At 41.3% G+C, this 69941-nt stretch overlaps 6 protein-coding genes across 12 annotated transcripts in view; 5 read left to right on the forward strand and 1 right to left on the reverse strand.

Annotated features, from left to right (window-relative positions):
• The first annotated feature begins 1705 nt into the window (after positions 1-1705).
• Positions 1706-13198, forward strand: fbxo18 (F-box DNA helicase 1). The gene is made up of 21 exons (XM_072673009.1): positions 1706-1917; positions 2450-2614; positions 3956-4524; positions 4673-4803; positions 5862-5997; positions 6173-6363; positions 6657-6731; positions 6890-6981; positions 7284-7452; positions 7577-7796; positions 8018-8105; positions 8341-8427; positions 8565-8701; positions 8779-8875; positions 8983-9146; positions 9263-9338; positions 9519-9722; positions 10656-10778; positions 11438-11550; positions 11646-11780; positions 11881-13198. Exons 1-21 carry the CDS (start codon positions 1899-1901, stop codon positions 12046-12048), a joined length of 3159 nt encoding a protein of 1052 aa, XP_072529110.1. The 5' UTR covers positions 1706-1898; the 3' UTR covers positions 12049-13198.
• A 1634-nt stretch (positions 13199-14832) lies between these two features.
• Positions 14833-29889, forward strand: glt8d2 (glycosyltransferase 8 domain containing 2). 2 transcript variants are annotated; one of them, XM_072673940.1, is made up of 10 exons: positions 14833-15018; positions 18719-18754; positions 22777-22869; positions 23805-24003; positions 25613-25730; positions 25831-25918; positions 26035-26147; positions 26464-26630; positions 27378-27490; positions 29418-29889. In XM_072673940.1, the coding sequence occupies exons 2-10, from the start codon at positions 18736-18738 to the stop codon at positions 29588-29590; spliced, it is 1083 nt and encodes a 360-aa protein (XP_072530041.1). In that variant the 5' UTR covers positions 14833-15018; positions 18719-18735; the 3' UTR covers positions 29591-29889. The 2 variants fall into 2 exon arrangements, with proteins under 2 accessions (XP_072530041.1, XP_072530042.1); XM_072673941.1 differs by lacking the exon at positions 14833-15018 and adding an exon at positions 15097-15269.
• A 1439-nt stretch (positions 29890-31328) lies between these two features.
• hsp90b1 (heat shock protein 90, beta (grp94), member 1) lies at positions 31329-37606 on the reverse strand. Its single transcript, XM_072673017.1, has 18 exons — positions 37463-37606; positions 36392-36494; positions 35973-36114; positions 35745-35861; positions 35201-35532; positions 34993-35104; positions 34772-34897; positions 34436-34552; positions 34198-34335; positions 34014-34091; positions 33860-33925; positions 33485-33754; positions 32952-33197; positions 32686-32822; positions 32176-32254; positions 31916-32071; positions 31739-31822; positions 31329-31638 (listed from the first exon to the last, which is right to left on the reverse strand). Exons 1-18 carry the CDS (start codon positions 37509-37511, stop codon positions 31612-31614), a joined length of 2379 nt encoding a protein of 792 aa, XP_072529118.1. The 5' UTR covers positions 37512-37606; the 3' UTR covers positions 31329-31611.
• Positions 37607-37952: 346 nt separating this feature from the next.
• On the forward strand, positions 37953-52408 carry LOC140550119 (tetratricopeptide repeat protein 41-like). 4 transcript variants are annotated; one of them, XM_072673945.1, is made up of 18 exons: positions 37986-38060; positions 38234-38987; positions 40502-40602; positions 40775-40952; positions 41850-42061; positions 42479-42642; positions 42908-43376; positions 44236-44490; positions 44766-44937; positions 46278-46411; positions 47398-47469; positions 47563-47690; positions 48605-48788; positions 48945-49095; positions 49987-50139; positions 50680-50816; positions 51501-51624; positions 51993-52408. In XM_072673945.1, exons 2-18 carry the CDS (start codon positions 38272-38274, stop codon positions 52405-52407), a joined length of 3765 nt encoding a protein of 1254 aa, XP_072530046.1. In that variant the 5' UTR covers positions 37986-38060; positions 38234-38271; the 3' UTR covers position 52408. The 4 variants fall into 4 exon arrangements, with proteins under 4 accessions (XP_072530043.1, XP_072530046.1, XP_072530044.1 ...); XM_072673943.1 differs by lacking the exon at positions 51501-51624 and having other exon boundaries at positions 51993-52077; XM_072673942.1 differs by having other exon boundaries at positions 37953-38032; positions 50680-52086.
• A 793-nt stretch (positions 52409-53201) lies between these two features.
• On the forward strand, positions 53202-60463 carry naf1 (nuclear assembly factor 1 homolog (S. cerevisiae)). The gene is made up of 9 exons (XM_072673946.1): positions 53202-53295; positions 54910-55496; positions 56153-56318; positions 57227-57320; positions 57455-57537; positions 57702-57862; positions 58153-58204; positions 58957-59053; positions 59727-60463. The coding sequence occupies exons 1-9, from the start codon at positions 53275-53277 to the stop codon at positions 60122-60124; spliced, it is 1659 nt and encodes a 552-aa protein (XP_072530047.1). The 5' UTR covers positions 53202-53274; the 3' UTR covers positions 60125-60463.
• Positions 60464-66052: 5589 nt separating this feature from the next.
• ccdc136b (coiled-coil domain containing 136b) overlaps positions 66053-69941 on the forward strand; it is a 59612-nt gene continuing 55723 nt past the window's right edge. For all 3 annotated transcript variants that reach the window (XR_011978977.1, XM_072673019.1, XM_072673018.1), the window contains exons 1-2: positions 66053-66142; positions 66369-66613. Coding sequence is in view for 2 of the 3 variants with exons in the window: in XM_072673019.1 (XP_072529120.1) it covers positions 66559-66613 (55 nt within the window). In the remaining variant the exon portion in view is untranslated. The remainder of the gene's footprint in view (positions 66143-66368; positions 66614-69941) is intronic.

Here is a 69941-nt window from a genome sequence, read left to right on the forward strand (position 1 = left end):
CAGTGATTACTAAAACATCCTTTTTGCACATTTTTGCTTAATCCCAACTCAGCACAAATGGATAGAGCAAAAATATGGACTGAGGACTGGTTTTTAGAACCCCTGCCATAGAAGAAACATTGGTTCTCTAAGAACCTTGGTACCCCAAAAAATGGTGTTAGTGTTAGTATGAAGAACATTTCTAAAGGTTTGAACATCCCCACATTTAGTAAAGGTTAGAAAGCAGTCAAATGTTTTATAAGAATCCTATTTCTAAGTAGAAAATGAGCATTTATTTTCAGGAGTGTAAGGTTTTCTGGTGTCTACAACATTACTGGGAGAACTGTGTCTCACACATAATAAGTGTGCTTGGGGTAAATGGGTTTTCTGTAATATTGTAAGTACAGAGAAATGCTGTAGAACAATGACATTGTTATGCAGGGTAGTTCAATTTACTGTGGCACAGACACAGCAAATAGAGATAGAGTAGAAAGATGTTGGAGTATTTCTTAAAACCTTTTGTAAATCCTAAGCCTGGTCTAGTCTAGAATCCAGAGGGCATAACTTTAACATTACTCATACATGTGCAGAAGCATTTTCCATGTTAAACGTGTCACTGAGAACTTACAACTGAAAAAGGTGGATGTTTCTGGAGGCCTACAGCCCTGCAGAGTGTAGTGTAGCTGCAAGCTTACTTTTAGGGAGAGGGCAAATCCAGCAAATATCCAGCAATTAACACACCTACCAAACCCGACCTTACCTTAGGGTGTTCATAGTTTGGTTATCGAAAAATAAGAAACTGGGGACACACATTCGTCATGGTTTGGATGATGTATGCGTGGGCTTAAGGTAGACCTATGTTGACCATGGCAGTGTGTATGTGTGAGGGTAGGAGGGAGTTAAATAGATTTAAAAACATGCAATTATGTTATTTAACACTAATACATAAACTTATATTATATACATAAATTTATTATAATTTATATTACAACTCATGTGTTTTTTTATTTTCATACTAATGCAATATTTATATAAAATATATTATATATATATATATAAATAAAATAAAAGAGTCTGTTTATTTACATTTTAGGCTGTCAATCAGCTAAAGCAGTTTGGCCAATGGTTGCAGGTACATGTAGACCAATAGTGGCGGTGAGAAGGCGGGGCGTAAACATGCCTGTTTTAAGACGTAAAGTCGGCACACAGCAGGTGTGGCGACTGTAGAAGCAAACACTAACGTAAAAATCACAAAATTTACAAAATACTGGCAATTTTACACAATTTAAAAATCTAGAAATCCCTGCTGGATTTCAACTCCCAAAAAGTCACCTTAATTGACTGATAAGCTGTATCAGGTGCATTTAGGCAGGGAAATCATCTGTGACTATCTGTGACCCTCCATAACTACTGGACAGCCCTGATAATCTATAATTACATAATAAAAGTTGTAGTCTTGGTCCAACACAAAAGACTATTTGGCCTCAGAGCTAGGCAGACATTACCGCCATCTAGTGTTTTTACTTATTCAAAATTCAGCAAACAATTCAAGGTAAAAAGGACACTAATGAGATTTTTAAAAAATCGAAGAAATGTGCTTTGAATGATGTCTAAATCGGTATGTATTTATAATGTGATTTCTAGCACTGGAGTTTAATTTATGATTTGTCAGGTTTTGTAAACAAGGCTTTTACTGTGAAATAAATGCCGAGAATGGACCGGAAGTTTTCAAAGCGATAGACTCACCGTGAGGGAAGACCCTTCAAGAGACAGTTTAAATGGCTCTTTAACTTCGTAGATTTGACTTGTACGGCTTTATTTTCACAAAAACAACAATGGGATAACATGGTGGTCCTCATAAACCTTTTAAATCTGTGATATTATTCGTCAAGTGGGCTGTTTGTTGGATTTATTCAGCCATGGAGTCGGCCTTGAAAGGTGCTAACCTTACATATAGCTAATATCTACCTGTAGCTAGTTAGAGGCTGCGGTTCGGCTTCAGGACAGTAGTCAGGTACCAGTGCTAGGTACAGTGGGTTAATTAACTGGTATATCTAATTAGCTAGCTGCTCAAATGCTGTACAGGTGCGTGTCCAGATCCTCCGCCTATGAATGGGCTATACCACTGATTTATGTGTGGATCTGATACAGAGCTAGTGTCCAGTTACTACGGAGCCCCAGTAAGCATCAAGCTGGGAAAATAATAAAGTCGTTACCCTTCCTTCCTTTGATTTAATAAAATAATTCCCTCAGTTGAACTAAAGCGCTCAGTCTAAACTGAGGGAGAGATTTTTGTGGGGCTCTGTTTACTGCAGATGTGCAGGTGCTGTTAAAGAGACTGTAGTGTTGTGAATATGCAGATAGGAAAGTCATTTCTTAATTAAACATATGAACTTAATTAGCAGGTCTTTGCCATAGTGTTACATCAACCTACTCAATGTTTATTAATACTGTTTCTCTGATGATTTAGGCAAGGCCAAACGCAGGCACCTCAGCGCTTCAGAGTGCCATATTTTGAGCCAAAGCAGGACAGGCTGCCAGTCTATCACACAGCCTTTCATCGCCAGCTTTAACAACACTGACCCGAATCGTGGCCTACAACCAAGGACCCCCACTAAAAGAAGAAGAAGAAGAGGTACTTCACACTGATGGGTCTCAGTCCAGGTCCTGGGGGACCTCTGGTCTAAGCGGGTTATTTGAATCGGGTGTGTTGGGTGCAGGAAACTAGTGATTTAGGGTCATAGTTAGTTTCATACCAGACCTCATATTGACTGGACTGATAACAGTCTAGCACTAAACTGGAGGTATCCGGCTCTGGTCCATGAGGGTGGCATCTAGCTCCTCTCCTTCTCATGGACGAATGTGGGGAAAAATTGAGGGGTGGACAAGCAGTAACTGGAATAACAGGACAGCTGATTTGCTTCACTTGATGCTGATTACAAATGAGTCACGACATTGACCCTAATTCTCTTGGCAGGGAATCACATTTGCTACATGGGATCAGCCTGTTGACATTAATGTGGTCTTTATTCAGATTGAACCTCAAGAGCAAAGTACTAAGAATATATACACATCATTTCAAGCATAGCTGGATTCCTCCACACTGGAAATCCTCCCTGGGTTTTCCCAGGCTGAATGCACTTGGCTATTCCCTGCTCAAAGCAAGTTCATTGGGTGTATGAGAAAGCATCTCTTATGTCTTCTGGTAGTGAGACTGAGCAAGGCACCACAAAATCAGTGGCTGTTTATGGTTTTTGGAAGAAGCTGTGCTGTTAGAGCAGAGAAATCACAGAGAAGTCCAGCCTTCCCTGGCCTCATTGTCACTAGACCGTTGTTTCTCAAGCCTGCTTCTATAGTAACCATCTTTACTGCACACCGTAGCCTGATCGGACTCTCGAGTACCCTGGCAGTCTTTTTGTCCCCATCATCAGAAGATTGTAGTTCAGTCCTCAATGATGCTATAGCCGCCTGTGACCAGGAGAGAGTATAATTGACCTTACTTTCTAAGGATGTGTGGGATAGCTTGTCCAAAGCCCTTGCTAGTCTTTACCCTCCTGGCAGGGGCAGCCCTGTGTAATGGGGAGTCCAAGCTAGTGAGTGGGGAATAGAAATTGCTAAATGGGGGGGAAAGCCAAAAAGTATATTAAGACTATTATATTGATGACCCCTGCGTTGGTGCCATTACAAGTGTAATGCTACAGAAAACAACACAAGATGTGAGTCAGTAATGTCATATAACTGTTAACTTGTCTAAATGTATCTCGTAATTTAACCAGTATCAGCCTGGACCATGCTTTGATTGACAATTTTTGTGCTGTTTACATGATCTCAGCTATTTTTAGACTATAGGTCACACTCCTATTAAGCCCATGTAAACATAATTACTCTTCACATTGTCTGTGTTTCCATGTTCAAAACTGTGGCTGATTTAAATGTTTTAAAATAATCATTAAAATATGTTGGTTTTGTTTTGCAGCGACAGATGGTGATGGACAGCAGAGAGAAATTACCAGATTCTTCGCCTCAACAGGAATCCTCAGTAGCAGTCCCCAAAAAGGCAAAAATCATACGGTCAAGGCAGAGGATGAACAGATTAAAGACATGATACCCAAACAGGAGGATGAGGAAATGACAATAGACTACTTGGAAGGCATTACTGAGGACATGTTTGCGGATGATGAGGAGTTTGAGATGGGTTCAAGTCCTATAAAGAAAGAAGAAGAGGAGGAGGAGGAGGAGAGGATGGCAGCAGGGTGTAGCAGTTGCAGGTCTCCTTCAGTTCTCTCTGCTTTTAGGTCTGGACATTCTTATGTTGCTGTGAAGAAGGAGGAAGAAGAGGATGAAGAGTATCCAGTGGAAAGCCTCCCTGATGCCCACTACGGTCTGCTGGGATTAAATAGGGGGCTAGTCGTGCCCCAGGGTCACATTCAGGACCTGCCGGAAGAGATATTGAGTGTCATTTTTGCTCACCTGCCAGCAGAAGATCTCTACTGTCACGTCAGTCTGGTGTGCCAGCGCTGGAGAGACCTTGTCACAGATCCTAAGGTGTGGTTATTGTACCTCAGTGCTCTAATTCTAAAACTGCATAAGCACTAACTTTCTTGTTTAAGCAAAAAAAAATATATATACATATTGTCCCTAATTTAGGATGACCCCCCACCCCACATAACATTTGGCCTGTTTTCTGATCTAGTTTGTGCCGTGGAAAAAGCTATACTACAGGTATGAGAAGCAGGAGGAAGAGGCAGTGAAAGAGGTGAAGGCCCTCCTTGAGGACAATCACATAACCAAAGCTGATGATGTGTGTTTGGTGAACATGGTGAGGTAAGACTCAAGATGCCCCTCAGAGATGCCTCTTTAAAGCTCAGCAACTGCACCGTAAAAGTTACCCTTTCATGCTTGTAGCAAGTGACGTAGTTTAGGCTTGCTTTTCATGAGGACTTATGATTAAATGCTCAGAGTGTGGTTTTAAGGATTTGGAGTGTTTAGCAGTTAAGAGCTTAAGAGTCATACAGTCCTTTAGTTTGATATAGAGCTGTCACATCTTAAAGAACCACATGAATGATTAAAGGGCCTCCTGTCATGGAAAACTGAATTCCTGGCTTTGTTGAAATAAAGAAGTTTGAAGTAACATGTAAACACTACAATCACTCCATAGTCTGAAACACTCCATAGTCTATGGAAACTGCAAAATCAGCCTGTTTTTAATTCAGCGTTTCTGTGATGTCATGCAAACCGACTCTGCTGACACTACAGTCCAAGGATCACAAGTTTGAATCTCGGGTCATGCCGCTTCGCCATCAGCAGCTGTAGCCAGAGAGAGCACAATTAACCATGCGTACTCTGTGTGGGTAGATGGAGCACTCTTCCCTCATCACTTCCATTGTGATGCTAGCCGGCACAGGCATCTGTTGGCTGATTTATCAGAGCTGGGGATGTGTCGCTTTCCTCCGAGCGTGTTGACTGCCTATTGGTGATGATTTGGTCAAAGTTCGAACAGTGACAGTAATTGACTTTACATGTATCGGAGGAACCATGTGCTTGTCCTCACTGTCCTATTGTCGGGAGTATTTAAAGTGATGGGTAGAGTCCTAGTTAGTGGACTAGTAGTCCTAGTTAGTCAATTCAGGACAACCAATCAGAACAGGGCTAATTTATCTAATATAACAGAAACAGTCGGCCTAAATCTAAGAGATACAATTAGAGGTTGGAAAAAAGTTATGTCAGAATTAATTATGAGCTTTTTTGTTCATAACACAAAATTGCATAATCATGTCGGATATAGATCCTTAATTGTTTTGTTTTTTTTTGTACCTGGTTTCAGGGTTCTTTACATTCCTCAAAATATGACTAACCCACAGATGGCTATGCTTTAATTGCAGGTACATGTCTCAGTTTAAACATAGCAGACGGGTGAACGTGAAGGACATTTTGATGTGCGTGAAAGGCCATCGGCTCTACGTCCAGGCAGAGGCCTGTATGAAGCATAGGCTACCTGACATAGAGACTGTTGATGGGGTATGTAGCAGCAAAAGTGCTAGAAAAAAAGATTCCTTATATATTAATGGAGTATGTATTTATATATTTTGCCATATTTAATCTGTGGTATAGGAGCAAAGTTTGCAGCTATGATGATGATGATGATGATTATTTGCTCAAAACAAACGTTTAACAAATATTTCTTGCGCTGTAGGAACCAAATCCATGGTCTGTCATGGCCCTGATGCTGATCCTGGCAGATGGGGTAAAAGATGTCTTGGACCTGGTGGTTCTCTTGCGTACGTCTGGATGTTTGCTGACCCCATGTGGGGTCTCTGAGTACCTGTGGGCAGTGGCCACCCTGCTGCTTGCCATGAGAAATGCCAACATAACCATCAGTAACAGGTAAGGTCCTCCATAGCCAAGAAAGAGCAACACCTGAGCAACTGTGGGGAAAGAGTTGATGCTCAAAGATGCTTAAACCAAGACAGAGTGCACACCTTAGGCAGCTAAGAGGGTGTGACAGAGGGTTGTGTTAGGTCATCATGTAATGGCCAGTCTGTGACCAAATATATTGTGCATTGTGTGGGATGTTAAAAAAAAAATCAAGTAAATATGAACTGGAATTGTGTAAATATGCATTGATTTACCTACCTCAATGACTCACCTTAAGTCCAGCTGTTTCATCTTTTTCTAAGGTGGCACTACAATATTTACTATGTGCTGCACCTGATGGAGAATGCACCACCGCCTCAGAGTCCTGGGGACGGCAGGTAAGTGGCCTTACAAATTCAGAAAATGTTCCATTTACACCACTGGGCCTGAAGTACCTAACTTGCAATATAGGCTTATGCGCACCAATTAGCATTATGCCAACCGTGAAAGTGTGAAGTGTTAGCTTTACTTAATTGCGTTCTGTCTCCATATTCAGTGAAAAGCAGATTCAAGTCACTCATGAACAGCAGCAAATTCTCAACCATGATATCCAGAGAGACCACGTTGTCAAAATCATGGCCTTTGCCGGTAAGAACAGTGGTGTTCATGCTATTTTTGTTCGTCAGGCAGACCAGTAATCAAGCTTAAACAGCTAGCACACACACACACAAAATGAGCAGAGGAACCAGTGATTTACTAGTGTTACCATTTTAAAACCTTGCCACAAAAGGTCCCTGCTTTAAATGTTTACGGTTATGGTTCAAACAAATGTGACCGTATGCACAGGCACAGACATTACTGACATGGTAGCTGTTCAATGACAGTATTTTTTTGAGAGCCAGTTCATCCTAGCATAAGTTGTCTATACATAACATTGTAATTTGTCCCAGGCACTGGAAAGACCACCACACTTGTCAAGTACGCCCAACAAAGGCCAACCCTGCGCTTTCTTTATGTGTCCTTCAACAAATCGGTAGCAACGCAGGCCAACCGCAGCTTCCCTAGCAATGTAGAATGCAGCACCATTCACTCTATGGCCTTCAAAGCTATTGGTCACAGGTCAGTAGCTAAATATCTCCCTACATAGTATATAGTATACAGTTCACTCACTCTGACAAGTGATTAAGTTTTTTACCTGCTCTGGTGATCCACTGGTTATCGTAGTGTGTGTTCTTATCCTTAGGTACAGGAGGCTGAACAAGCTGTGTAACAATGTGCAGCCGTTTACAGTGGCCTGGAAGCTGCCTGAGGGCCGTGGAGGTTACGTCAATGCCAAGGTGGTGACGCAGACCATCAACAACTTCTGTGCCTCCACCGATGAGCACATAGGCACCCAGCATGTCCCATGTGTGTACAAAAACACCCACGGGCGTGAGGAACGCCCAGATGAAAGCAAAAAGAAGGTAACGCAAAGACCTTCACGTTTAGACACAACTTGGGGCAGTAGCTTATGTGTTTATTAAGGTTTTACAACTCCTCCAAACCACTGAAAATGCTGCAATTGTTCTTCACACATACTTTTTGTAAATCTAGGAGGCAACTGGGTTGAGGTGGGTGTGTTGATGTGGTGGAAAGTACAGTTCAGCTTTTGTAACCTGATGTTGTGATGTCTGGCTCTCTCCAGCTGTTTGTAGGTGATGCACAGGACATCTGGAGGAAAATGATCGAACTGGAGCCCACCAAGGAAATGGCATATCACATGACCCATGATGGTTGGCTTAGTGCAGTTCATTAAATCCTTTTATATTTATTTATTTATTTATTTTGTATAAAAAGGTACAAAAAGGAAAACACAGTTGTATGGGGAAGTTTGAACACCCCTGCATACGACAGTGCGTAATCTGTTTATTGAAAAATCTGAATTAATATTCACATTCAATTCTCAACCCATAGCTCCGTAGACATGTGATGATTGCTGCCTTGTGTAATGGGAGTCTGTGTCTGCAGGTTATCTCAAACTGTGGCAGATGCATAAGCCTGTGATGGACGGCTATGATGTCATCTTCATTGATGAGGCTCAAGATTGCACTCCAGGTAGAGCATCCCCAACTTCACTCTGCTCCTTCTGTTCTTATAGATCGTGTTATCCCTATGTCTGTGAGTGTAATTTGCTGAGTGTGTGTGTATGTGTATGTGTGTGTGTGTGTGTGTGTGTGTTTGTCACTTTTCAGTCATCATGGACATCATGCTTTCCCAAAACTGTGGAAAGATCCTGGTTGGGGATCCCCATCAGCAGATATACACTTTCAGAGGAGCTGTCAATGCATTAGTTGCTGTTCCACACACACACATCTACTATCTAACCCAGGTAAACGAGCACAGTGCATTAGTAGTTAGGCCCAAAATTAAATAAAAATAAATATTAAATGTTTTTGGCTAATGTAGAGTTTCAGGTTTGGCTCTGAGATTGCTTACATTGGCGCCACAGTACTAGAGGTTTGCAAAAAAGTGAAGAAGATCTTGGTTGGTGGACGCCAGGATGGTAAGTATCATGTTAACAGGTTTTGAAGTGTGTATATTGGTGGATACGAATGGCTAATTGTTTGTATATAAATTTATGGTTGTGTGTGTTCATGTGTGCTTCTTTAGGGAGTGTGAGAGGAGAGGACGGAGAGACATTGGAGTCTATTAAACAGGCTGCAAAGCAGGTCCCAGGGAAGGTGGCCATTTTGTGCCGGTGTAATGTGACCGTCTTTTGTGAAGCAGTGCGTCTAACTGATGCCAACTCCAGCTGCAAGATCCACATTGTCGGAGTGAGTTTGTTGAACACTAGCTGTAAAAACTGTCTTGTCGGATGTGTATGCGATTGGATCAACAATACCAAAATCATGATGTGAACTGTTCTATAGATTCATTCACTGTATTTCAGGGAGTTGACAGTTTTGGGCTGAAGAAAATCCTGGATATCTGGGTTCTGATGCAGACAGAAGATAAACGCAGGAGGGGTTAGTTATTATTAATTCTTTTCTCTTTTTTCCCCCCAGGTTAATAGTTTGTGAGACAAAGGATTGTGAATCACCATACATTAATGCATGTTGTGCCAAACATGAGTCTTATACCATAATTACCATGTTCCATTTCTATGTGGCAGTTTTAAAATGTTTCAATTTGGACTTCATTCGCAGAAAACCTGAGGATTATGGATGCGTTCATACGGTCATTCTGCAAAGATAAGCTGGGGGGTTATGTAGGCCTGAAGAGGTACGCCTCACACACGGAAGACCGTGAGCTGGAGGCCAAGCTCTCTGTGGTGGAGAAATACAACGCACGCATTCCTGAGCTGGTGGAGCGCATCTACAACTGTGCCCAAAAAAGCCCACACTATGCAGGTCAGCTCCTGAGAACGAAATCCATATTTCAACGACTAAGTAAAAAGGGCCAAGTAAATGGAGTGAGCATCTGATATCTGCTCCATTCCGTGGCTTTAGTCTCAGCTCCACTTTTGCAAAGGCCTTGCATACTAAATGGCATAGCAACAAGGCCTGGTTCATGTAGCACTCCAGCTTCCTTTAACAAGGAGAGAGGCGGGCTAAGACGCTGCGACTATGTCCCAAGGATTGCAGGTTCTAATCCTGGGTCATGCTTCCTGACATTAGCTCGAGAGAGTTGGCCTTATTCTCTCTGTGTGGGTTCTCTCTCTCTCCCTCTCCCTTTCCCTCTGTTACCCACCCACCCTCCCTCTCCTCCCACATCACTTCAGTGTTATGCTGTCCAGCACGGGCGTCTGCTAGCCGATGCATTACAGCTGGGTACTCGGCCCATGAGCACGTTGGTTGCCTGGTGGCGCCCGGGGGCATGTCGGGAACATTACAAGTAGTGTGCTCGTCAGGGGTGCTGCCAGGGGTTATGGGTCCCATGCAAGGATATTACACTGGGCCCCACAACTCAAACAATTCTGGCAAAATACTGAATTAACATTTTTAAGGCCCCTGTTAGTATCAGGCCCTTTAAATCGGTTTGTTTTGCTCTTCAGTATCAACACCACCATATTCTCTTAAAATGGTTCATCTAGTGAGGCTTGAAATTGGTACATTTACATTTTAGCTCTGTTTTGCTAATGGGGGACTTCCACAACAGACGACACAACAGTGAGGTTCATGGTTTGTCACTTCTATGTACCTTAAAAAAAAAAATGGGTGGATGGGTATTGTTTCTAAATGCACTCACATGTTACAACAGGTTACTACCTCAACCCAGTTTGTAAAACTGAGAAACACAAACACAACTCACTATCTTCTCTCCCTCTGTGACTGGCCTTCTAGATTATATCCTGGGCACGGTGCATAAGGCCAAGGGCATGGAATTTGACACGGTGGTCGTGGCGGACGACTTCATAAAAGTGCCCTGTTCCCGGCACAACCTGCAGAGAATGAATATAAGCCCTGGTTAGTAGTGTTTTTGTTTGTGCTTTAGGTATATGGTTTGCATTATAGAGCACTGCTGGTTGTTTTAAGGCTGAATTAGGCTTCTGTGTCTGTGACTCTATGTGCAGATGTTTGTAGAGGAATTTGCCAACATACTTGCACGTACTGTGAGCCTCTGCACAAGGGGGCAGTATGCAAACCCGGTTGAATATTGTTTGGGTCCAGCATGTCGCTGCTGACTGTCATTTAGGGGCGTTTCTATTGGTCAGTTCATTTTAAAGTAGTAATGCCAAGTATAATGAGCAACTGCCAGATCCAATTTATGTGAAAATATGAAAAATATCCTCTATGATCTACATTTACCCATGAATCCCTTTTTTGTGGTCTGACACAAAAATATACATTTTGTACAAGTCAGCCTTTTTAAAGTCCCCTTTGTTAGTCATCATTTTTGTTTTTTGATATTGATGCACATCGGATAAATCCAGATGCACTGGCACTATAAATCTGGACTTTCCGTAACTGTCAAAGACAGATGTAGGCATTGGCTGACTGTAGCATATTTGTACCTTAGCAGTGCTTCTGTGTCCAAACATTTGTTCCAATTCATAGCCTATAGTTTGTTTTATTTCTGCTATTAAATGTGAAGGAACGTGCATTCTGACTTGGCCTGTCTTTAGGTATTAGGAGTGCTGATGGCGATGAATGGAACCTGCTGTACGTGGCCGTGACTCGAGCCAAGAGAGTGCTGTACATCACCAAGAGTATTTGCAATATTCTCACGCTTGCAGGAGTGAGTACCCTTTTTCCTTCCGAGTCAGTCTGACTCGATCAAGCCATTCTGGAAGTCCTCTGAGCCTCTCTCTCTCTCTCTCTCTCTCGTTGTAGGAATACTGCTTGAGGTCTGAGTTGAGCAGCACTATTTTGAATAAGAACGAGTTTGTCCGATGCAGTACCAGAGAGTGCCTCAACCACATAACCAAGGAGTTGCCCCTCAGCATATGCAAGATCCCTGTGAGACATGTAAGTTTCTGCTATGCTGTTTAAAAGGGCTCAGGTGTGGCCACGTGTGTGTTTATGCTGCTTTCCTGCAGACGAGTTAACACAATTACATGTGTTTCAGATGGACAGCATGGAGGAGGGAGGTGTTCTCTGTGCCACTTGTGTGGAGCAGCGTGTAGGTCCTGTGGCATTTCTGCTTTCCCAGCCTGAGAAGGTCAGGAATATGTATTATGCCGAGGAACGGCTTGAACTGCCCATCAACATCTCAATGCTACTGGCTCTGCTCTAAAAGCACTAATAAACACATTCTTAGCTATGTTGTTTTTAAATACAGTGTTTTGTGTGTACTTATATGTACATGTAATTGTACATTTGATTTGGACCTTAATTGGGTTATAATCTTGAACATTGTACTGGAGCAGGGGTCACTGAGCTTATCCATAAAGAGCTGGTGTGGCTGCAGGTTTTCTTTCCAGTCAAGCAGGAGCACACCCTTAACCAATTGCTTAAAGACTGAGATTTTATGATTAAAAAAGCAGAATCAGGTGGGTTTTTTTTTTAATGAAACCCTGCAGCCACTCCAGCCCTTTGTGGATAATATTGGTTTCCCCTGGACTCAAGGTGCTAATTTTTTCAGAGGCAGATAGGTTTATCCACCATATCTGTTTGTTTACGGTATTTATCCATCATATAATTTCTCTTATAAGCAAGAGAAATATAAGCTTATAAACCCTTACCCCTTACAGGGGGAAGTAATGTCACTGTTTTAGTTGGTAAGCCTCATGGCAGCAAGCAGCTACATCAGAGGGCACCTCCTTACAGCAGAGTCTGCAGTGTTACTTTGGTATACCTACATTTCTCAATATGATTTTGAGAAATTAGACTTGTTTGTAATGTGTGAGTTCAGCCTGCTACCTTAAAGGAAAGGGTTATTTGGAACCAGATCATGGTCTTGTGTAATTCTGTAAATTTTTTTTAACCTGTAAACAATTCCTTAAAGTATGTTTATACTAAATATAGGATGTTGTTGATGTCTGTGATCCTGTAAAAATACATATCTATAAAAACATTTTGCTGTGCCACTGTAGATGAAAATTAATAGCATTATTACGCAGCCAGGTTTCTGTAACTACCACATTAATGGCAGTTCGTGCAGTAGGTTGTTACTGTTATCATTGTGTTATGCCATTCTCCAATACAGGCAGCCTTATCTCCATCAGTATGAAGTTACACGCAAATGCTCAGGGAACATTATAGTCCAGTGGGCCTTTCAGCTCTATATTGCCTGTCAGTATAAATGCAGGCCTAACTTTTGCACGAAATACTTTGCACAGTGTAGATACGGCTTTGTGCGTGTCTGGTTTTTGTTTTTATTTTTTATTTATGTGGTTTTGAAAATATGTGAATACATGGATGAGGATGAGCTTCTAAATATACAAAATGAGTAAAGATTTTTTACTCAAAGAGAAGTGTGTGTTTGTCTTGTGAATTACAAAAAAAAAGGATAAATTTGTAGTCATTTTTCCCTTTTTCTCCCAATTTGGTTCTGCCAGTTAACTCACTGGTACAGAACTCCCTGTAACACTAGTAACTTAACCGACACTAGAACTTAAAACGTGTCTTCTGAAACATGCTGGGTCCCCAGCACCACTGCACCAGCTAACAGAGGTCTGTGCTGCTTAATACATCACTTAAGAGTGATGAGACAAGAAAGCACCATCTACCTACCCGGAGAAAACACGGGCAGTTGTGCTCTGGTAACACCCCAGAAAAAGTTATTTGATAGAAAATTAAAATAAACCAGTCCTGGACAAAAATTTGTTTAAACAGATAACCCCAAAGATTCAATTGAGTATGAAAAATAAAAGTAAGGGTTCCTGATCTGAAGCACAGCACATCATCTGTCAAACATGGTGGAGACAGTGTTCTGGCATGAGGATGGATGGCTGTCGATGGTACTGGTTCACTGGTGTTAATTAATGATGTGACTGCTGACAGAAGTGTATAGAGCAGTACTTTTTATAGAGCCCAGATTCAGTCAACTGCTGCAAAACTGTTAGGGTGGTACTTAACAGTAGGCTACAGATGGAGAATATCTCAAGTGCTAATTAAGGCAAAGAAATGATGTACATAAATGGCAAAGTCAGTCACCTGACCTGAACCCAACTGAGGTGACTCTTATCGATCATTTATAAATAGTTCTGATCAGAGGAGGAGAGTCTGTGAGTCTTGGTTCCTCCTAATATTTCTTCCTCCAGCTCCAAGGGAGTTTTTCCTTGCCACCGTCGCCTTTGGTTTGCTCACCGGGGGTCTTAGGTTTTCAAGTCTTCTTATGTTGCTGATTAAAAAAAAAAAACGCTATACAAATACATTTGATTTGACTTACCTTTCACGTACTGTAGACAAAAGTGATAGCTGAAAACTGAAAGGCCCACAAACAAACAACTGTGAGAAGCTGCAGTAAAGGCCTGGCAAAACCTCTCAGGGAAGGAGGTCCCAGACTTCAGGCAGCCATCGACTTCAAAGGGTTTACATACAAGTATTAGAAATAACCAGTTTCACTATTTACTGTAGAACCTGTGAAAACGGAGGGATTGTAGAAATGACTGAAATGCAAAATATTTGTTAAACCTCTAAAAATTCAACACTTTAATCACATCTTGAATCCACTGTGTTCAAAAACAATCACTGTCCAAATACTTATGGACCCAGCTGTACTGACCATGAGTCTGGGTAAACGAGAGACCACCCAGGATAAGATATCTTCTCTTGTTGTCTCTTCCTGGTCAAATCTGATGTAAACACATCTATCCAACCTGGTGGGAACTTTCCTCTGGAGGACTGCAGTACCCTGAAACGGATCTGTCCCCTATCTGTGTTTACACGCTGAGTAAATGGATTTGGGGACGGTGGGCTTTCTCCTGTGTGCAGTTAAAACAAAACGTGTCATAAAAATGAAGATTAGTAGAGTGGGCTACTCGCCCCAGTTGAGCAGGATGGACGGAGCACATATGGCCAGGGAGAATGAGCAAGAGAGCGGGGCTGGGAGAAGGTGGGGTGGGGTTGGGGGGCACCCGCAGCTGGACTCTGAGAGCTTTACTGAGAGCTATTAACGAAGCTGAGTAGCTGCTGCTGCCGCTGCTGCTCGCCTAAATGCCTTTATATGAACTACAATTACATCCGAGAGTCCTGAAACTGCTCTCCTGCCGAGTCTGCTAACTGGACTAAAGCGGATTGACTGAGTGGAAATATGCTGGAGGTAAGACCACCCTTTTCTCTCAGGCTCGGGTACTTTACTTTACCCACTGACTCACCGTGAGGCGATAGCTGCCTTGTTCGACCCGGTTTCCTGTGCTTTCGTAGAAAGTCGAACAAGGGCATGGAGGCTTCATCAGGTCTGCTTACTTTGGGGAGGTTTACATAAAGGGGACGTTTATCCCAACACACTGGAAAACCTCCAAAGGAACAGCAAGACGACATCAGCCCACTGTCATCCTGTGTGAAACAGAGGTACACTGAACTCTGGTTGCATTAAAGACCCCATAGCCTGCGTTTTCTTTTTTTCCTGAGGCCAATATATGATCTCAGGGCCATTCCCGACCTCTCTTTGTGTTAAAAAAACGAAGCAGACTGTTTTTACTCTTAGTGTGTCCTTAAAACTAGTATATGCATATGAGCTCTGTTCTGATTGGCTGGCGGGCTGAAACACTCTTTGTAACGTCAGAGGGAATAGGCGGAGCTAAACTGCTGTTTTCCGAATGATGGAGAACAGTATAAGGAAATCACTGCTGTCCAATGAAAACCTTGGATCCCCATGTTTGCCCGTTTTGGACCAATAGAAATGCGACATGAGATACATGTTTTTCATTGGACAGCGACGAAATATGGACTGTATGGACTGGGAGTGGCTAGGAGTGCATTTTTATGATATTGTTTACATATCATTATAAAGCACAAATAAATAAATTCATTTTTTAATTCATTAAATTGTGCAACTCAAAGGGAAATGACTGTTGAATTATATGGTGGTCAGCTTACATTTATTTTAATGTAGAAATTAAAATTAATCACTGTGTAGCAAAGCTTACAAATTACATTTGTAACACTTTAAAATATTACTTTCTTTGACATGTAGTTTAGACCTTAATGTAATGTAAAAAAAAAAATACATACATTTTAAAAATCATAAATTGTGTTTAGGTTTTCTTTAGATAATGGTGATGTATGAATTATTGAAAGCTATAGTAAATAATTTTTAAGGGAAAATGTAAAGTTGGACGTTGGAAAAAGGGCAAAAGCCCCCGTCAACACACTGAGAAGCTCTGTCAGGTCGTGAAAATGTTTTTCGGCCGCCAAAAAAAACAAAGCAAAGCAAACTGCATATTTTCTGATTTGTGTAGCTGGAAACATAAAAAGGCTAGAAAGGCAGGGGCAGCAGATTACAGCTGAGACATAAAGAAATAAATACATTGATGAATGTATATAATATTGTCTTAGTAAGTCAAGTCTGGCAACTAAAATCATAAATCAAGTCTGTTTTAAAAAAGAGAATAACTTTATTTACATGGAAACCAGCGAATGAGTGAGCAGGGGAGAGGAAAAGATGTGAACTCAAGGTGAAGTAAATGCTCACTAGCCAGTGCAAACAGGAACAAATGAGAATACACTAGAAGTCTAAGAATTTGTGTAGCAGAGAGGAGTAATGTAAAGGGTGGGGGTGGGAGGTGGTTGCTCCTTGTTGTATTTTGACCAAAGCATATCACAGACACTTCATTAAGACCTCAGGGGTGTAACAGATGATCTTTAATGTATGTTAATTAATGGTGTGCACATATTTTTATGCAATTTCCAGGGTTGCATTTTATTTATTATTAAAAAATGAACAGATTATTTATGGATAATAAAGAGCTTCATTAAAAGTAAGAGCCCCCGTCAACACACTGCTCTAAATTATGATTTATTTAGATTTGTCTTATAAAGTTACAACGTTGTTCAGTAGAGTTTCACTGTCTAGCTGCTCTTAGCTTATTCTAGTACGTAAGTAGAGATTCTAAGCTAAAAACTAAAAACTTGCTGATGCTCTAAAACATATTGGTCAGTTTGCGATGCTGCTGTTCTTTCAAAGTAGATATCAGACATCCACACGACTCTTAAATGGTATTGTTTTATTATACAGACTTGTGGATTGTTTATGGATTGTTTATTGTTGATTGCATGATCCTGAACATAATTTATGTCTGAAAGGTTTGATGTGGTATGGTTCATTGTAGAGAAATGTATCATGTCATATCATGTGGTAGTGATGATAGGAACATGGGTCATAATGTCTACAGCTCAAATATAGCCATTTTATTTACTATCCAAAGCCACCAGTGGACTACACACACCTTCTGTGTTTTATATGTAATATTGATGAGGGTAAAATAAGAGGAAATCTGCCAAAAAGATTTTCTTCATGGTCTTTTTTGCTTCACAACACTTGCCACCATGAACAGAAACAGCAACAGCTCTATCATCTGTCGTTAAACACAGTCTTAGGCATTAGGCAGAGTATTGTAACCACTGATGTAGCTTTTACATCACCATTACATCTGGTTCTATTTACCACCACTGTGAAACATTCTAACTTGGTAAGTTTCTTCAGAACAGAGCATTTCACACCAAAACCCTATGATTGACTTTGTTCACATCTGAAAGCTTCAATTATGCAGATATTTAGGACAACTGGATTTCCCCTTTACCCCCTTAATGCAGCAAGGCTTATTACACACTAAGGTGTGTTTTCCAGTAGCTGCAGGGACTTCTGTGCAATCTGGTGGGGCTATTCTCTGGTAATAGATGCTTGTAATAACACTTTTGTCCTGAGGGCAGGCCATAGGCTGTTTACAGGGTTAAGGTAAGCTCATTACATGAGCTGAGCTCAAACTCTTTACAAAAACCTGCTGCTCCAAAAAGAAATGTGCAGGCATGAGCAGCTGTGCTTCATGGGTAAGACATGGGTTGGTCTGACTATTTTTCAGAAAGAGTCACTGGACAGTACTGTTCTCCAGTTCATATGTGTACTACATTCATCCTAAAGCATGGGCTAATGTAAAAGTTTGACTCGTGCTGACCAAGGTCTGGAAATGTGGTTATTTTTTTGTGTGAGATTCTTGTGAAAACTGTTTGACCATGGCACAATCATCAGCACACAGTTCTGCAAAGACAATCGTGGATTCAAGCCATGTTGGTGGACATTTTTAGGACCTATTTGGGAATTACAGCAGAAGAAACCCAACAGCCATGAATGCTGTTTCAAGAACAATTAAAGTTTATAGTGCCCAAACCTGCTTTAATGAATGCGTTTCCAACTTTGCTTTGCTGGCTGTTAGGTCAGCTCCTATACTTGCTAGACTGAATCACAACTTTTCGTTTTCTTGCTCAGCAAGCAGTAGGCCGTGCCAAATGAATACGCCTTCACACTGCTTTTGTTTGGTGCAGTCGGCCTCTCTGTCCTTAAAAAGGCCAGAAAGAGAGTCATATGTTTATTTCCCGCTGAGACGCCACGGCGGAGATGAGGCGCTTCTCCAGAGAGGGAAAAAGAGAGGGAGAGATTTGAACTGGAATGGATATTTGCAAGCCAGAGATAGAGGCGCAGTGAAGAATGCCAACGGGAAGGAAGGGCTGTAAGACTCCTCCAAAGCAGTTCCACATGTGTGCAGGGACACGAGGGACTCTGAGACTGCTAAAGGTGCACAATGGGCATGATACATCATGATGCGGCTGAGTCAGGCTGATGATGGATTGGTAGTAGTTTAGATACATGGCAGTTAATAAAGTCAACCACCAGTTATCAAGGTGAAGCACCTAATTATGATCAGACGGGGCCCGTTCGTAGAAAGTGGGCATGACTGCTTGATTACAGTGGAATAATGATTGAATTGACTTGAATGACTGATATTGTTGCTCTCTCCTTACAGATGTATGAGACTGAACCATGGCCCTATTGAAGAAAAGTAAGTAGTGTTTGATGGACTCGTCTTGTTTTGCTGAGTGTGTGCTCATTCTTCTTGTGTGTGCTGTGTGTCCCCTGTGTAATAACCCAAGGGTCTTTGAGGCATTTTGTCTCTCTGGAATGGTAACATTCTTTTTCTTTTGTTTGTGCACATACATTGGGATATCTGGGGAATCTACCACCCCAGAAACCGTGAAAAAGCTGTCTCTTTGAAATTTTACCAACATCTGAGAAGCTCTGTCAGGTCGTGAAAATGTTTTTCGGCCGCCAAAAAAAACAAAGCAAAGCAAACTGCATATTTTCTGATTTGTGTAGCTGGAAACATAAAAAGGCTAGAAAGGCAGGGGCAGCAGATTACAGCTGAGAGATAAAGAAATAAATACATTGATGAATGTATATAATATTGTCTTAGTAAGTCAAGTCTGGCAACTAAAATCATAAATCAAGTCTGTTTTAAAAAAGAGAATAGCTTTATTTACATGGAAACCAGCGAATGAGTGAGCAGGGGAGAGGAAAAGATGTGAACTCAAGGTGAAGTAAATGCTCACTAGCCAGTGCAAACAGGAACAAATGAGAATACACTAGAAGTCTAAGAATTTGTGTAGCAGAGAGGAGTAATGTAAAGGGTGGGGGTGGGAGGTGGTTGCTCCTTGTTGTATTTTGACCAAAGCATATCACAGACACTTCATTAAGACCTCAGGGGTGTAACAGATGATCTTTAATGTATGTTAATTAATGGTGTGCACATATTTTTATGCGATTTCCAGGGTTGCATTTTATTTATTATTAAAAAATGAACAGATTATTTATGGAAAATAAAGAGCTTCATTAAAAGTAAGAGCCTGTTGGACCCTTTCTGTCCTCTGTCCATCTCTCCATATACCATATTCCAGATGCCCAGATGAAGTAAAAATAATAAAAACAGGGAAATTGAATTATTAGAGTTATTAGTTGTTATGTTAATGTCATAAAATATATTTCCATTTCAAAAGTGTTAAAATAAACAAAAACTATAAAGGTTTTGATACAACAATGCACTTTTAGATTGCAGGTCCGCAGGATAACGTTCTAAAGCAGAGAGCCAGTTAACACTGGCGACGGATGAGTTCACCCAATCTCTCCCGGTTTTTCTGAATCACGGACTCCGACCCAAGCCAAAAGGGTTTACGGAGTCTGGCGAGGGTTTACTCGATGCATGAAATTTGAGACGATAGGAGTTGCAGTTTTGAGGCCTGCTCAAAGACAGCTGCCATGCTTCAAGAGCCGACACTGGGTAGATAAAACTCCCACCACGGTATTGCGCTCTCCTCCTGGTCTGGAATGCGTGCAGGGTTTGTGTGTATGTGTCTGCATGTGTGTGTCGGCATCTGTGTTAAGTGATTGTGCCAGTCTTGGCAGCTGTAGTCGAAAACAAAGCAGAGAGAAAGGAGGTTAGATGCATTTCAGGAAGTTCTCAGATTCACACACACGCATTATGTTATACCTTTGAGATTAGTTTCTCTGGCCTCTTGTTTGAGAATCACTGCCCTGAGCTGTACTGTCTAAACCTAAATGGTAAATGTTAGTCAGTATTACAAATATTTATCTGTGGACTAAGCAAATGGGGTCATTGGTGGAGAGCGGGCTGGATGGGTGGGTATACTGTGCCTTCGTAAGAACCCCTACCCCAACACGGTTACTGCATCCATACACTGGCAACATACACTATTACCCTATATACTTTATAACCAAAGGGCAATCAGTGTAAGCTCAATACAGTATAATATAAGCCCTTATCATGCATTGAGAGATATTAAGTGCATTTATTAAAATGAAAGTCTGAAAGCTGAAATCTTCTCAAATTATTGAAAAGATTCTTACACAGAAAAGGATGTGCTGGTTATATGTCTTGGGATTAGACGGATGTGACTTCTTTATTCCCAGTCATAAAGGTCAAAACAGACCTATCGCTCACAGATTGCACAGGCACCAATGCATCTCTGGATACACTAAGATGAGGGGAACCTCCTGGGCTTATTGGGCCTTCAGGAAAGGCCTGATACAGTTTGTACGTATGGAACACAGCAGCTCTGTGAATCACTGTAAAACTGTTAATGTTAATGCCTGCTCTCAGCAATAAATAAAACATTTGCAATGTATTTCACAAGCTTTAACTCATCTGTGTGTAATCTAGCATAGCCAAGGGAAAGTTGCAGTGCGCTGCCGTTAGTTAGGACTAAAATACTACTGGAATCCCACAGGATGATTAGCAGAAAATAGTGTTATCACAGAGGTGTTTTCTCCCTGATTTATCGACTGGGTTTTGACATTTATGGTCCGGACTGAACACCTGGGTCTAATAGTCACAGCTCACCCCTGGTTAATCAGTCTCCTTAGAAGTGTGTATATATACACTGTATACCTGCGGCACACACCATTACACTGCTGGCTCAGAGGCAAGAGCACCTGCGCGGGAGATTGATGACTCTGTTTAAACATAGAGCATTGGCTGTGTTCACTAAAGGCAGAGAAACAGTTTAACTTGGTTGAATTAGTCATGCTCCCAGAAGACGTCTGATAGGAGAAGCAGATGTTTATTTTTCGTGTAGCAGGTGATTCTGACTGCCAGATTTGTTCTTTTCACACCCCTGGCACACATTTGCCACAGTTCACTCTGCAGCAAATGCAGATATAGTTTATATACTATAGAGTATATACTGTTGTTTGACATTAGGAATAAAAACTTATTTTATACACTACATGGACAAATGTTTTGGGACGCCTGCTCTTTCATTGTTTCTTTTGAAATCAAGGGTATTAAAAAAGAGTTATGGAACAAGAAAGAGTGATTAAATAAAGAAAACTTTCTATATTTGAAGAAAGAATAGTGCAGAAATTTATGAAAGGAACACCTTTAGAACTGTTAAGCACAAGGGTGGATCGATCATGCATTGAGCTTGTGTGGCAGCCAGTGGCACGGGCAACATTTCATGGTAGATGGAAAAGTGGACTTAAATACCAGCAGATTCTGAATGGCGCACATTACACTGTCTGTCAAATAAAGCTGAAGATGAAAAGCGGATGACTTACACAGCAGGATAATGATCCTTAATACACCTCAAAATCCACAATGAACTACACCACAAGAGGTGCACACCTCTTTTAAGTGGCCGTCATAGTATCAAAATCCAGACTTCATCAGAAATATACTGTGGATAGACCGGTGCAGCAACACAGCCCAAGAATCTCACAGAGCTAGAAGCCTTTTACAAGAAGAACAGATCAAAATCCCCCGAACAAGAACTTAAAGACTCTTTGCTGCCTACAAAAGCTGTGTTTACAAGGGTATTACTAAGTACTGACCACCTAGGGTGCCCATAATTTAGCTTCGGGTCATTCTGCTGTTTTGAAGTGGTGAAAACAAAAAGAAAATATTTGTCATCTTTAACATTATGGCTTTTGGAAATCCAGTCATAAATTATATGCGTGATTTAAAGTAATTCATGTAAGGTACCACTATTAAAAGACTAAATGCTATTCAGGAAAAGGGAAACTCCTAAACTAAAGTTTACTGGTCAAATAGACATGAACCACATACTGCTCATATTACAGGAAACACTCTCCCCAGTTGTGTCTGCCCTATATATGTTTAAATCCCCTAAGAGCTGCAGTGGTTTCCCCATTATGACAACCCTGTTATGCTGACCCCTGGCCAGGCCTCGCTTTTGTAGAACCAGTTGTACAGTGACCTCTTGTGGTTCTGGGCTAGAACATTCAAGAGTGTCCAGTCCTGTCCATAAACAGAGGGTTTGGTTGCAGATTTTGTGATCAGTTGTTTGTAGACTAAAATGACTAGATTAAACAAGTAGATGCAGGCATGATTGTGATTGGTTGGGTTGAAAACCTGCAGCCACACTGGACCTTAGTGGGTAAATTGGGGAAACCCAACATAGTCTATGGACTGCTTTGCTGGGACTATAGTGATCTGAGCAAGCCACACGTCTAACACTGCAATTCCTTTCATTCCTGCTTTCTATGTTACAGTTAATCGAGTGCTGCTCATGTTGCTGATCCTGATGACCTTGGCTGTCCTTTACAGCAAGATGTTTAAAGCACGTCTACCAGCAAACCACTCAGGTACCTGTACAGCATTTCAGGAAACTCTACAGTGGACTTGTTGATGTGCTTTCTGGCACTGTATGACATGCTGTTCTATAAACATGGACTTTTCAGACTTCAGAACCTACTGTTTTACTGTCTGAAACCACAGTCAGAAACCACTTCACTGGAGATTACTTGGAGCGTGCAGTTGACACACTGCTAATTCATTGATTGGCTGTAAACTTCTGTTACTTGTTCCCTACATTAGCCACACTGTTGTGGTACAAACTAAACTGTTCAAGAACCCTAAACATGTCTTGGTCGACTGACTAAATTCAGGGTAAGGAGACAATCATGTATGAACTGTATAGTATTTTTTCTGCATATATGTCATTTTGCAACTACAGGCACTTTTGACTGTCTAATAATAGCAAAAAACTATAATAATTTTTATTATACACATAAAATTATTTTTTGTGTATAATATAAATTATACATAAATTATTTAGCATAATATTTATTTGAATTTTCAAAAGTGGTACTGTAATAGGTATGTTAAAGGCATACTCCAGCATTTTCAACTCAGTTCTCTATTTCTCAGTTTTCTATCTGTTTGTACAGTTTATATAATAATTGTTCACCCTGCCTTTGAGAATAAATTGCAAATAGCATGTTATTCAAAAAGTTATTCATGAACTCTGGGGTAACTGTGCAATAAATTAGCTCAAACCATACTCTATCCCACCTGATCCATCTAATTACTGCCTTCCATCTAATTTTTAAGTAATTATTAAGGCTGAATGAGGTTAGATTTAGGATGCTGGCTCTACAGAGTGGGTGAGCGCTGCTTTAGGTCATTTGGTCAGTTAAACAAGGGACAACAATACAAGGAGGCAGAGACACACAGAGGTCAGTCTGAATTAAATGAAGATCCATGTTGTTTCTAATGCTCTTTTGCCAATGTGCTGCAGGTCTTGAGCATCAAGCCCTAAAGCATGTTGTTGAGGGTGGGACTGAATCTGAGGTGGAGACGGACATCCCCGTGCTCATCTGTGCGTCTGAGGAACGTGTCGGAGCAGCCATGGCAACAATCAATAGTGTCTACAGCAACACTCAGGCTAGCGTGTTCTTCTACATAGTGACCCTGCGAGATGCCATCAGACTGATAAGGTGCAGTACACTCACAGCTAACCTTGAATTTGGACAGTTATTACATCAAGACCACACACATGATTATGAATGGGTCAGACATTTTTTTCCTCTGTCCGACCAGACAGCTTATCTGAATGAAGTGACGTAGGGGTAGTTGTTACAGATTGTGTGACACTGTCCAGCCACAGTAATTGAAAAGACTGGGCAAATGAATGGCTTAGAGAGATGAGACATTTTAACAAGGTCCAGTTTTGTTCTCACAAGATAATCTATGTTAAATTGGACTGAAAATAAAAGAATGAAAAAAAATGTCCAGTGGACTAAAGGCGCTGCCACTATGTTCAGAGGATTGCTGGATCGTTTCCTGGGTCATGCTAATGGTCATCAGCAGCCGGAGTCAGAGAGAGAGCACAATTGGCCTTGCTTTCTCAGAAGTGGGTTGATGGCACTTCCTCCTCACATCACTCCTGTTGTGATGTTGGTCAGCACAGGCTTCTGTGGGAGCTGGGGAGCCATGCTTTCTTCTAAGCATGCTGGATGCCTGGCAGTGCTGCATTAGCAGCAGTTCCATAAGAGGCTCTGGCTGCCTTCACAGGTGTCAGATGAGACGTGCTAGTCTTCAGCCTAGTTGTGAGGGCAGGGAAAGTTCACATGAACCAGAATTGGGTAATTGTGGTTGGTGTGGCGCAACAGATAACACCACCACCTGCCATTGAGTTACAACAACACCATGTGGGAGACCAGGGTTCGATTCCCGGTCTGGGTGACTATGCTGTGCTACACCAATAAGAGTCCTTGGGCAAGACTCCTAACACTACATTGGCCCACCTCTGCAATACGAGTAACCTTGTAAGTCGCTCTGGATAAGAGCGTCTGCTAAATGCCATAAATGTAATGTAATGTAATTGGCCTTCCAAACCGGGTAAATGTGGCAAAATTAGAAAAAAATATATATAATTATATCAGACCATCTCTACATCTGCTGCAAACATGCCTACTCACCTCCTCCTCCTAATGAAAAAATAAAGATGTTTGAGCGATGACATAAAAGAACCATTTTTGACTCGCCCCAACTTTTCCCTAACTCTGGAATGGAATGATGGAGAGACATGATTTTAGAGAACACAGTTCCTCTGATCCACAGCTCAATGCTGTGGGGGCTTTATACCACTCTAGCCTACACCTGGCATTAGGCATGATGCCAGTAGGTTTATGCTTATCTTCTGCTTCAGAGAGTTCTTTTCTATTGGCAGTACACCTCTGTGTGGGTGTGTATTTGCACATCTTTGTCAGTAATGGGTGCAACCCTAAGGAACTTAATGCATTTATTAGAATAGCTGTCCACAAACATTTGGACATAGTGTATAACACCGTACCTTTTTTTATCATAAACTTATTTTCACTAAGAGCTGTTATAGAATGTAATTTAAGCAAGTATGCCAACACGTCTGCACAGGCCTATGTATCTCAGAAGCTAATGATGCAAATCTAGAGCTTCGTACACTGTCTTGAAATTATTTCCTGAAACTATTAAGCAAATTCGAGAACTTGTTGTTGGGAATGTTTTCTGATCATTCGAGATGCCTGCTGTTCCTTGTCCTCATGTCTTCCTGGTGGTTTTAAGCAGGCCGTACATTGAGAAAACCAAGCTGAAAGAGATCAGGTATAAGATTCTGGAGTTCAATCCCATGGTACTGAAAGGCAAGGTGAAACCGGATTCATCCAGACCAGACCTGCTTCATCCTGTAAGCACTGCTCCACTACAAACTAAATAACAGCCTGTATTCCCTTTGTCATGCCCTGCCTTTATTCCCTTGCTGCATCTCTGTCTTATTTCTGTTGCAGCTGAACTTTGTAAGATTCTATTTGCCGCTGCTCGACATCAGCGATCACAGGAGAATCGTTTACCTGGATGATGATGTCATTGTGCAGGGTATGTCTCTCCCTATCAACACACTCACCCAGAAAGTCATTTACTGGCATCACTTTTGATGCCTCTGGTGACAACAACTAAGGCAATGAATGTATGTTACAAACTGGAACCCACAGGAGACATCCAGGAGCTGTATAATATCAAGCTGGAGCCAGGCCATGCGGCTGCATTTGCATCAGATTGTGACCTGCCGTCCACTCATGAGATGGTGCGCAGTGTAGGCATGCAAGTGAGTAAAGTTACAATTTGAAGAGGTAATGGATGCTTCAACCCCACCAATTAGGATTGTGCCATAAGCAGGTCTCTTCAAGGCAGGGCTTCCCAAGGTCAGTCTTAGGATCTTGCACAAGAGTGGCTGATTAAATAACTGCATGACGGAAATTCCTCAAAAACTTCATAGTGAGTGTATGTTCTTCACCATCAATGGTGCTGTGAGACAGATTTGAGTGTGGGCTGCTGGGATAATGAGTCAGACGCTGGCTTCAGTTTTGCTACAGAGGGACCCTGAGATTGAAAGAGCCAAACATCTCTCTTCTTTCTTTCAGACAACCTACATGGGTTTTCTGGACTACCGGAAGCAGAAGGTCAGGGACCTGGGCATAAACCCCAGTGACTGTTCCTTTAACCCAGGGGTGTTTGTGGCTGATGTTGAGGAATGGAAAAAGCAGAAGATCACCAAGCAGCTTGAGAAATGGATGAGCATTAATTTCAAGTGAGTTCCTAATAAATGTGTTGATATATTTAAAAGGTTAAGCTGAGCTGTTTCCACTTTACTTAGGACGAACATGCTGAAACTACTCAAACCCCAAAGGAAGAAACACACAGCTAACAAAATCCCCTTAGAATTAGAAGTACACTTTACAGCTATAGCACAGCGGTACAATGGAATTCAACTTCCACATTTAACCCATCCATGATAGTAAACACACACACACATCCAGATTACACACATCCAGATGGACAGCCTCCGCAGCACCTGGGGAGCAACTGGGGGTCAGATGTCTTGCTTGAGGGCACCTCAGCTGTGAATGTTGAGGGAGGAGACAGCCATAATACCTTACACCGCCCACCCCCAGCTTCCTTCCGGTCCAGGGGATTGAACTGCTGACCTTCCGGTCCCAAAATTTCTGGATTCATGCCTTTCTTTTTTTAGTTGAGTCTCTTCTGTTTAAAAGTCTGACTGCTTGTGGGACAAAGCTATTGCAGAACCGTGCAGTGACAGCACAGATGATCTTCTGCCAGACGGCAGCAGTGAAAAAAGTCCATGTGAGGGATGAGTGGGGTCCTTCACAATGCTGATGGCTTTACGGGTGCAGCGTGTGGTGTGAATGTCTGTGACAGAGAGGAGAGAGACCCCTATGATCTTCTCAGCTGTAAATGTAAATGCACAATATTAATGCAGTGTACACTATTGTGATCGTCTGATGTAAAAACCTGCTAATTGCTGCTTGTATTTTAGGGAGAACCTGTACAGCAGTGCCATGGCAGGTGGTGTGGCCACTCCTCCAATGCTGATTGTGTTTCATGACAGATACACAACAATAGACCCAAAGTGGCACGTCAGACATCTGGGTAATGTCACGTTCCTCCAGCCTTTCTGTGCCTTAAAAATGCTGTGTTTGTGAACAGTCAATCATTCTGTCCAGATATTAATGAAACAGGCTGCACATCTGTACTGTGAATTTGAGCCATACTGAAAAACTATGTTCTGACACCAGGACATTCTGAATGTAGCTAGGTTCAGTGCCTTAACTTGCATAATGTGTTTGTCCTGAATGATAAAATGCTATATGGCGGCCAGTTTCCATTAGGATGGAATCACAGATACACAACTTACAGCACTCCCACAGACAGTGGGCGTGGGGAGATAATGTAATAGTGAATGTGTTATGTTTTTGTGGAATTTTTATCATCATCAATTTGGTGCCATCTACAGGACAGAGGGGGGTAATGCACTTAAGTTTCCTTATATACTGTATCTCAAGATAATTATCAAAACGTAATTGGCAAGAGATAATTATCTTGGGACAAGAATCTCAAGAGAGGGTAATGAGGAGTGATGGAATACAATTATTTAAATTAATTAATTTGAGATCTCAGAAACATTTGCAACAATATCCAGCTCTAGAAAAAATTAAAAGACCACTTTATTTTTGTTTTTACATTTGCATCTGTACATGTGTGACCATGTATTCCAAAGCTGAGTTACCTGAATTTGTATACTACAAAGGGCATAAAGTCACCCAACAGCAATGTGAAAGACTAGTGGAGAGCCTGCCAAGATAGTGATGGTCTCAATGGGTTCAAACATTAGTTCTGTGTTGCGTAAACTTGAATAATAACATTTTTGCATTATAATTATTTTAATAATTTCTTTGCATTATAATGATTTAAAAAAATTCTTTGCATTATTTGATCAGTTGCCATTTCTGCAAATAAATGCTGTAAATAGCAATATTTTTATTTGGAATTTAGGGGAAATGTTGTCCATGGTTTATGAAATACAACCCAAATGTTAATTTCCCTAAACACACTTCCTATACATAGCAAAACTATAGAAACTGATAATGCAGGGTGGTCTCTTAATTATATATATATATACAAACCGGATTCCAAAAAAGTTGGGACACTAAACAAATTGTGAATAAAAACTGAATGCAATGATGTGGAGATGACAAATGTCAATGTCTTATTCGTAATAGAACATAGATGACAGATCAAAAGTTTAATCTGAGTAAATGTAACATTTTAAAGAAGAAATATGTTGATTCAAAATTTCATGGCTATTCATGTCTAATACAGGCCTCTAACTGTTCAATCGTCTTGGGCCTTCTTTGTCGCACCTTCCTCTTTATGATGCGCCAAATGTTCTCTATAGGTGAAAGATCTGGACTGCAGGCTGGCCATTTCAGCACCCGGATCCTTCTCCTGCGTAGCCATGATGTTGTGATTGCTGCAGGATGTGGTCTGGCATTATCTTGTTGAAAAATGCAGGGTTTTCCCTGAAAGAGATGACGTCTAGTTGGGAGCATATGTTGTTCTAGAACCTGAACAGAGAGACACTGACACTCTGAGAAGCTCTTTTTATACCCAATCATGTTGTCAATTGACCTAATTAGTGTTAATTGGTCTTCCAGCTGTTCGTTATATGCTAAATTTCCTTTTTTCAGCCACTTATTGCTACTTGTCCCAACATTTACTCAGATTAAACTTTTGATCTGTCATCTATGTTCTATTACGAATAAAATATTGACATTTGCCATCTCCACATCATTGCATTCAGTTTTTATTCACAATTTGTTTAGTGTCCCAACTTTTTTGGAATCCGGTTTGTGTATATATATATATATATATATACACACACATATATTTGGGGGCTTCATATGCACAGTATACCATCCATCTTGTTAATACTTTGTTCAGTTTTTATGTCTAGATCAGTGTTCTGAAAACAGCTTTTTCATATTACACATCATTCTGTTCCTCTGCTTCCTGTTAGGATGGAGTCCTGATGCCCGCTATGATGAGTCTTTCCTCCAGGAGGCACACCTGCTTCACTGGAACGGCCATTTTAAGCCCTGGCACTATCCCTGTGTGCACCTTGACCTATGGGAGAAATGGTTTATCCCTGACCCCTCTGGGAAGTTCTCGCTGGTGCGGCCTGAAATGTGAAAGGGGACAGAGGCTTCTTCTGAGACTGAAGCTTGGTCCAGTGTTGTGTGGAGAGGTGGAGAAGTGTCTTCTGGATTATGTACTGTCCCTGCTGAAAAAGAAAACTAAGAATACTCTGTGCTGTGAAGCGAATTGTTTGCTGGTCTGAACAGCATGACCAGCATGACCCGATCTGGTCATCCTGGTTGATTAGTGTGTTCTAGCTGGTGGGCCAGCATGGTGTATTATGTCCTGCTGGTAGACCAGCTAAACCATCAAACTCATCCAATAAAACATCAAATCAACTGTGAGGCGTGGAGGTGGAAGTGTCCTGGTTTGGGGCTGCTTTTCTGCACTAGGGCCTGGAGAGCTTTCCAACATAGGATCCACTAGGATGAATTCTTCATTCATGTGAGACCACCTGTCAGTTTTATTGGTTTAAATGATTATCAAATGTCCATATGTTAAAATATATTTTAAAAGACAAAGGTTTTATGGGGTGTCTAACTTTTTCACATGACTGTATCTAAGCTAATTAACCATCTTAACCAGCTTGAAATGCCCAGACTCTGGCTACCACCAACCCCAGACATGTCTCAGAACAACATGTTAAAACAGTCTTTGTGCCACTTATCTTTTAGCGCGTTATGGAAGTCCGTGCTAATCTTGATTCAGACCCTTAATTTAAAACCTCTGACTCCAATACAGAGACACTGCAAGGAGGCTTTCATTTGGCATAACAGAGTTAAAAGGCAGAACAGAACATTGCACCCTTTCAGTCATGAACATCTGCCAGTGACATGAAGTGTTAGCCCTTCTGACTTAGCTGATAGAGTTCAGCGAGTTCAGAGTTTGGAGATCAGCGCTCAGCACAGGATCTGAAATTCATGGACAATATGAGTAGAAATCGAATGCTTGCAAATGAAAATTTGGTGAAAGAGCATATCGGCATATCACAGCAATAACTCTCAAACCTTTCTTTGCCATAGATCACTCTTCTAAAACCTAAAATAGGGACCAGAACCTGATCAGTCTTTCCTGCAACTGCTTAACTAAAACTATCTGTAATAATATTCATATTCTTTAGATGGGGTCAGTTGATTCACTGGTGCATCTTGCATCAGACATCTCCACAGATTCAGCTGTGGATGTTCAATAAGGTTGCATTTGGTCCAGCAACATGTGAGGAGGGAGATGCTTGACCCTATTCTTATTCAGCAGATGTATTAGGCAGCAATTATTAAATACTTGCAGCTCTTAGAGAAGAGCTAAGACATGAGGAAAACATGCAAAGACAGTGCTGGGGCAGTGGTGACTGTGATTAGAGCTCTAGACTATTAATGACAAGGTTGTGGGTTTGAAATCCGGCCCTTGAACAAGGCCCTTCACCCTCTCTGCTCCCCGGGCACTGCGGCAATGGCTGCCCACTTCTCCAGGTGCGTGTGCTTACAGCTCACTGTCCACTGTGTGTGTATGTATGCATGTGTATATATGCATGCATGTATATATATATATATATATATATATATATATATATATATATATATATATATATATATATATATATATATATATATATATATATATATATATATATATATATATATATATATATATGCGCGCGCATGTTTTTCATTGCACGGTTGGGATAAAAGTGAAAGCCAGAATACATCTGTGGCTGCCAAAAATGGTAAACATGGTCATCTTGACATAAGGATGTACTCTGAAAATACTCAACAGAACAAAGCAAGACACGCAGTCCCTTTATGGAAACATTTAATGGTTCAACGTGACAGAACTCCATAACCGGGTCAGTTAAATATTAACAAATTTACAGTCATGAGGAATGTTTAAAAAAAAAAAAAAAAAAAAAAATTCCAAACACAAAAGCAGCTCCTTATAAAAAAACCACCCAGCCCTAATCCCAGTCACACCCCCTCTAAAGCCCACCCCAGCAGAGAGAAAGAATAGGCCTTGGTGGATCTAGCCTTCACTCTGTCTCCCAGTTCAAACCCTTAAACCTTCTCCTGCTTGCAGATGTTTCACAGTTCGTCTTTGTCTGTGGTCTCCTGAAACACAAAAGGGAAAAGGGACATACACAGATGAGTGCAAAATGTAATTTGATGAAATGACAGTGTTACAGCCCTGCTACTGCACAGCAAAACTCACCGTTTCTTCCGTCTCCTCTTCTGCCTGAGGTTCTTCCTCATCCTCTGCTGGTTCCTCGGGCTCCTCCTCTGGCTCCTCCTCAACCTGTGTGTGGATTTTAAACAGGAGTACAAAAGTTCAGGCATACCAAATACCCTAAGCATTTGCTTAAACAAGTATGCATGAGGTTGTACGCACCTGTTCTTCGAGGTCGACGTTCAAGCTAAGTCTGAGCATGCGTTCTATCCTGTCGCCATAGGCTTTGGTGTCGCTCAGCTGATACCCAGAGCGCAAAGTGGCTGTCTCAAACAAGACCACTGCCAGATCTGAAGCAGTCTGGTCTTCTGCGTTATCCTGTAGGTAAACACACAGGAATGAATGCACAAGAGTAAAACCTGGAAGTATGATAATCCTAAAAATTAACTGCTTATCACATCACAGAAAGCAGTCCAACTCACAGTCACTCTTTTCAGCATCTCTTTAATGAGGGGGTGCTTAGGGTTGATTTCTAAAGTCTTCTTTTGACTTGCATAATAACTGGGGGAAGAAAAATGAAAATCAGCAAGAAATTGAAGATCAGATAAGAAAGTGAAAATCAGATAATGTATCACTATCTAGCTTTAACAATATTTTGTAAGTAGGAATGCACAGATTTCGGAATTGTAAGCCAATGTAAATCCGTTTTTCTGCATTATCAAAATATGGAAATTGGGACTACAGCTACTAGTGTTAAGGTAATAACATGTAATAAATCTCGGGTCGCAAATGCATTAATTTTAACAAAACATCCACATTTTACCATAGCAATGCAGTTATCTAAACACAAAGCATTTATTATACTCTGGAAAAGCAAATCTAAACCGCTAACACCAAGTGACCATCTACCATTACTGAGGATTCCAAGATCACTATGCATCCCCCATTTGTAATCATGTTAATTTTTCTTTTTAATTAATAAATATACTTACTTTGTGGAAATGTCCTTTCCTGTCTGATAGGCTTGAGCCTTCATGATCCTTTCCATGTTTCCAGACCAACCATACTGACTGGCCACCAGTGCACATGGAGAATTGGTTAGCCTCTGGGACAGCACTGCCTTCTCAATCTACACCAGGATGACATTAGTTATTTCTCTTATTTCCATTCACTCTAAAAACCAGTTCACATAGAATTACAACCCAGAAACAGTTACAGTCAACACAATTTGTTCTTTAGTCCATCTTCAGGGCCTTACTTTGTCTTTCAGGGCATTTTCCTTCATCCAGGTGGTCAGGGGTTCAAACTCCTTCTCCAGAGCTTCCCTCTTCTCCTTGGCCTTGTCGCTCTCATCAAACTTCACACCCTCCTTGGCAACATTCTGGAAGCGCTTGCCATCAAACTCTGGCAGAGCCTGGATGCAGTACTCGTCCACAGGCTCAGTCAGGTAGATGACCTCATAACCCTTTTTCAGCAGCTTCTCCACAAAGGGAGAGGACTCAGCCTAGAACACCAAACAAGTCATTGATATGTGCGCAGAACTGAGAGTACACCAAAGCCAAGGTTCCCTAAATGCCAGTCCTGTGAACCCCACGCTCAGCACAAGTGTTTTCCTTCATCTAGCACATCAGAACCTCCTCAGGTACTGAGACTGGTTACCCAGGACTACGATTAGGGAAGTTAAATGATCAGTCTAGACGGAGTGACCCTGAAAGACCCAGTGAGATTGTAATATACCCAATTTTAGACCACCCTCTTTTGCTAACCAAGCTGTACCATCAGTCCCCTCACCTCCTTTCTGCTGGTTCCAGCCATGAAGTAGATCTTATCCTGCTTCTCCTTCATCCTCTCCACATAATGTTCCAGGCTGGACAGTGCAGTTTCACTGTGGGAGGTCTGGAAGCGCAGCAGCTTAGCCAGACGGGTCCTGTTGGAGTGGTCCTCAATCACACCCAGCTTGATGTTGGTTCCAAACTCCTTCCAGAACTTGTCATCATACTGCTCCTCTGCAATTTTCTTGATCATGTCCAGGGTCTTGCGTACCAGTTTCTTGCGGATAACCTGAGAATAATGAATACGCACAATTTACAGCAGGCCATTGAATACAATAGGGTTAAATTCAATTGAGCATCTGCAGGATTTGCAGAGCCAGTCATAAGGGCCTACCTTCAGAAGTTTATGTTGCTGCAGAGTCTCTCTGGACACATTCAGGGGGAGATCGTCAGAGTCCACCTGACAGAGATCAAATTTAGCTTAACCCAAAGGGCCTAATAAGTTTAAGCACTTGTAGGATTATGCAGAGACAGGCTACAGCACTTACCACTCCCTTGATGAAGTTCAGATATTTGGGCATCATATCATGGAAGTCATCAGTGATGAAGACTCTACGTACAAACAGCTATAACAGAGAAAATTGTAAGTTACTCAGATGAACGGAACACAACAGTTCTTAATATTCTTTCCTCCAAATACAGACTGCAATTTAGGTCAACATCACATGATACCTTGATGAAGTCGTTCTTCTTGGACCCATACTCATCAAACAGGCCCCTGGGAGCACTGGCAGGGACAAAGAGGATGGACTTGAAGGTAACCTCTCCTTCAGCAGTGAAATGGATATGGCTCAAAGGTTCCTCAGTGTCCTGTATAACAAAAGGGCACGAGTCAGACCATCTTAAAAATGCCATAATCTGTTTAAAGCATCGTGTGCCATGTTAAATTCACTGGCCATGTGAGACACACCCTTGAAAAGGTCTTGTAGAATGCTTTGTACTCATCCTCCTCCACCTCCTTAGCAGGCCTCTGCCAAATGGGCTTGATGTCGTTCATCAGTTCCCAGTCCCACACAGTCTTCTCCACCTTAAGAGAATAAGAGCAGTTCCATAAATCTCAAGATTACAACATCAAAGCCTGTATTCACAAAGCTTCTCAAAGTAGGAATGTTCACTTAGGATTCCTCTTTTATGACATTACTGACAAACAGATCCTAGATCAACATTTCTACTATAAAAAAAGCTTTGAATGAATGAGCCCCAATACAACTAGCATTTAGATGTCAGACACCGGTGAAGGGTTTACCTTCTTGGTCTTGGGTTTGTCCTTCTCCTCCTCCTCTTCCTCCACCTCAGCCTCTTCCTCAGTTGTGTCCTTGTCTGCCTCTGGTTCTGCTTCCTCTTCATCTATGGGCTCCTCAACTGTCTCAGTCTGATGAAGAAAAGCAGCTGTAAGCTTACAGGTCATTGGGAGAATATTACTATTCAAGCTTATATTATATTTGCCTTAATCACAGCATATCTGACCTTGCTGCTCCACACATAGATGGGGAAGTTGATGAACTGCGAGTACTTCCTCACAAGATTCTTGATGGTCTCCAGCTCAAGGTAGTCTGAGGCTTCTTCTTTCAGGACCAGACTAAAAAGTATTTAAGCACAAGGAATGCTTTAGTTTTAGCAAGAGTAATATTTAGTTTACAGATGTTTAAAAATGACCAGTGGACAAATAGCTTACGTGATTGTGGTTCCTCTGCCCAGAGTGTTGCCACGTGGGTCCTCGATAACCGAAAACTCGTTTGAGTCAGACTCCCAGATGTGCTGTGTGCCGTTGTTGTGCTTGGATGTGACAATGACCTTGTCGGCAACCAGGAAAGCAGAGTAGAAGCCCACACCAAACTGGCCAATAAGCTCAGAGGTGGACTGGCCCTCTGACTGCATCTCTGTCATCTTGTTAAGGAACTCACTGGTGCCAGACTTGGCAATGGTGCCCAGGTTCTTCACCAGCTCCTCCTTGGTCATGCCAATACCAGTGTCCGTGACGTGAAGCATATTCTTCTCCTTGTCCGCCTGGGAGAGAGAGAAAAATCGTGGTTAATTCCCCCGCATGCTACAAACTAACTGGTAGAGGAGTGTCAGTGGCTTCATGCATGCACTCATTTACAATGCAAATGTAAGGCCCAAATCTGCTCTCTCACTTTCAGGTTTCCATTCGTACATCCTTATGGTAGTCTAAAGCAGTCATGAGAACTGGATTATTAGTGCACTAGTTTCAAACAAACCTTGATCTTAACGGTCAACTCCTCATTTCCAGCGAGTGCATCATCGTTGGTCAGGGATAGCAACCTGATCTTATCCAGGGCATCGGATGCATTTGAGATCAGTTCCCTCAAAAAGATCTTTAGGGGAAAAGAAACACAGAAGAGTAAGTAATGACGAGCAACTTGCAGAAGCCACACAACCACCATTGAAGGCTTGGCTCAACAGTAAAGACAAGCAGGATGGCTCACCTCCTTGTTCTTGTACAGAGAGTTGATGATCAGCTTCATCATTCGGTTTACTTCCGCCTGGAAGGCATGTTTTTCAGATTTTTCCCGGATTTCCTTAATTTGTGCTGCATTCAGTCCATCTAGCTGAATGGCCTCTTCCTCCCTAAAGAAACACAGAATCTAATTAGGAGACTGAGCAAACTCAAAGTTAATGCATCATCAGGACATACAGATACAATTAAACAGGTTTAAATGCCCAAGTGTGGTGTAAAGCCTTAAAAAAGGTAACTTAAATGGTTGAATATAATAAAAAATAGAAAAAGCCAAAGACGAATGGTTAAGTCTTTGGGAAGAGGGGTTAAAGGAACATTGCTCTTACACTGTCAATTCAACTGAGATGTTTTATCACTAATCAAATTTCAAAAGTCCAAACCACAAACCTCTGAACAACTTCATCATCTGTCCGAGATCCATCTCTGCTTTTGCCCAGATCATCCTCAACTGTGCCATCAACGTCAATTTCATCCTCTGCCTTAACAGATGCTATAACAAAACAGGAGAACAACAACAAAACAAAAATTATAAAAATGAATGCAAGAGGTTTCAGGAGCATAAGGCAGAGCCAAAGCCACCACATCAAGCTAATGCTGGTCAGTGGTTAACACCTAAAGCACCACTGGTTAAATGTCAAATGCTGTAGGTATAAAATTAGCTAGCTAAATTACTTACAGCTCTATGCATTAATAGAAGCATGAGGGAGTAATGAACTGTTTTGCAAGCATCAGAACCAGTCAGTCAGTGTAAAGCTTTGGTAGGTACTTGCTTCTACGTGTGAAATCTGCTGTCCATCCTCCAACTGATGAAAACCTGAAGGAGTTTTCAGGCCAGGGAAGACAGAAGTGGCCCTGAAGCACTAACTGATGTGAAGTTAGCTAGCTGGACCCCTTTAACTGTAAGCTAGGCCACGATGCATCTGAGGTAGCTAACGTCGCTAGCGTTAGGATAATGGTCTCCCCACTTCTCTTCCTTGTATTTTCAGACCAGCTAGCACTAGCTAGCTAACGAAGCACATTTCTAGCGAAGCCGCTGGGTGGCTGGCTAGTAAACTTGTAAACAACATTTATGGTATATTTAAAGCTAATATTACACACTTGCTTGAATAACAGTGGGGATAACAGCTTGGGATGCACACCTCTAGCCAGCCAGCCAGCATTTCTGAGGAAACTTCCAGAAGCACATGCAGGTCAGCTCATTCTGCACCCATCGTTTCCTCAAGCTACAGAGCTAGCTTAAGCCATTCCCTTCAGAAAGCGAGCCTCTCCGACATAACCTCTAGCTATATTAATATTAACACGCAAATAATAACGTGAGCTAACTAAAATTAAACGGCCGCAGTTACCGTCAGTGCTGAACCTGCACTAAGCTTTCTCAAGTTCAAGGCGTAGCTTCTACCACACTGCTGATATCATGCTAGCTACGTCCAGCAACGCCAATATTAAGACCATACTTACTGAAGACAAGCAGGGCACAGACGAGCCCTATAATCCATAACCGCTTCATTCTGGAAACTAACCAATTTGAAGCAGACTACACTTATAGATAAGGGCTTCTCCGACCCACGCTACACACTCCAGCTGCCCGGTGAGCTCCTGGGTTGTGGAGGCAGAAAGGGAGAAGACGGCTTTATGAGAGTCTTGGTTTGGAGGAGGTGACCGGGTGAAGCCGACCAATCGCAGCTCCCCACGCACACCTCGCCACCAATCACAGAACGATCCGCGGCCAGTTGCGACCAATCGCTGCTTTACATGTCCGATTTCACACGGCCAAATCGTGGCTGCCCTGGATTGGCTCGGTGAGGTGTCATGTAAGCGATGCTGCTCGTTTCGTGCCGTTTCACCGCTGATCCGGAGTCAGGATCAGTGTGTTGGTTTAACTGTGGGGGCCGACGCAAGCAGCTGATCTCAAATCAGCTTTATTTCTTCTTAAATCTTGCCTTCGCTTGGTTCAGGCACATATGGGTTAGTCGTGCGTTTACCTTAACAACCAGCGGTTGCCATGAATCTCATTGAAGATCTGCGCAGGTTAACGCTTGGCTGTGTTATTAATACAGTACGATCTAGTTTCTTTACAATCAGGAGATTTCAGCTATCTATATTTTGGTGGAGAGAAGTTATTTTTAGCAAATTTCCTAGCCGATGTATTTATATTCCTTCCTGATGTATTTATAATGAAATGATGCTGGTAGGGTTTGTTATTTATACTGCACCTTTCTGTCTCCACAGGAAGCTCACACTAACTATATTAATCTGAAGCTGAAGGGATGCAAAAAGGGGATCTCCCAGCTGGTAAAGGCATAACATCAAGATGTGGCTCTGCCCCTCACTTGGCACCTCCACTGCAGCCATACCTCTGTTATGTCCCTGGTGACCTCCAGCAGGAGTTGGCCTTCCTCAGAGCACATGTTTTCCCTCATCTGGACTCTCTTTGTCAGACCAGAGGTTCATGCTTCAGACCTGTAGACATCCAGCAGACACAAAACCATGAAGACGACAGTCAGAGAGGTCACAACCTCTGGCCACACCAAGACAACTCCGCTCACTTCCAGCACTTAAAGATCAGCTTGGATCTTATTAGCTCTTCCTCATCATTCTTCTGTCTTCTTGGCCAACGCTATGGCTGTTTTCTTCCGGAAAGTACATCCCACAAGATGCATCCACTGGAAGAGCCAGAAAGAGAACCAATCCTCTTATCTGAGATGGAGCGGAATCTGCATGAAGCTGTGCGAGGTGGCTACCCTTGGGTCATGGAAGAAAAACATCGGACGTGTAGCTTGGCTGAGCTGGAGATCACCCAGGCGGCCTTCATGGGGAAAACAATGCGCTGTTTCTTCTATTTTAAAGACCACACTACTCAGGGTGATGAGGACGATGAGGACGGTACACTGTATCCGAGGGCCCTGTCTTGTCAGAGGCAGTACGAGAGGCAGCGGGTGTGGAATCTGAAGAGCTGGGTCATAAACACCTGCCATCCTGTCAGGTCTGAGTAAAGAGAGTTGAATAAGAGTAACTCTTGTATCTCAGTGGAATAGCTGGCTTCCTTATAGAGAACCAGAACAAATAGTATTGAACCCAGGCCTGTGCTTAAAGGGTATTTTCACCAAAAGTCTTTCTTCAAGTAGTTTGATTTGAAAAAGTCATCATTGTAGAGAATCCTGATGAGTGGTGGTGATAGGATATCCAAAACGTTTAATGTCACTAAAAGCTTTATATCAAGTAATTATTGTACAAAATGGTTACTTGTAGTCTACATTGGTGTATAATTTGTTATGAGAAGGTATTGGCCTAAAATGTATTATTTAAAAGGCATTTATGGTGGAGTGCTACATGCAAGGTATTCTAGGGCAAACTGGAATCCAAGGGAACCCTGATTTTTTAGGTTTCCCACTAGTTTACCATTATCAATACTACCTATTAAACCCATGAATAGGTTCACTAGATATAATGAACCAGTAATGTTCTGAATGTGTGCCGTTGCTTTTCATCACAACGTTATTAGAACATTTCTTACACACAGTTCGTAGTAAGACAACGTTATGAAAACATCTTTTTTTAACTTTCCCAAAACTAGAAATATAATATTTAAATAAATAAAATAATAAAATAAAAATATTGCTAAAACTGATGCATAAGTACACTGACATCACACTGAAAAATAATAATTAATGCATGTGTCATAAAATGTTACATCCAAAATGTAGTAATTGGAGCATTTATTTAAACACAGAACTGAACATTTTCTAAATTTACACTGATAATAAAAACTTTTAAATCATGAACTTTTAAACATTTGCTTACCAAAAGTGAAAAGCCTGTTTTTATTTGTGAGAATAAACTAATAAACACATTAAAGTTAAATTAAAACCTTCTATGAACTTAACTTAAGTAAACTTGATTAATAGACTGAGTGTTCAAAGAACAAAAATTGTAATGATTAGAAAGTTCACGTAATGCTCTACTAACTGAAAAATTCTAGCTGGGAAATGTAAGTAAGTTTTATTACAATAAACCATTATACATTAAAACACTCTGAACATGACATCTAAACTATTTATAGATTTTGTAGAAATGTTGAAATAGATAGAATTCCTTCATGGAATGTGTAACCAGTGAATTTGATGCTTTTATATGAATTCTAATCATAAATGTAAAACAAAATGCTATGCTAACAGTTACAACTTTTTTTTATTTTTTTTAACCATGGTGTTTGGTAATTTAATTGAGCCAATATTACTGTAACAAAGTATAAGATTAGTCATTATTAATGGGTAGTCTTTGTAAAGACACATATCAGTGCCCATAACCTTCAGACATAAGCCCTACAACAAGATCACTGGGTCTTTAACCATAAATGTAAATAATGCTAACCAACGTTATTAGCTTGATGTCCGCACTTGGAGCCCTGATATGCTAATATTGCTAATGACTAAAATAGCTGTTGGCTTTATGCAAGGCCTAATGCTAACCTTTCTGATAACTACTTCTGTGGCACAGATTCTTCAGAAGCTTACAGGATCTAGAAGAGCTGGTGAGAAAAGACTGGAAAGGCATCATAGATCAGTTTCACCAAATTCCAGAGCAGCGCTCCCTCTCAGGTCAGACATGTCAACATTGCTTTGCATTTTCCATCAAATACACATGACTCTGACACTGCTTATCATGTCAGCAAATATTGAAATTATATTTTTAGACCAGTGGACATACAAAGTGCTGTTTAGATAAAGCAGACGTTTTAATATGACCTGTTTGTGTGATTTCCTTTCACAGGTTGTCAGGATTCAGTTGAGGTTTTGTGCCAGGAAAGCTCTATTCAGGCACTGTGTCATGTGTTTGTACCTTCAAAGCAAACCGCAGAGGTGCTGGACCTTCTCAACACATTTGTCTTTCCTATAACACAACAGGCAAAGTCCAAACCACGTTCAGATGACGCAGTTCAGTTAATTAGGTGAGATGATGGATTTACTAATGCATTTTAACTACACTCAAAAAACAAAGGTGCTAGAATAGAAGAACCACTTTTGGTTCAGTAAAGAACCCTTTTTATCATAGAGATGTGACCTCTAAATTGATAAAGAACCTTTGCATCAGAAGAAAGTTTTGGGGTCTTTAAAAAGTTCTTCACACTCTCACATCTCTACGACAAACATGGTTCTTTATGGGACCAAAAGTGGTTCTTCTATGGCATCACTCAAAGAACTGTTTGAGGCACCTTTATTTTTAAGAGTGTGGGGGTGTACTCGTAAAGGGGTCACGGTACAGGGGTCACGGTTCGGTGCACACAGTGGGGTGTGTGCCACCCGGAACCCAAGCTGTAAGCCCTTGGATTTGCATGAGATTGTGGAAAATGTAGTGGTTTAGGAGTACTGCTATTGTACGACTGAAAATTATTTCACCACCTTAAGTCCTTTAGGTGGACAATGCAAATATTTACATATTTCTCCTGTTGTACTGTACTCATAACAAACCGTGATGTCCAAATCGTGGTGTGAATCAAACCTTGTGACCTTTGAGTATTGTTACCCCTTTAATTTCAGCACACAGTTTTGTAGTTAGTGGCAGTTCAGTGTTTTTACAGTATGCCCTCTTCTTGCAGAGTGTAGGCATGTAATGCTCACATGTGAGTGTGTATTTAAGCATTTATAGGTAACAGTAAACAGCGGTTGTTAGCTTTATAAGAGAAACAATAATCTTAACTTTTATGTACATTAATGTAAATCGCATTTTAGACCATTTCTACTAATCTATTTGTAGTTTGTGAACTGAAAAAATGAAGCTCCAAGGGCTTTGATATGGTAGTCACAGGTCCTTTTTTCATGTTTGCCTTATCTTCATTCTCTAACAGTGATAAAAGAGTACCAGAGAAGTCTATTCTGTTGCTCAGTGGTGAAAGGGGTTGTGGGAAGTCGTCTCTGGTCGTTTGGTGGCTCCAGAACTTCAGGAAGCGAAAGCCCAAAGTTCCAGTCATCCCATATATTTGTGGGACCAGCGTATCCAACAAAGACATCAGGTCAATGCTAAGGCAGTGCACTGCTGAGCTTCGCAAAAAGTTCTATGGTAAGCAGCCTTGTGGACAGCATACATCAAACAAGCACTCTAGTCACTCCTCACTCCTCTGGTGATTAAGAAATCCTGACTGCTAGTTTAGTCACTGGCGTAGAGCTAATAATTGCTCTCTATGTATAAATGCTTGTGGACACCCCTTCTAATGAATGCCTTCGACTACTTTAAGTTGCCCCATTGCTGTCACAGATATGCAAACGCAGTCTCACAGCTTGTCTAGTCCCCGTAGAGAAGTACTGCCAATAGAATAGATATAAAGCCTTTTTTAATTACTTTGATTTTAGTAGAAGCAATGAATGAGGAGGTGTCCCAATACTTTTGTCCATATAGTGCATATATATATATATATATATATATATATATATATATATATATATATATATGAAAAAATAGCTACTGTGTTTTATGAAGGTGACCTGCCTGAGTGGACAGAAGGTTTAGAGGGCCTTGTTGAACCTAGGCCTGTGCTTGCGGAGGTACAGGCCTTCACTGCTGCAGCTCAACTGGGGCCCTGTGTTCTTCTGCTAGACGGGCTTAACCTTCTAACAGACACTCATGGCCTGTCACTGCAGGAGGTAACCATTTCCTCTTATAAAATGCCTTTGATACATCTTTATTCGTATGACAATATTTGTTCCACCTAATGAATAAGTGATATATATGGTAATTATTGTTTGTTCATGCCACACAGCCAACTCAACCCAACCCAACATTAAGATTTACAGTGCTAAACTGGTCTCCAATGTACACTCACCATAGTGAACGTGACCTCTATGTGACTCTTTTATGTAGTCAATGCTAATAATATGAGCCTTTCAAGCAGTTCTTTGTTTATTACAGATGAAGGAACTGAGATGGTTGCCAGATGCTCTACCATCCTCTTGCAAGCTGATAGTCACCACCACCACAAGTGACCTCACTCACAAAAGCCTCACCAGCAGGTCAGACGTTCAGGTCTTCACTTGGCCTGGAATTTCTGATCCCAGCATCCAGTGTAGCATCTTACATCGACACCTAGCCTTACCCTGCAAAGAGCTACCCACCTTTCTCCTGCAGAGAATCATCAGTAGGAAGCTGTGTCGACTCCCGGTCTTCCTTGCTATTCTGGGCAGTGAGCTGCGGACATGTGGGATGCAGAGGGAGGAAGAGGAGGGAAAAGAGCTAATAGAAGAGTATGTGGGGGTGGATTCTGTCTTAGAGTTGTGGGAGAAGGTCATTCATCGATGGGTGAAAGATTACAGTAGACCTGTTGAAGACCCTGCACCTTGCAACAAGAGGCCAGAGGCAAACACTGAAGCAACCAGGCTGGGTATGACCTCTTTTAAGTGTGTTATATCCAGGTGTATCACAGTTCAATTTTCATACAAAAGTTTTATACAATAACTTTTACATATTTAAAGAATGAAGATGGTAACAAAGAAATTTGAGTGGTTTGGGTGATACATTCTAGAGTCTAGAGTAAGAATTGTAAAGGGTAGAGATGATACCAGGTGTCTGAAGATAATAACAGCTTCAAAGCCACCTGCTGCATGGGGAATTTCCATAAATGTTTGAGTAGTTTTAGGGTAAAATTCAGATTTCAGATTTATCATTATTTTACCATTTGCTAGTATGGACCACACCCTGGAAGGCTGTTATGGGGAGACTCAGTAGGCCCTGGGCTAGAGTTTAGGTTGAGTGGGAAGCCGAGCTCCCGCATAGTTGAAGTGAGCTTGGAAAAGAGGAGAGGGGATGGGGTGGAGATGGGTGCAAAGTTCTTCATCATGAAGGTGAAGTTAAAAGCAGAGATTATATATATAGGGCTGAGGAGGAGGAGTTCAGGGTATGGTCCATTTCCCAACATTTTGTTATGTTTAGTAAACTCCACTTATCAATACGTTAGTTACATCCCAACTACTGAATTATGTAGAAATATCAAAAAATACCCTTTGAAGTTCTCTTACCTCAAATATGGTCAACCATCATAGACCGATTTTAATGTTTATAAGGTCTTTGGCAGTGTATAAAGCCATTCTCTCTTTGTAGAATCATTGCTTTAAATGTATTACATCACTTCATTCAGCTTCAGCTAGACCAGAAGCCTCAGAATAACAGAATAACAGACTCTTCTTCATACGGTAGTCGATTGAACACTGACCTCTGCTGTCTCACTGCTCTGATCACTGCAGTTTCCTCTCCTCTGAAGCTGAAAGGATGGGTGTGGGACACGCTTTGCCTGATCCATGTCTCTCGCTCTGGGCTGACTGAGGCAGAGGTATTGGCTCTCCTGGAGGATTTGGGTTACTGTGGTTCTTTGAGAATCCAGACTCTGGAGTGGGCTCGGTTGCGTACTGCACTTGGACCTTGGGTCCGGGAGAAGCCAAATGGCCTTTTGTATTTTAGCCATCAGTCCCTTAGCCAGGCCATTGACCTACTGTTGCTGGGTAAGTGGCAGTCCATCATGCTAATATAGTTGTCTGAGAAAAAAGATCAGTGTTTCTTCTGAAATCGAGGTTATTAATAGGATGTTTGCCCCTCTAAATTAGTGGTCACCAACTCTGTTCATGGAGATCTACTTTCCTGCAGACGTTAGCTTTAACCTTTTAAAGTTATATGGCCTGGAAACCAAAGGAACACTGCAGCATGTGCGATGCAGTTGTCTTTTTTTAAATATCCGCAGTGGTGTTATCTGTGTTCTTCTCTTGTGGTCTGCATTCAGGTGTTGTGGATAAACAAAAAAAACGGAGATACTTCCACTGTATCATTGCCAAGTTCTTTCAAAAGCCCAGTAAGGAACTTTGTGACTGGTTAAGGAAGCTGGAGGAACTGCCCTGGCACCTGGCACAAACTGGATCCTTTAAGGAGCTATATAATATCCTCACTGACCCAGAGTAAGGCTACAGATACTTGTTATTAAATTAATTTCTTTAGACAAGTACATTACCATTGCCAATAGTATAGGAAGATGGAATGTTGTTAGCATTATTCAGATGAGAACTGCCCAGACCTTTCTCTTGGGGGCCTTTTGTTTATGGAAGAGTTTGCAAATTTGTGCAGATTTTTAATCCTAAAGGACTTTACATCTTTGCATGTTGGCTTACACAAAATTGTAAGGATGCTAATAGCAACCCAGAGGAAAAAATGTATAGATATATACATTTTATTTAATAAGGAAAAAATATTCAACACCCTTTCCTTTCCCCTTTAGCAGCAATAACTGCAAACAAACACTTTCTCCAGTTGTTAATTAGCATCTCACAACACCGTGGAGGAATTTTGGCCCAGAACTTCTTTAACTCAGTGACATCTGTAGGCATTCCAGTATGAAGACAAGTTTTGGTGCTGCCACAACATTTCATTAGGGTCTAAGTTAGGATTTTGACTAGGCAATTTTGTTAACCAATATGAGGTAGATTTGCCTTGTGTCCTTCGGATTATTGTCTGGATCTAACTGTGCTTCAGCTCCAGCTCACAGACAGATGACCTGAAATTCTCTTGAATTCTCTTGATTCTCTGACAGCAGAATTCAGTTTCCTGAGTGGTAGCATGGCACCTTGATGCAGCAATGCATCCTTAAACCATCATACAACCACCTTCATACTTCATACTTTGAAAAGCAGTTTCAGGATTTCACCAATACAGAAAGGAGCCCATGGTGGCCAAAATGTTTCACTTTGGATTCAACTGTCCATAACTTATTGTTCCAGGAGGATCATCAAGGTGTTTCTTGACTTTAGCTGAGACAAGAGGTCTGCAGTTCTTTATATGCTGTACTTTGGTTGTTTTTTGCTTATATCAAAGAATCTTCACGAGAATGTCAAGTTAAATGTTATGAGCTGAAGTGCAAGGTTGGTCATGCAACATTCAGAATTTGTAACTTTTACAATGATCTAGTCAAAGTCCTGACCTAAACTCTATTGAAATGCTGTGGCAGGCCCTAAAATTAAAAAACAGTTGCTCAAACGCGTACAAATTTCAGCTGATGCAGTTCTGTAATGTACAGGAATGGTGGCAAACACTTTTTCACAGTATTATGTGTAGTCATTTGCTTCCCTTTTTAAAACATGTAAATCAGACGCAATGGACATAAAGTGTTTTAAACACTACCTTATGACTATATTTGTTACGCACAGGGTGGACAAACAAGTCAGATAAGCTCAGACTACTAAACTCCACACTACATTGATGTTAATCAGCCTATTAAGATAACGTATCACCATATTTTCCATAGAGCTCTGTGTATCCTGTCGAGCTGTGTGAGGCGGTACCCACAGCTAAGGCTTGATCTTGTTCGTTATTGGACGCTTTTGAGCCAGAGAGGATATGACCCCATCTCTTCACTCCAAAAGCTGACTTTACTGAATGGTAACAGAGTCAGAGACAATGTTGACCAGAAATATCACTTGTATTTGAAGTATTTCAAATAAATGACAACCCCTGATGTAGTTTATTGGTTAGGACATGTTTAGTGTTTGCTTTAGGCTTCTTTAGTTTTTTACACTGGTGCTTAGGTAGCTAACAAGTAATGGAATTAAAGCCTGTAGCCCACTAGGTTGGTTAGTACTGTGCAAATATAATTGCCTCCAACTGCATTTTGTTGAAAGTAAATATCACCAATGTTTCTAAAATGTTATTGTAATTCAGTTGTTGAAATGCAAAAACCAAGATATTCAGTGTAGTTTGCTGTGAAACTATGCATAGTAGAGCAACGTACTGACTCCTACAACACAATCACAACAAAAACAAAGGCATTTTTATTTACCATTTATTTACCAAGCCTAGTAACCACACAGTTTATGTGAAATGCTGATCATAGTAAATATACTTTACTATACTATACGTTTCCTTTGGGTGTTCTACAAGTGTTTTTAGCCAGGCAGCATACTTTTAGCCAATGTAAACGTCCATTATTTGTACATTTTAACTCATAGCCCACGTGTGTAACACAGGTTATAAAATGATATATATATATATATATATATATATATATATATATATATATATATATATATATATATATATATATATATATATATCATGTATTTAACAGGCCATCCTCCACTCTACAATGTGTGTAGTTCCTCCCACCTGCAAGATACATCATCCTAGTTTTTAAACCAAAATGTCTTCATCCAGGGATTATTTTGGCACCATTGTAGATGGCAGGTACATTTACACAAGAGATGTAGTGATAGTAGCATTTTCATTTTAGCCAAATTGCCAAAAGCATTAATAAGGTTTTTTGAAGGGATATGAAAATCTGGACTTGCCATGTTAGTATTATTTTGTCCCATTTGTGAAACACTTTTATTGTTGTGACCTCTCTGTCTCACTCTCTCTATATTCTGCAGTATTGTCTTCTGATGTTCTTTTTATGAGAGATGATAAGGAAACGTTCACTACAGAGGTGCAGCCACACACAGGTAAAAGCTGAGCTAAGGAAACGTGTATTACAGATAAACTAAATCACTTTGTCAGTTAATGCTGATGGCACATGCCATTTCTTCTGACCTCAGGTTGTGGTCTGTCAGATCTTGACATTATGGGAAAGTTAGCTCTTCTCTCCTTTGACATCATGCTCTGTTTGGGAAAGACTAAAGAAGCTGAGTGCATACTGTTGCAGGCAGAAACAACCCTTCAACAGGTGAGACGCCCAAATGATGAGGTCATATTCAAGCCTGGTTTTGAGACCCATTGTTTTTAGCTATATTATATACAGACTGATACAAACTGGTGATCAAAGGAAAACCAGTGCTGCCTGCCATCAGCAGCTGGAGGCCGAGAGAGCACAATTTGACTTGCCATCTCTCCCAGGTGAGTAGATGGCTTTCTCTTTCTTCCCACATCACAGGCTGGCACAGGTGTCTGCTAGCCGTTGCATCACAGCTGGGCACCTGACGCTTTCCTCCAGTGTGTTGGTTGCCTGGTGACGTTGCATTGGTGACAGTTTATCAAGTGGCAGTGGCTGCTTGTGCATGTGTCGGAGAAGGCATGTGTCAGCACCCCCCCCTCCCCCTTCCAGTGTCGGGAGCATTACATGTGATGGGGGAAAGTACTAAAGAGTGGGTTGGGTAATTGGCTATCTAAAATAGAAGATGAAGATTGGGTAAAGCATTAAAAGGAAAATAAAAGAAAAGCCTCAATAAACACCTACAGATATTTCTAGGCAAGAGAAATACAGCTAAGCAAAAAAATATCACACCATGCTCTGTGAAATGAGTAAAAAATGAAGGAGGACCAGCTGACCTCAATTTTGGATTAAGATAATAGATAATAAAAAGATCTTCATGTCCTGGAGATCTACACCCTGTAGAGTTTAGGTCCAGCCCTAATGTAGCACACATGGGCCATGTAATGAAGGCTTATAGGGGCTTCTGAATATATATGTCAGGGTGGTAGATCTCCTGGACTTGGAAGAAGCAGCCCTGACATAAAGGAAAGTATCACTGCAAACCAATACAGGGTTATCAGACTGATAAGCTTTATAACATTTGTGAGTACTCACAGAGGTTCCTCTTACTCACTCTTAGGACATCTCTCTTATATGATTCTCTGCAGGCAGATGAGCTGGATGGAGGCAGTGTAAGATCACTGCTTGAAGAGCAGCACATGCTGGCAAAGTTCTATATCTACATGCAGCAGCTAGAGGACGCTGAGGTGTACAGCAACAAAGGCCTTGAGACGGCAGACATCCTCACAGTTTCCAGTTCTGCCTATACAGAAGACATCAGGATGATAAAAGGTAGTAGAAGAATTGTGTAAGTCTGCATAGAAGCATAACTGCGAATATACAGCTTATCTCATGCCTGTGACTGTGACGCTCATTCTTTATGTGTTGCCATTTAGACATTATGGAAGTATGTAGCTCCTTTGTCTTAGTGCTTGTTTCGTTTTTTAGGGCAGTTGCTGTGTTTTCTGTGTCAGCTAGCGCTGGAGAGAGGCCGTTTATGTTCAGTTCCAGGACTTTTGAAGCAAATCAGCAATACTGGCATCAAGTCAATCCATCCATGTGCTGAAGCAGCTGTTAATTTACTGCAAGGCCTACACAAGTAAGTGGTAATATGCTGAAATAGGTCAACTGAAGACTACTTCTAGTAATGAGGACTGACAGTGACACTGTTATGTTGTTGTAAAGTCCAAGTACTACTACTCCAAGTTATAAGCGAGTTATATATTATATAGATATATATATATATTATACGTTTATGGACTTATATTTATATATAAGTCCAAGGTCTAAAAGAAGACCCACACTGAAACCCTCAGCTGAGCGGAGATTGATTGGGATGGTTAGAAACAACCCAAGAACTACCAAGGCACAGGCCTGCCATGAACTGAAAGCTGCTGGAACACCAGTGTCGCTCACTACAATCAAGCAGGTTTACCCTTAGAAAGAATCCCCTGCTACAAAGTCAACAATGTAATTTGCTCCTGACCACATAGACATATTCAGCCTCAAGAACACTGTACCAGACATGGTGGTGATCGCATTTTGGGGTTACAACATGACTGTGACCCCAAACACAGAGTAAATCAGGTTGTAGAATATTGGATACACAAGCTAACATGAAACTTTTGAAATCGCCTTCCCAAAGTCCTGACCTTAACTCTGTTAAAAATATGTGGGCTGTGATGAAAGGTCAGAGTGTGCCAGGAAAGTGCATTGTGCATTAAAATGTGTGTTCTCTGAAGAGGATGCGATTTAGTTTAATTCAAAAAAATCTACATGGGGTTACCCAAACCTTGCCATGCGACTCTATTTCTTGGTTAATATTGAAGTTTTCAATTTTGAAATGTAAAAGATTCTGCTTTTCTCCCAAATTACAACTGATATAATTTATAAGTAAAAAAAAAAGAGTTTTACCAGTGCTCTCAAACATTTGAATCTTTTGGGGATTTATGTTTGTAATTTGTGAGGAATAAATGTTGTCTGTGTGCAGACGGGCTGTTGGTGATCTGAGAGCAGCTGAGAGTTTGGTGCAGGCTGTTTTGGCCAGTAGGAGGCATTGGTATGGCAGCGAACATCCGCTGGTTGCAGCAGTGGAAGAGCAGCTGGCCGACATTTGGACTGACAGCTTCCACATTGACAAAGAGTGAGACATCAAGCAGATTATATAGATCATCGTTTCTTATCCCGCTGCCAGCAACTCATAAAGGGCTGGCTTCGATCAGGCAGCAGGTGTTAGAGCAAGAAGAACATGGAAAAGTGGAGTGCAGTGGAGTTTTTTTCAGGACAGGGACTGGGAAACACTGATCTGATCACAGAAAGAGTTCAGAGAGTTTAGAGTTTTTAGAGAGACTCTTTTTGAAGTGTAGTTATGTGGAGAGAATTCTAAAAGGCATGAAAACAACAGCTATTTACCAATATTTTGGTCTATTTAACCAGAATAAACCTTATTATCTAATTATATTAAAGCATTTTCATATACATTTATTATATATAAACCATTCCAATATAAACCATTCAGAAATGCTTTGGCTGGCAGTGCACATGCCTTCATAAAGGTGCCTATGAATGGAGGTGGCAAGGGTTTGAAAATAACGTTCTTATCAGGTCTGCTGTATGTACGTAGTGGTAGTGTAGCTGTTTGCTGAGTGCTGTAAAGTGACCTTTCTCACTTTTTGTCCTGTAGCTGGACTCAGAGGAAGGCCACTGAACTGTTTCGTCATGCCATCCATGTAAGAGAATCAGTAACTAAGTGCTGGGGGATGACCTCCTTTCTGTCCAAGCCCACACTGCAGGATCTCACAAACACTCTGCTCAAACTTAGTAAGTAAAAAAAGGGCTTTGGGTAAGTGTAGGGCATTTTAACTGGAGTGTCTTCGCTCAGTGGATGTTGGAATATGGGTATTCCTGGATTAGACCAGTTTGATTAAGGTAGAAGCAGCTGTACTTCGAGAGCCGGAAACTTTACTTTTCGCTTTGTGAAATTTTACTCGTTTATGTTGCTTGATGTTTAGATTGCGATTTACTGCAGTAATGTGATGTGGCCTTTATTACATATTACAACCAAACATACACTGAAAAAATAGTCTGGATATTATAATAAACAACATGTATTTCTGATCATGTGGTGGATGTTATTAGTACGTAAACAGTACTGACCCTGTCCATACCATTTTTTCTTTTTTCTTCTGTGGTAGGAAGCCTCTGATATGTGGAGCCAGGAATGATAGATGACAGGGTAAAAGGGGAGGTGACAGGGTGGTGGAGGGTTGTACAGACTTGTCATAGACACATACAAGGTCAAGATGGAATTTATAGGACGTTAGATTAGGGCGAATTAATGGAATTTATTAGGACGTTATTTTTGGTGTTTTATTTTAATCTGGCACTACTACTGCATTTCATCAATGTCAAAATAGCATGATACATAGGCCAGTATTGTGATGCTCTTAATAAACCAATACATTTGTGGACTTTTCATCCACTCACACCCTGTTTTCCCTTCAGGTAAAGTGTTAATGCAGAGCTCCTGCAGGGCAGAAAGGAGAGAGGCTCTGAGTTTACTGCAGAGAGCTACTGACTTGAGTCACCTCCTCGACACCGGGCACTCATTCCACAAACACGTGCAACAGTAAACTTAATCATTGTGTATTATAACACTGGTCTAATCACACTAGTACTGCTAATACATTATTTTTCCATTACGCCAACTGCAGTTAAACAGCCAAGACATGTTTAGTGCTGACAATTCAGGTTTCAGGATGGCTACTACTTTAGTTACGTTTAGCTACGTTAGTTAATTTTAGTTACTTGTGGCCATTCATAACAGTATGCCGTTGTCCTGTTTGATGATTGAGACATGCAGTGCTAACTAATAGGGTTTAAGCTTGCATTGCTTGTTAGTAAGGACATGTCATCACTGATCAGCTGCATTGGGAATAAGGGAGAAACTGTTTTCCTAACTATTCTTTTAATGGCTTTTCTTGTTTGTTCACTCAGTGTCCTAAACACAGATATTGCGGGAGTCAAGACGCCCCTGACTCCCACAGCAGCTTGTTCAACCACTACACTCTTCACTGAATTCCCTCCACTTCATCAATCTTCCCAAAACCCAAACAGGCCTAGACTAACTTCTAGACAATCTGGAAGTGCACCGGTACCTCCGAAGCCTAAGTGGAACCTGGACGAAACCCTAACCAGGCCCCGGACAACCTTTCAGACCACTGTGTTTGGGCCACAGAGTGATATCAGGACACTGGTACCCAGAGCAGGTGTGTGTGGATCCAGGAGGGCCTCATCTCCAGAGAGGTCTGCCAGTAGACCGCTTCCTGTTCGCTGCCATGTGCAAGAAGAAGCAGTGAAAGCACTCAATAGACAGATGGGGACGTCTGTTAACAGAAAATCAACACATTAAGACTGCATGATTTGCACTTGATTTGCTCCTTGTTTATTAACATGCTTGAAAAAAAAAAATTAAATTTAAAAATCTGAATTCAATTGAGTGGTTGTGTATTTGGTCTGGATCAATATATTTGATATTATTCATATTTATATTTATTTATTTAGAAGTACATAGACAAGGATTCTAATGTTTTCTCACTTTATTGTTTCCGCAGCGCCCTCTACTGGGCAGGTTGTTGTCTCCTTAACGCTGAGCCCGTTTGTCACCACCAGAGGGCGGACACTGGAAATTAGGACATTTATTGCTGTGATAGATTTACAAAAGACAGAGAAAGCGAAAGATACAGAATACTTTTTAGTCTAAATATTTAACATTAAATAATTAATGATTTTAAATGAATTGCATTTTTGCATAAAAACTTTTATTAAATGCATCGTCAATATAATTTCGAGAGCGTAGCCTTCTACCGTAAGTACAAAATCTGATCACTTTATTTAATGATATAATTAAATAAAACATATAATAAACAGAATATATATATTATACACATTAGCTATATGCTTTCTGTTTATTATGTTTTAATTTAAACAACATTGAACTTAGCTCCATTATATTAATTATTTGAAACATTGTATAGTTAACTACTGTCAACACTCCGTTCACTCCTCATTTTAACTTCCATCTTCTGATATCATGAGTTTGAATATAAAGTGATATTGATCAAAAATCACAACCGATGCGAACTGGGGACTTTTATTTTGAAATAAATATTGTCTCCGGATGCTACGCGCTTGAAAGCGTGTTTGTGCCACATGTGTGACTAGCATGGTGATGCTTTTCAGCATCGAGCTTCAAATAACAGCACGCGAATAAGACGACATGGCGAGTATATCCACCGAGGTAACTACAGTAGCTGTATTAATATTAGTCATGTTGTTCGGAGTTGCTCAGACTTTTGAGTGACTGTTTACTGTAGTTGATGCCCAGAAAAATGTTGAATGCGAGAAACGCGAGCTTGTTTAGTGTGGAGTTTAGCTAAATACAGCATGTATTTACTGCAAATATGAAGAATATGAAGTTCTGTTTAGGCTGATTTATTAATACTAGTATCCACAATCATCGTCGCATTAGCTTGGCTGTTTCGCCTTTAGTGAGGTTGCCCTGAAAGTTTATAGAGCACACCGGGCAGTCACCCATCCGCCTCGACGCCCAGTTCAGACCTAACCGCCCTCATTCCCTCACTCTTGCCCCTCATTTTAAAGTGCTGTGCAGTACTGCTGTGCTAAATGGTAGTGTGTGGTTTTGGACGCAGCCAGGAACAAGGCAGAATCAGGTAGGGTGGATTAGTGTTGGAGGTCAGGACTGCAGGACCTAGACCTTCATGAGCGATTACTGCCATAGGGCACATGTTCTCAAACTGGTAGGGGACTGCCTCGTGTCCTGCACGGTTTAGTGTTTTCCCTGTTCCCAACACGCCTGGGTCAGATAATCAGTTAATGAACAGGCCACTCCTGAGTAGAACTAGCTAAAGTTCACGAGGGAAGACACTACACTGTCATGGCATTGAGATATGGTGGGTTTTTAGAAATAGAATTTTTTGGGTATCTACAGACAGGGGTGCCAACATTAGCTATCATTATAGGGGTGTGGCATAACCATACCTTATCATAATATTTCAAGACATTTTCACTATACATTATATTTATTTTTCTGACATGTTGGATTTGACAAAAAAATATCAAGTATCCAGGAAGAAATACAAAATAAAATAAAATGTGTGTATGTGTGTGTATATATATATATATATATATATATATATATATATATATATATATATGTGTATATATATATATATGTGTATATATATATATATATATATATATATATATATATATATGTATATGTATGTGTGTGTCTGTATGTATATAGTGTGTGTATGTGTGTATGTATGTATGTATCCAAAAAAGCATCCTGTGATGTCATTTTTCTTGTGTTTATAATGTCATGTGGCTGAGTTCTACCAACAAATACTGGAAGCTTATGAAGAGCCAGTTATTGGCATTCAACTGCAGGCACAAATCAAATAATTAAGTCATTTCAGATGGTCCTGTTTTTGTAGTATATGCCAACTGACATGTATATGTAGGCAAAGTATGTTGATTTTGTTACATTAGCCTTTGAGTCCCAGTGTGAAATTAAAGAAGCCAGAATCAAGTGAGGGGAAGTGAGGGCCAACTCAGTTTGCTGATATCCCTGCACTAGCACAGCTACTACACCTGGCTATGGTGAGTTAAATCAGGTGTGCTTGACCAAGAAAAGCACAGAATTGAGCCCTGGTGTGTAATTGTGTCATTTTCTGTTCATTCTGTAGCTAGTAAGTAGCAGATGACTTTCCAGTGTCATTTCTAACACTTGCTTTCTAATCATGTTGATAGTTTTTAACATCTTCATTGCTTGCATGTGTTATTCACTTTTTTTTTTTTTATTATTATTGTTTTGGGGTTGAATTCTCAGCCTCAAGCAGATGTTCCTGTGGATGAACCTGTGCATGCGGAGGAACAAGATAGTAGCGGTGCTACAGAAAAACCGAGCCCTGACGCCATACCTGATCTCAGTACAACAGAGGATGCCCTACAGCTAAGTGGCACTATGGATGTGAAATCTCCAGAAGAACAGGACAGTAACCGTGCTGTAGATGAAGGTGCCCAAAAAAACTCTGACCTTGTACCTGATCCAGGTACAGCAGAGGTTGGCCAACAGGCAAGTGAGCCCATGGAGATGAGCATGTCTAACCAGCCTGAAGTGGATGAACCTGTGGACAATGATAATCTTCATGAGCATAAGGAATCAGAAATGGACAGTGCTACAGAAAAATGCACATTACAGAGCCTTGATGCTGTACCTGATGCAGCTACAGCAGAGGGTAACTCGCAGCAGAATGAACCCATGGACCTTAGAGCATCTGCCCAACAGGACGAAGAACCAGGCTCTCGTAGTGAGGCTGTGGATGAAGTCACCGTGAGTCCCGTCAGTGGTGGAGGATCATTGACTCTGCTGAGCATGCAGTACAGAGATGACAGCTCTGAAGACCTCTCAGATAGGTATACAACACTTGTAATGAAGTCCTGCACTGTATGTCCAAATGTTTGTGGACACCCTCTCTAATAAATGCATTTAGCTTAGCTATCTTAATTAGCACCCATTACTGACACAGATGTGCAAATGTACATACCTTGTCTGGTTCGTGTAGAGAAGTACTGCCAATAGAAAAGGACTTTCTGGAGCAGATAGGCATGAATGTCAGGTGTGGGCTAGAAGGGTATAAAGCCCTCCAGCATAAAGCTGTGGAGCAGTGGCACTGTGTTCTCTGGAATAATGGATGGTGCTTCATCCAATACTTCTGGGATGAGCTGAGGAGGTGGATATGAGGTGGGGTCCTGACCTCACTAAAGCTCTTGGCGCTAAATTCAATAAAATTCTCACAGCAATGCTCCAAAATCCGGTAGAAAACTAAAGACTTTTAGTAAAGATTTTTAATAACCTTGGATTCAGAAGAAATAATTAATGAGCAGGTGTCCCAATACTTTTGTCCATATAGTGTATTTAACCATACAAAACACCATTTCTGCATTCAAAGTGTTGTGTGATTGTCATGTGTGAACCCTTGAGGAACACTCTTGTATTGGTGTGTGTAGATGCATATAATTATGATATATATTTCAGTTCATGGGCATTTCTCTTTTTTTTTTTTTTTCAGTGACTCTGACTCCTCCTCTTCTTCATCTTCCTCATCGTCCTCTTCTTCATCTGGTGTCATTTGCTCAGTGGTGAAGGAGCTTGATCAAGACGAGGACCAAGAGGATGGTCTTGCTCTTGGGAAAAGACCACCACCAGTCAAGACACAAGATGAGCTGCTGATTGAAGTAAGGGAGCTTAACTGAAGAGACGGTGCTGTTAGGTGCAGTGACTGCAGATGTTCTGTATAGTATAGTATAGTACAGTACAATATGGTTGTAAGATCAGCCAAGCGTATTCTAGCCTAAATACCACAAGTTATGAATGCTGTCAGTTTATATGACAGCAGTAAAAAAAGAGCTCAACATTGAAGCAGAGGGTTAGGATAAGATTTATTTTATCGAGTCCTGATCTTTTAGAATAGGCTTGGACTGGTCCTGATGCTGATCTACTGGATCAGATTGCGAAGTCACTAAGAATAAGTGTTCTGTTAAAAGCAGCATTATGTGAGAATGGTTGGAAGTGTACTTTGTGCTTTACGCAGTCCTATCTGGGCAAGCTTAGAGATGCAGAACAGTCACTGAAAGTAAAAGAATCGTGTAGACTGCAGAGGCGGCAGGGTAATATACATAACATAAACATGAACATATTGGAGCCATTTTTATGCCAGGTGTGGGCTAGAGGGGTATAAAACCCCCCAACAGTGGGCTGTGCAGCAGTAGAACGGTGTTCTCTGGAATTATGGTGGTGCTCCATACAATACTCTTGGGATTGTGATTTTGGGAGTTGAGGATGAGGTGAGATGGTGATTATCCTGACCTCACTAATGCTCTTGTCACTGAATGCAATCAAAATCTTCACAGCAATGCTCCAGAATCTAGTAGAAAGCCTTCTCTGGACAGTAGAGACAGGTTACTCCAGTTTTGTCTTTACCAGCTCTGAAAATGTCACTATTTAGTATGTAGCGTGTGTGTGTGTGTGTGTGTGTGTGTGTGTGTGTGTGTGTGTGTGTGTGTGTGTGTGTGTGTGTATATATGTGTATATGTGGTCTGTGGTCTGTTGAATTAACTGTGTGTTTGTGTGTGTGTTTGTGTAGGATCTCCCTGCAGTGGAAAATCTGAACATCAGCCTTCCGGAGAATACAGAGATTGAGCCCGTTGGAGCCATCTCGAGCATCGTAGATCAACTAGGTATTCTTAGAGTCCAGCTCCAGAAATCATAAAACCCAGGAATCAGTGTATAATTTTCTACATAATTGTAAATGTTGGAAGAGACAATAATATTTGATAAATATAAAGCTGATATTTGATATTTGTATTCTTAGTGATTGTTGAATCAAAGAAGGACTCACAGCCCCTGAATGATGACAGCGTCCTATTCAACAAGGACAGGCTAGCTGTTGGCAGGGTGAGTCGTCCACATACTTTACAGACATTTCATATTCTTAGTATTAGGATTTCCCTTTTCCCGATCTACACGGTCACTGAGTTTAAATGGTATCTTTTCAGCTAAAAGGTCAGCTGTGGTATATAAAGTTATCTTTAATTGATTTATTTATTTTTTGTTCATAGGTGTTTGAAGTCTTTGGCCCGGTGTTTCAACCTTACTACATCCTGAGGTTCAACTCTCATGAAGACATAGACCAGAGGAGCTTGAAAATAGGCGAACCGATTTTCTTTGCCCCAAAAGTCAAAGACTTCACTGACTACATATTTACTGAGCAGCTCAACAGGTGAGTGACCAGTCATTTGAGAGATCTGCTTTCTTGCATGGGATAGCTGAATGTTTTGACTTGGCCGATCAGCCAGTCACTTAGCCATTTGGTCATCCTCTCAGTCAGTTGCTCATTTGGTCATGTTGAGCAAGCTGAGCTCGCTGCAGAAGGGGTTACTATTACCACTTTAGTGCCTTTATGGTGGAGAAGTGTTTTTTCAGAAGTGACACTGTCCTTTTTTAGCATCATATCACAAACAGGGTCTTCTGTTGCTCATGTTGATTTAATGTTCTGGTCTTTCACTGTAGATTTAAAGGATCGGATGCTTCTTGGAAGAATGATCAGGAGCCTCCCCCAGAGGTAAATAATTTGCTTTACTTCTTAGGCTTTTTCCGGAAATGTTTGAATTTTTTCAGACACCCAATCAGGTTTTAGGTTGCTGTTTATTGTAGGGGTGAGCAATATGACGATATTTTATTAAAACTGAGGTTGAATTTTATGGTGATACAAGCAAGCATACTGTGGATACACTGACTGCCTGCCTATTTTATTACAGAGCATGTATTTAATGCTGTTTAATTGGAACATGCACTACTGAGTATGGGACAGTATCCGAGTAACAGTTTTCAAGAATGGGTTGCTACTGATTTATTTTGTCTGCATGTGAAAATATTGTGATAAATATTGTATAGCATTAAATTGTCTTTAAATATCCTGATGGGAGATTTTTATTATATTGCTTACCTATAGTTTATTATAAGCTTCCAATTTAACACCTCTAGTGGTAAATATGGCAAATATCTAGTAGTGGTAAATGTCTTATAGTAGCAGTTTGAGTTCTCTGAAGAGGCAGATCTAGAATTGCAGTCTACCTGTTTTATCATTAATACTGTTTGATCTTTGAGCACATTGATATTCATGTATTCTAACTTTAACCTCAGGTAGCTGTATTTGATGACTAGGTCTTAATAATGTACTGGACAGTTCTAAATTACAATCATGTTAATTAGGGCTTAATGAGTTTGCTTCTCTGCTGATAGGGTGATAATAGGGTGTGGAGTTTGCTGGTTTGTGTTTATTATGTTAATTGCTTTGTGTGTGTGTTTGGGCAGGCTCTGGACTTCAGTGATGATGATGAAGAGAAGCTGGCCAAGCAGAAGCGGAAGGAGGAGAAGAGACAGAAGCAAACCCGGGAGGAGTCAGACTCTGGTCAGTCACAGTACCAAACACTGCTATTTAACAAAGCAGTACCAAAAATGACTGTGTAGTAAACAAAAACACTAGTTCTTATTACACAATAAACACCACAGAACACTAGGTACTGAACACCACATCTTTGCTCAAGAGCTGCTCTGTACCACACCTTCCCCAAACATTTGATTTCTACCAGTGCTGTACTAACCACTGCTCTTTACCACAGATCCAAATGCCACCAAACATCTTTAGTAAATCAAAGCTTTGCTAAACACACCCCTTTTTCTCTACCAAACACAGCTCTGAATCACACCAAACAACTTTATAACAGCTATATCAAACACTGCATGTTATTTTACTGTTACAAAGCTTTGCTCAACACTGCCCTTTGCCACTGCTCTACCAAACACTACTATTGATCTCTCTATGGCCCGTCTCTTTACCACGCCTCTATGTAACAAATCAGAGCTGAGCAGTGATTGGTATGCTTTATTCTTTCACAACTAGGAAAATGCTGCCAATTACATCATCTGTCAAACATTACCACACTCCTATCTCCTATACCACAGATTTACCAAATAAGCATAAAATTGACCAAATTCTATGTCTCACTTCTGCCACTTTCTCCTGTTGCTCTTCCATCCAGTAACATGTCTGCATGCTCATCTTCTTGTCTTCTATTTAACAGAGATTGAAACACCTACCTCTAGACCCCAGAAACCCCCCAGGAGGAAACAGAACCGGAACCCTCAGCGTGGCCAGCCTGCACATCACAACCCCCGTGGCGGGTTCCACAGCAACTACCATGCCAACCCTCATTTCCAGTCCCAAGGCCCACCCCATTTTCCACCCCAAGGTAGTCCCCGATTTCCACCCCAAGGGAACCCCCGTTTTCAGCCAGACTGTATGTTTCCTCCGCCTGGCCCATTCCATCCTCCTTTCCCAGGCCCTGGCTTCTCGCCCTACCCTGGACCACCACCTCCTCCTCCTCACATGGGCATGGGTCCCTGGCCTCCTGGCCCTTACCCAGGCATGATGTTCCACTACCCACCTCCTCCACCACCGCCACCTCCTCCGTCAAATTAACTAATCCCTCAATGATCGTCTGTATGTAGTGCTCTTTTAAAGGCATCCATGGTAACCTTGAGTTTGAAATGTCCTGAACACCCCTTTTCAGGAGTGTCTACATGAGCTGAACTCACCTGGCTGGACAGGAGTGCTATATTCTAATCGTTTTGTAAGGGGATGGGAGTGACGTGGATTTAAATAGTTTCTTAATGTATTTTTGTCAAAGGAGGATGCTACTAAAGGAATTAGAAATTAGTACCGACTAGATGGGAGTCATATCGAAGTACAATTTTTTGTGTAAATATTTGGTTGTTTGCTAATTTACTCTCAATTATACGCGTGACAATCTACATTGTACAAGTGTAAAGTTATTTTCTTTTGTTTTTTATAATAAAATGATAACTCACTACCAGTCTTCTGTGAATGGTCCATATGGTATTAGCATAATCTTCCTGAGAAGAGTGCAGGCCAATTTAAAGAGCTCAACACAACTAAATCAACCCCAAATTCAGCGCAATTTTAATAACTACTACAGAATTATTCAACCCCTTCGTCTCTAGTACTTAGTAGAGACCCTTCTACTGTTATGACCTGCTGCAAATATGACGCATAGCCAGCCTTTGGCTACTACCACCTTAAACATGCAAGGGGACTAATTTTTGTCTGGGCAGCTTAAAATGCTTCATATTTATTTTAGGAATGCAGTTTGTTTTTTTCCCCAAAGCCAATGCCTGACAAACAGACCCATGGTGTTATTTAGAGAGGAAAAACCATTCAGAGCGCCATGACCTTTCTCCATTGTGTTAAACTAACACCCTGCTCTGTTCCACTCTTTCCCACCATCACTCTTTCTTGTTTTGAGGTGTTCTGCTTTTGTCGCCGGTGCATAGCAGAGTCACAGTGTGTTTCCAGTGGACTGGCTGTGTCCGGGGCCGCACCAGTGCAGCTGCGGATTGGCAGCAGCTTCCCCTTTTCCCTCCAATCCAGGCCATCTGGATGGAAAGTATATGCTGTGTTTGTGATCAGAGCTGCCTGAAACAGGAAGCAGATTAGTGCTGTTTATCTCACTGTAGCATATTGACTCCCTGCTTGAAAGGGATGCTTTTGGATTTAAATGCCATCACTTTACTCTGTGTGTGCATGTGTGTGTGTGAGGGAGAGAGAGAAGTGATGATGTCTGTTTGGCTTTTAAATGATGTCCTTATCTTTCTTCCAGCTTTGAGTTGAAATATCCATCCAGCCTGCTATTCTGTTCTCATATTGAGAGAGAGAGAGAGAGCGAGAGCGCAAAAGGTAGAAGAGGTGTGTAGCCGGGCACCAGCTGGTGTGCTACACTACAGGCCAAAGTTATGGAATCAAAACATTTTGTAGCACATTTTCCTGGTTTGCATGGGTGCACTCTCACTATAATGTGTTCAAGTGAAAGTTCTTCTCATTGAACACATCAGATTCAGCTGATTTAGCTTCATGAGCATTTTAAAAATACACTGCTCAAATAAAGGGAACACTTAACACAATATAACTCCAAGTAAATCAAAAATCTGTGAAATCAAACTGTCCACTTAGGAAGCAACACTGATTGACAATCAATTTCACATGCTGTTGTGCAAATGGAATAGACAGATGGAAATTATTGGCAATTAGCAAGACACACTCAATGAAGGAGTGGTTCTGCAGGTGGGGACCACAGACCACTCCTCAGTACCTATGCTTTCTGGCTGATGTTTTGATCACTTTTGAATGTTGGTGGTGCTTTCACACTCGTGGTAGCATGAGACGGACTCTACAACCCACACAAGTGGGCGCTACCAGGAGACATGGCGGAGGCCGTAGGAGGGCAACAACCCAGCATGAGGATGGTATGAGGGCCCGATGTCCACAGAAGGGGGTTGTGCTCACAGCCCAACACTGTGCAGGACGCTTGGCATTTGCCAGAGAACACCAGGATTGGCAAATTTGCCACTGGCGCCCTGTGCTCTTCACAGATGAAAGCAGGTTCACACTGAGCACGTGACACACGTGACAGAGTCTGGAGATGCCGTGGAGAGCGATCTGCTGCCTGCAACATCCTTCAGCATGACCGGTTCAGCAGTGGGTCAGTAATGGTGTGGGGTGGCATTTCTTTGGAGGGCCGCACTGCCCTCCATGTGCTCGCCAGAGGTAGCCTGACTGCCATTAGGTACTGAGATGAGATCCTCAGACCCCTTGTGAGACCATATGCTGGTGCGGTTGGCCCTGGGTTCCTCCTAATGCAGGACAATGATAGACCTCATGTGGCTGGAGTGTGTCAGCAGTTCCTGCAATATGAAGGCATTGAAGCCATGGACTGGCCCGCCCGTTCCCCAGACCTGAATCCGATTGAGCACATCTGGGACATTGTGTCTCGCTCCATCCACCGTTACGTTGCACCACAGACTGTCCAGGAGTTGGCGGATGCTTTAGTCCAGGTCCGCCACCTCATCAGGAGCCTGCCCAGGCTTTGTAGGCACGTGGAGGCCACACACAATACTGAGCCTCATTTTGACTTGTTTTAAGGACATCAAAGTTGGATCAGCCTGTAGTGTGTTTTTTCACATGTTGTGTGTGACTCCAAATCCAGGCCTCCATTGGTTAATAAATTTGATTTCCATTGATGATTTTTGTGTGATTTTGTTGTCAGCACATTCAACTTTGTACAGAACAAAGTATTCAATGAGAATATTTTATTCATTCAGATCTAGGATGTGTTATTTGAGTGTTCCCTTTATTTTTTGAGCAGTGTATATCAGTCGGAGCTGCAGTGAAGCTCTGTGAGAGATTCAGGTAGATGTACACTTAAGAGGTTTAAGCAAACCCTATGGCTGTGCCCCAATTGTATACCAAACACTAATACTATAAGGTAAATACTTTGGCAGGGTTTTGTACTAACAGGAAGTGATGAAGCGTTGTTATGCCAACATACATCACTACAACCTCTCCTGACACCGTCACTGCTGCACATGCATCGTTATCCATGTTTTTATTCTTCATAATTGTTCCAGGTGTGACTAGCTCCTCTAGAGACAGTTACTCCTAAGACGTCCCAATATTTTTGTTCATATAGTGTTTTAGGCTTGGGTTTGTTTGCATCTGTTGAATTGTTTCTAGGTATTATATAAGGATAAAACCTATGAACCAACCTTTGCTGATTACTGGGATCAATTAAGATGAACACACCCTTGCCTAATTACTGCCAGCCCTGGTGAACCTGAGCATCACTGAGATCATAGACATACATCTAGAACCTCTAGAATGGATCTGAGATTGCAGCAAACCACAGTAGGATGAGCCGTCATCTCCAAAACATGGAACAATGACGAGTCTTCCCAGAAGTAGCCAGCCTACCTCCTGGCGTGCAATGATGGCTTATCTGGGAAGTCATAAAACAGCCCAGATAAACAATTGAGGAACTACAGACCTTGCTCACCTCAGGTATGGTCATTGTTAAAATTGTAGCATTAAAAGGAGACTAGCCAAATGCAGTTGCATCTGGCAATTCGTCCTTTCACAATAAGACCATCATACCAACAGTCAAACATGGTGGTGGTAGTGTAATGGTGTGGGGATGCCTAATCGATGTTGGTCCAGAATGTCCAGACCAGTCTATGATCTGAATCTGACAAAAACAAGTACACATTTAAATCGCTCAAAACAAACAGACGGAAGGTTTGGAGTAGCCAAGTCCTGTGTTTGTCAACCTTGGTCCTATTTATATTGTTCTTCTTTAACAATCCCACTTTAACTCAATACTGGGCTGTTAATGAGCTGATTAGTTGGATCAGTGTTTGATGGAAGCAGGGACAACACTAACAAGTGCAGGGCAGTGGGCCTCCAAGACCAGGGTTGAGAAATTCAGTCCTAGTCTTGACTTGAACCCCTTTGACCTTACAAGATCATTGAAAGCCCTCCAGTGCTTTTCAACAAAGTAATTCTGCAATAAACGGTTGTAGCTGTTGCTGGTGAAGGTGTCACTAATGGTAATTGAGCTTAAGGGGCTTTTAGTAACATGCAAAAACAGTAAACCAATAGCGGGCAAGTATTTTTCCCAGCACTGTGCATGATTTCCAAATGTGTTTTTGCTGCTCATATTCATTCTGTTCTGCCATTTTCATGATATTCCACATGCATTTATACTCACAGATTATACACACACACACACACACACATACACACATCTGCTCAGGCAGCAGAGATAATGATTGCACTCTATATGGTTTGGATATGACTTCGGCCACACACTTCCCTCAGACGCCATCCAGCAGGCTTTGGTTGCTTGGCAACTCCATAAAATGACGGTGATGCACGAAGGTGAACTTCATTGCTTTTTTTGAGCTTCAGTGAGTTGGCTGAATTATGCAACACCTCTGGGGCCATGCAGTCAATGTATTTTTAGAAATACATACTAGTACAGCTTACCTGCTGAATTCTGAGTTCATAGATAGACTGACAGATTGATGGACACTCACTAAAGAAGCACAACTGAACTGTATAATTTATATAGGCTAGCTTTATTACAGAACATTCATTACATTACATTCATTTTTATATAATAGAGTAGGATAGAAGTGCTTTAATGGTTCTATAATGAGATTCCATATGAGATAACAGCAAGAATTCCTCACCATCCTCGTGCAACGGCATCTACAGGAGCCTGAAGTTACTACCACCTTACATGCAAGGGTATTAATTCTTTATGGCATATGTATCTTAAAATAATAAAAAATAATAAAATAAAATAACAAAAAAATAAATAATGGGAAAGGATCTCAAAGAAATCAAGAATGGATCTCAACGTAATGAGAAAGGATCTTAAAATATTGATAAAGTATCTTAATGAAAAATCATCTCATAATAATGAAAAATCATCTTAAAATATCGATAAACAATCTTAATGAAAAATTATCTAAAAATTATGAAAAATCATCTAAAAATGATGAAAGATCATCTTAAAAATATCGATAAAGAATCTTAATGAAAAATCATCTAAAAATGATGAAAGATCATCTTAAAATATCGATAAACAATCTTAATGAAAAATTATCTAAAAATGATGAAAAATCATCTAAAAATGATGAAAGATCATCTTAAAAATATCGATAAAGAATCTTAATGAAAAATCATCTCATAATAATGAAAAATCATCTTAAAATATCGATAAACAATCTTAATTAAAAATTATCTAAAAATGATGAAAAATCATCTAAAAATGATGAAAGATCATCTTAAAAATATCGATAAAGAATCTTAATGAAAAATCATCTTAAAATGATGAAAAATCATCTTAAAATATCGATAAAGAATCTTATTAAAAATTATCTAAAAATGATGAAAAATCATCTTAAAATATCGATAAAGAATCTTAACGAAAAATCATCTCAAAATAAGAGAAATTATCTAGAAAAATCTAAAATGCATCTGAAAATATTGATAAAGTATCTTAGTATCTTAAAAGTCAAAATAATTATAATTATATAAACATTTTAAAATCTGAAAATAATGAGAAAGGCTCTGTATAAAGCTTTGTTCTGTATTGTCAGAGGGATGAGAAAGAAAAAATAATATAAATATAAAATATCAAGAAAGAATAATAATGTAAAATCGTCTCAAAATATCAAGAACGTATCTCAACATAATGACATAGTAATTCACTTAATAATAAAATACAAATCACACACACACAAACACACACTTCTCTGATGTTTCACATTTGTGTAGCTAGAGAGGATGAGGAGGGTGAAGAGGTGAACACGGCGCGGAGAGAGGAGACGAGTTATGAGCAGGGAGAGGAAGAGGGAGCGCAAGAGCAGGAGGGAGGGAGCGAGAGAGAGAGAGAGAGAGAGCGAGAGAGAGAGAGAGAGAGAGAGAGAGAGAGGGGGGGGGGAGAGAGAGAGAGAGAGAGGGGGGGGGGAGGACAGGGGGATACAGGGGGAAACAGCGGAGAGGTAATGAACAGCGAGCTGCTGGAGTATTAGCTGTGAGCGCTGAGCTGAGCTGAGCTGCAGGCTGATCTCATTAAAGGTGCGTAGAACAAACCAGCCTGTGTGTGTGTGTGTGTGTGTGTGTGTGTGTGTGTGAGAGATCGTGTGTGAAAAGTGGTCAGCGATGCAGTGCAGTGTTTGTCTCTGTATTGTCTGAGGGATGGAAGAGAAAGGGAGAGAGAGAGAGAGAGAGAGAGAGAGAGCGCGCAGAACGAAATACTAATTATTTAACTTGAAGTTTGTGTGTGTGTGTGTGTGTGTCAAAGGATGAAGCGACCGTTGCGACACGGTGTGCGTGGATCCTGAGGTTCCCTGCGAGTGTGTGTGTGTGTGTGTGTGTGTGTGTGTCAGTGACTTTCTCAGCTCTGTCTCCGCTCCTGCTGCGTCGCCTGTGTGCGCGCGCGTGGACGTCTCTGATCCCCCTTCAACACTCCTAAGCCTGTCGCCACGACAACCATGGACTGCGGACTGCGTCTGCCGCCTGTCATCGAGGAGGTCATGGACCCTGCAGGTGCGTGTGTGTGTGTGTGTGTGTGTACGTGTATGAGTCCCTAATGCATCTACAGGTACAGTTACCACTGCTATGGGCTGCACAGTACAGGCCTATCAGTAGGTGATCAGTATTGCTATTGACATGGCACTACAGAAGACTGCGATAAGAGCCACGGTTAAGTCTCTGTTCTTAACATCATGTGCTGTCAGATGTTCTGAGATGAGTTTCCGACGTGCTCTGATAGAGCCAGACGTTCATACGATCAGATAAACACCTAATAATCTGGGTCAGAACGGCTCCATCGCAGGTTCTCCAGTGCCTTGGCCGTATGGCAAACTACAGCATCAGCAACATAGGCGCAAGATGCTGTTTTGACCATGTTTGTGCAGCTCTAGTATCGTCTGCAGCTGTGTGGTGATGCAGAAGAGCAGTCATGATGTCATTGTTTATATTCCTCTTGCTCCTTCTCCCGGTAACTTGGCTGCCTGTGAGACTGATGACTAGGATTAGCGGAGTGAATCTGTGTTAAAGGGCCAGAAAGAGGTAGACAGAGAGAGAGAGAGAGAGAGAGAGAGAGAGAGAGAGAGAGAGAGAGAGAAAGAGGGAGAGAGACAGACGGACGTGGACGGCCAGTCAATGTGTAGTGACACATTCCTCGGTTGTGACTCAGAGCAGATGGCTTGGCAGGCTCAGTGTGCCATGCCTAAAACTGCACCCTTCATTAGACTAGAAAATATTGGTCACCGCACAGGCAAGATGTAAGCTCCTAAATACAGAACAGCCTGCTGCTCAGAGACCACCGTGGCAACTTTGGTGGGAGATATTCTGGCTAAGCATGCAGGCAGTAGGCCTGGGCATGTGTACTCTACTCTACTGTTTCTGCTGTGGAGCAAAACTGGAGCCTAGTCCACAGGTGTGTTAGTATGTGTGTGCAATGTTGGTTATCTTGAGAAAACAACATTTTCTCATCCCGTCAAATCAACCTGTTTTCTTGAGATCACAAGATGACAGTACAGAACTAACTTGTGGCCTTTACCTGCTACTTACTTGGCCATGCGTTTGCGTAGACAACCAGCTGCTTTGTGAACGTAACTACAAATATTGCGTCGGTTGTGCACATCCTTAGAAATTGTCCATTCACAAACGGCAGGTGAGATACATGCAGAGACGGTAGGGGCAGCGCAAGTTTAGCAAAAGTTCTGGAAAATTCTGTTCTGGAAAGTAAAGATCCAACCCCAGATTATGTTCCAACTGCCTGGGCAACTCTGCTGCCCTCTACTGAAAGCCTCCAGTAACAAGCGTAGCACATAGGCAAGGATGTGAACAGTTTAGAGATGGAAAATTCAGGTCCAGAAAGTAAAGATCTGCCCAGAGATTTTGTTCCAACTGTCAGGTAAGCTGAAGCAGAGCTGCCCAGGCAGTTAGAACAAAATCCTGGGTTGGATCTTTACTATCCATACTGACTTTTGTATTTGGCAGTAGGCTATCTAAGCCTGAAGGTGCTTTTAAGCTTAAATGTAGGACACCCCTCCTAATAAATGCATTCAGCTACTTTTTATGCACACACACAGCTTGTCTATTTCCTATGAGGAAGAAGTATTGACAATAGAATAGGACATATATATATATATATACCTTTTGGCACCATGCCTAATACCAAGGGCCTGACTGGGTCAGAACATCTCCAAAGCATCAGTCATCTCATCATTACTTGTGGGGGGTTCCCGGTATTGAGCTGTGGAGCAATGATACTGTGTTCTCTGGAATGAAGGTTGGTGCTCCATCCAATACTTTTGGGATGAGTTGGGTGGTGATCATTCAACATCCTGACCTCACTAATGCTGTTGTCGCTGAAAGCCCTCAAATCCTCACAGCAATGCTCCAAAATCTAGGAGAAAGCCTTCCCGAGACAGTTACTCCAACAAAAGCAGGATACACATTTTTTTTAAATAGTCTCGATTTCGAAAAAAATGAGCAGGTGTCCAAATACTTTTGTCCATATAGTGTATTTTTTAAATGAACAGGTTGCTCTGGATAAGAATTTTTTTAAATGCCTCAGATGTAAGTGTAAATATTAGCTTGGATGTATGTTTATGTGTGAGTGTGCCCTCCATAAGAACAAGCACTTTGCAGCCTATTCTTCGCGTCCAGTCTTTCAGTGTGTTTGATCAAAGAAAAGTCACTTGTGATCTTCAAAGGTTCTTTGCTCCCAAAATTGGAGCCTGAGCTCCTCCCACTGTTCTGTCTTTGTGCTTTGATTTAGGCTGAAGTGCCTCTCTCACCCACTTGGACTGATGTCTCACTGTATAACAGCATTACACTGGTCTTTTATATACACGTGTGTATAGGCTCTGTGATATGGAACACTCTCAAGAGACACTGAGACAGAGAAAGGGGAAGATATGAGAGAAGGGAGAGAAATGATTAGGGGGTGAACTGAAGGAAAGTTGAATTGAGGCTGTATTTTATGGCTGTTGTTTCAGTGCTTAGGCCCCATTGTCCATACTCTCTCTCTCTTTCTCTCTCTCTCTCTCTCTCGCTCTCTCTATCTCTCACTCTCTCTTATGGGACTTTATCACTCTGCTGGCTCCAGAACTGATGACAGCTCCCACTGCTCTTCCTCTGTGGCACCCACATGTTTTATTCTGTATCGCATTCATATCTCCCTTGTCCACCCCCAGAATGCACACACTGTTCCCGAGTTCTGGCACCCACATTCGAGTTTTAAACCCAAAGGTATAGCATAGTCACGACACACACACACACACACACACTCCTGAGTTCTGGCACTCATACATTCAAATTCCAAACCGTCTGAGAAACAGATAATAATGTAATATTTTTGAGGTTCAAAAAGTCACAAAAATATACATTACATGGACAAAAGTATTGGGACACCACCTCATTCATTGTTTCTTCTGAAATTGAAAGTATAAAAAAGAGTCTATCCAGCTTTTGTCGGAGTAGCTCTACTCTCCAGTTTTCTGGATATTTGAGAAATGCTGTGAGGATCTGATTTGCATTCAGTGTCAAAAGTGAGGTCATGGTGAGGTCATACTGTTGGATGATCACCATGATCACTCTTCACGTGAAGCATTGCACTTTTGCGCATGCTTGTCAGTTTAGGAGTGTGAACTGTATGGCCAACCTCTCTTATGCCTCGGATTTAAACGGGATATAAGATAGAGCTCTTTTCTGATTGGATGTCCTGAAGCATGCCTCATTTAAAGAATACATCCACCCTCAATATTAGTGGCTCTCCAGCTTTCACAGCACATTCAAAAAATTGATTGGGTCGTTGATACGGAGCAAGCAGAGATGGGGCTTAGTGAGCAGCAGGCATGGC

Source organism: Salminus brasiliensis, chromosome 2 (genome assembly GCF_030463535.1).
Source record: "Salminus brasiliensis chromosome 2, fSalBra1.hap2, whole genome shotgun sequence".
In the NCBI taxonomy this organism is placed as follows: Eukaryota; Metazoa; Chordata; class Actinopteri; order Characiformes; family Bryconidae; genus Salminus; species Salminus brasiliensis.

Coding starts and splice junctions, on each gene's coding strand:
- glt8d2 (XM_072673940.1), top strand. Junction 25,919..26,034: donor TGATGATGTCATTGTGCAGG/GTATGTCTCTCC, acceptor TGGAACCCACAG/GAGACATCCAGGAGCTGTAT. Junction 27,491..29,417: donor GTGGCACGTCAGACATCTGG/GTAATGTCACGT, acceptor GCTTCCTGTTAG/GATGGAGTCCTGATGCCCGC.
- naf1 (XM_072673946.1), top strand. CDS start 53,275: ATGGCGAGTATATCCACCGAG. Junction 55,497..56,152: donor TCTGAAGACCTCTCAGATAG/GTATACAACACT, acceptor TTTTTTTTTCAG/TGACTCTGACTCCTCCTCTT. Junction 56,319..57,226: donor AAGATGAGCTGCTGATTGAA/GTAAGGGAGCTT, acceptor GTGTTTGTGTAG/GATCTCCCTGCAGTGGAAAA.
- hsp90b1 (XM_072673017.1), bottom strand. CDS start 37,511: ATGAAGCGGTTATGGATTATAGGGCTCGTCTGTGCCCTGCTTGTCTTC. Junction 35,862..35,972: donor CTCTGTACAAGAACAAGGAG/GTGAGCCATCCT, acceptor TTTCCCCTAAAG/ATCTTTTTGAGGGAACTGAT. Junction 33,926..34,013: donor TGAACTTCATCAAGGGAGTG/GTAAGTGCTGTA, acceptor GATCTCTGTCAG/GTGGACTCTGACGATCTCCC.
- fbxo18 (XM_072673009.1), top strand. Junction 6,732..6,889: donor CAGAGTCCTGGGGACGGCAG/GTAAGTGGCCTT, acceptor CTCCATATTCAG/TGAAAAGCAGATTCAAGTCA. Junction 10,779..11,437: donor GAGAATGAATATAAGCCCTG/GTTAGTAGTGTT, acceptor GCCTGTCTTTAG/GTATTAGGAGTGCTGATGGC.
- LOC140550119 (XM_072673945.1), top strand. CDS start 38,272: ATGCAAAAAGGGGATCTCCCAGCTGGTAAAGGCATAACATCAAGATGT. Junction 44,938..46,277: donor AATATCCTCACTGACCCAGA/GTAAGGCTACAG, acceptor TATTTTCCATAG/AGCTCTGTGTATCCTGTCGA. Junction 48,789..48,944: donor AGACATCAGGATGATAAAAG/GTAGTAGAAGAA, acceptor TTCGTTTTTTAG/GGCAGTTGCTGTGTTTTCTG.